The sequence below is a fragment of the Triticum aestivum genome, chromosome 2A, assembly GCF_018294505.1.
Source record: "Triticum aestivum cultivar Chinese Spring chromosome 2A, IWGSC CS RefSeq v2.1, whole genome shotgun sequence".
Classification (NCBI taxonomy): Eukaryota; Viridiplantae; Streptophyta; class Magnoliopsida; order Poales; family Poaceae; genus Triticum; species Triticum aestivum.
In genome coordinates, this window is record NC_057797.1 from 743,340,806 (window position 1) to 743,412,894 (window position 72,089).

General features: G+C 43.4%; 1 protein-coding gene across 1 annotated transcript; it reads right to left on the bottom strand.

The window, feature by feature from the left end:
- Window positions 1-13,697: 13,697 nt before the first annotated feature.
- Window positions 13,698-20,163, bottom strand: LOC123190789 (crossover junction endonuclease EME1). The gene is made up of 11 exons (XM_044603515.1): window positions 19,205-20,163; window positions 18,282-18,430; window positions 18,118-18,183; window positions 17,864-18,017; window positions 17,652-17,758; window positions 16,857-17,032; window positions 16,349-16,412; window positions 16,159-16,277; window positions 15,050-15,139; window positions 14,210-14,324; window positions 13,698-14,117 (listed from the first exon to the last, which is right to left on the bottom strand). The coding sequence occupies exons 1-11, from the start codon at window positions 20,121-20,123 to the stop codon at window positions 13,965-13,967; spliced, it is 2,112 nt and encodes a 703-aa protein (XP_044459450.1). The 5' UTR covers window positions 20,124-20,163; the 3' UTR covers window positions 13,698-13,964.
- Between the last annotated feature and the right edge of the window lie 51,926 nt (window positions 20,164-72,089).

The window sequence follows — 72,089 nt, forward strand, 5'->3', positions numbered from 1 at the left end:
TATGGATGCTATGATCCTTTAGCGTACCCATTATTTAACCCATCTGGGGAGACAGGATGGAACCGTTGCCTGCCATATGAGGGACCAACACCGGCTCAGGCAGGCAATGACGATGACGACGACAACCAAGACGATGAACGAGAAGCAGGTAATGGTATCGTAACAATTGGTGACCCATCCATGAATTCCTCTAATCTTTAGTAGTAGCATTATTCATAATTCTTTGCCGCAACCATCTTGTAGATGACAACGAAGAACAAGATGATGATGAAGCCACTGAGTCTAAAAAATATGTTAGTGCGAGGGAGTATTACTGTTTCAAGTTGTAGATCAGGGAAGGAATTTTTAACATCCTATTGTTTGGGGGCGTCTTCTCCAACAGTGGCTTGTTGACATGTACATCAAAATGGATACTATGAGGCTTGATTTGTATTCGAAGCCTCATAATCAAAAACTCATACGTGCTGAGCTATACTAGGTAACAAAAATCTTCCCAGTCTCATCAACATACTATGACAACTTGACACACACCGGTATGTTAGTGAATAACTATAATTAAACGTGAACCAAATATGAGCCTAATGTATAGTCTTGTTGGTTATCGGCATGCTTGTATTCTAAAAGCAAGAACCAATTATGAGCCTTATTCATTTGTTTCATAGGGTGTTGTTGACACCATTGCTTCTGGAGAGACGCGTGCTGCTCAGATTGGAAAAAGAATCGTGCTCCCTCCGACTTTTCCGGGAGGTGATCGAGACATGCAGCGAAGATTCCTTGATGCGATAGCCGTTGTTCAGAGATACGGGAAGCCTGATTACTTAATCACTATGACTTGCAACCCTTACTAGGAGGAGATAATTTCCAGACTTGCACCCGGACAAACACCACAAGACCGTTCTGACCTGGTGGCCAGAGTATGCAGGGCCAAGATGCGGAGTCTGAAAGATCTTATGATAAAAAAGGAAGTACTTTGGTCCGGTTGCGGCGTATGCTGTTACCGAGTTCCAAAAAAGGGGTCTGCCGCATGAGCACTTCCTGCTGATCATGGCCTCAGATAGTAAGCTGACAAATCCAGACGCCTATGATAGGGTAATCTCGGCAGAGATCCCTAGCCGTGACAAGTACCCTGTGTTGCATGGACTGGTTATCAAGCATATATTCCACGGCCCATGTGGTACTCTCCAGAAGAATTGTCCTTGCATGATAGATGGAAATTGTCGTTTTCGTTACCCTCGACAGTTTTGCCCTGCAACACAACAAGGAAAGGACTCATACCCTGTATATAGGAGACGAGATGATGGCCGCCGAGTTAAAGTTAGGAATGCAGTGTTGGACAACAGATGGGTTGTCCCGTACAACCCCGGACTGCTTATGAGATATAATTGCCACATTAATGTTGAAGCTTGCTCAAGCATAAAATCAGTCAAATATTTGTACAAGTACATATACAAGGGGCATGATCGTGCTTCCTTCTCAGTTGACCCAACGACAAATGATGGTGTTGTGATAAATGAGATTCGGTAATACAGGGATGCAAGGTTTGTAACACCCCCAGAGTCTATGTACAGGGTATGTGCTTTCTGTATGTTTGGTGTCTCTCCTGCTGTGTTGCAACTATAGCTGCATTTGCCCAACATGCATACTGTTGCATTCAACGGTACTGATAACCTAGAGGATGTTATGAACCGACCGTCCTCTTCCCAAACCATGCTCACAGAATACTTTAGGATGAATGAGGTGGACCCTTATGCACGAAACTTCTTGTATAAAGAGTTCCCAGAATTCTTTCGATGGATTAAGGGTAAGAAAAAGTGGCAGAAAAGAAGCCAAAGGGGGCGCGGGCAAGTTGGAAGGATTGTTTATGCACATGCTGCTGATGGTGAAAGGTACTTTCTGAGAGTGCTTCTGAATCATAGAAGTGGTGCCACTTCATATGAGGATTTGAGAACTGTAAATGGAAGGCTCTGCTCGACTTTCAGGGAAGCGTGTGAGCTCATGGGCCTAATAGAGACTGACGAATCTCTTGACGACTGCTTGACCGAGTCTGCTACTTTCCAGATGCCATGTGCTCTAAGAAGGCTTTTTGCAACTATTCTTGTATTCTGTGAGGCGACCAACACCCGTGCATTGTGGGAGAAGCACCTGGGGTCAATGTCTGAGGATTACCGTCGTACCCAGTCCAACCAGGCTGCGCTGGAACAGATGGTCCTTAGAGACATCTGGGATTTGGTGCATTCGATGGGCACATATATTAAAAGCTATGGCCTCCCGGAGCTGGTTGAGACCGGTGATGGTTCTGGTGACCTCCTAAGGGAGGTTCGAGAGGAGTTGTTGGTCGGTGTGGATCAAGAGCATTTAGATCTGTATACATCCCTGAACATTGAGCAGAGGGCTGGGTTTGAGGAAATCTTGGATCACGTGGTGAACAATAGGAAACAGGTTTTCTTTGTTGATGGTCCTGGTGGCACGGATAAGACTTATCTCTACAAGGCGCTTCTTGCTAAAGTGCGTTCATTGGGTAAAATAGCTATTGCAACCACGACATCCGGAATAGCCGCATCAATCATGCCCGGTGGACGTACCGCCCACTCCAGGTTCAAAATTCTGGTTAAGCTCATGGATAATAGCATCTGCAGCTTCACCAAGCAGAGTGGTACTGCGGAGTTGCTTCAGAGAGCATCTCTCGTAATTTGGGATGAGGTTGCCATGACGAAGCGTCAAGCAGTTGAGGCACTTGATAGGTCACTACAGGATATCATGGGATGTGTTATGCCATTTGGGGGGAAGGTTGTGGTGTTTGGAGGGGATTTTAGGCAGGTCCTTCCCGTGGTCCCGCGTGGGACAAGAGCACAAATCACTGACGCCACGATGCAAAGATCATATCTATGGGAGAGAATTAGACAAATACGCCTCACGCGTAATATGAGAGCACAGACTGACCCGTGGTTCTCCAAATACCTCTTGAGAATTGGCAATGGAACGGAGGAGACGATCGGTGATGATTATGTACGTCTGCCTGATGACATTGTGATAGGTTACACACCTGGTGACGCACCAGTCATGAAGCTTATTGAACACGTGTTCCCATCTCTTCATGAGAACGCATCACCCGGTGCCTACATGAGCACACATGCTATTCTTTCTACCAAGAATGAGCACGTGGACAACCTAAATGCAAAGATGATTGACAGATTTCCTGGCCAAGAAAAGGTATACTATAGCTTTGATTCTATCGATGATGATACACGCAATAACTACCCAATTGACTATCTGAACAACCTCACTCCAAATGGCTTGCCTCCCCATATTTTGAAAGTTAAAGTTAATTGTCCTGTCATTCTGCTCTGAAATCTCGATCCTAATAATGGACTTTGCAATGGAACGAGATTGATGATTAGAGCTTTCCAAAATGACGCAATCGACACGGAGATTGTTGGTGGACAACATGCTGGAAAGAGAGTGTTCATCCCTAGGATCCCGATGGCACCCTCGGAGGATATTTCACTTCTTTCAAGTTGAAGAGGAAGCAATTCCCTATTCATCTGAGTTTTGCAATGACCATAAACAAAGCCCAGGGGCAAACCATCCCAACTGTTGGCATTTACCTTCCGGAGCCTGTATTCTCTCACGGTCAGCTTTATGTTGCACTGTCAAGGGGTGTTTCAAGGCAGACAACTCGGGTTCTGGCAAAGCCAAACAAAGAAATAGATCAAACTGGTAAAAGCACCAAAAACATTGTGTATAGAGATGTCTTGGAGGGATGAAGCAGGTTTGTCATCCATAAATATTGCTGTGGATTTCTACTATTGGGCGTGTATTTATAATGTTTCTTAGAACTAACATCATATGTTTCTAAATGCAGATTTTCGTCAGTACACATCCCGTTGGCAGGATACAGAAGCCATCTTCTGTAAGTTGCATTGCGAAACATTTTATCGTTCAAAGTTAGCTCTTAACTATTTGTTGGTGTACCTAGCAGTCTCATTTATTCATGGTTGAAAACCTTTGTTGTGATCACACATGCTCCATCCTACATGATTATCATTCCTGAATTAATCATTAACTATCCTGTTATGACGAACGCTTGTCTCAGTAACACTTATTATTTGCTCTAGCAGCATTGCCAGGTTGTTTTTTTATATGCAAATTTGTACTTTCGCTCTTGTCGGTCCAACGTTTTTTAAATCTACCTCTACATACATATTTAAAAGGTTCATCTTATCTTATGTCCAGTTTGCACTATACAGAGCAGTTGCACACATGACTCCTTGGGGAAGTTTAGAATTTTTGAATTCATATTGCTGGAGTGTAGATGGAAGTTTCAGTGTGATATGGTGCTTCTAATTACTGTATTGGACTGACAAGACCTGACGGTCTGTGTTGCGACTAATGAAGATGTACATCATGTGGTGGGGAGATGCACAAGAGTTCAAGCATTGTGTATGACTATTATAATTTCTCGGCACTACAAGATCTACAGCATTTTACCTATTCTAGTCCTCATTGGCTTCTTTGTGATGACATTATTTTTTAGAAAGCCCATGCTTCTATTGAATCCTCTGTTCAGTTCTTTTTTTATAGGAGAAGGTTAATTTTTCAGATTTGTCCCTGCTTGCGTGCAGGGGACTTTGTTTTCTTATTTAAGAATTATGGTTAATATTTAATTTCATTGGCAGAGAAACTTTGTTATATAAATGTACATGTATCGATGTAGTAAGTATTGGAATATTGCTCTTTTCCTCTGTTAGAAGTGAATAACCCCAAAGAAAGAAGATTACCCCAGCACGACATTTGTATCTACATATTTTACATATATATTGTTCGAGCATGATTTTGAGGCTCTGGCTAGCATCCTGATTGCCAATTTTGGTACATTATTGCCAATTTCTCCAAACCGGACCTGATATCAGCCAAGTGATGGAGAAATGTGCTCCAGATGTCATCCTGGTGGAGAAAACAGTTTCGCGGGGCATACAGGAGCTTCTACTGAAACAAGGTGTCACTCTAGTGCTTCATATGAAGCTCGACCGGCTGCAGAGAATTGCACGCTGCTCTGGATCTCCTATAGTCTTCTATCTCTAAATAAAAAAAAGGTTATATATGCAAAGGCAGGCTTGTTTGTCTTTTCTTGATTTGTAATATTTTCTGGTGCAACCAAACTATCTTTATATGCATATTATTCTCACATATATACTTGTATATTAGTCAGAGACGTGCATTTGCACGTGCACGCTTACTAGTAATAAACAAGGATCTCTGAGACAGAGCAAATCACTGTTGCTCGCGGCACTATACCTAGCCATCTACCGGGCCAGACTGGGCTTCGGGCCGGGCCTACCGAAGCCCGTGACAGAAAACCTAGGCCCGAGCCCGGACTGGCCCGGTCGCCGGGACTGATTTTTGGACCCAATTCCGGCCCGAAAGTGTTAAAGCCCGTCGGGCCACAGGTCGGGCCCCTTCAGTAAATCACAAAAATAGTGGGCCCGGACTCGAGCCCGGCCCGGGTGCAGCATCGGGCCGAGCTGGTTCGGGCTTTTTCATGTTGGACCAGGTCGGGTCGACCGGGTTGGGCTGCCCATGGCCAGGTCTATTGGTGACCGATGTATGAACCTATCCCGATGTCATGGCCGAAATTGACTTTTGGTTCAGCAGGTCCCATCTCTTCCGTTTCAACATTGTCAGTGGATCGTATAAAATCTATAGTTGATCTCGCTAATGTAATTAACATGCAACTATGCCATCTCAAGTGTAACTATGCATCAGAAAAGGCTCATCTTAAAATGCAATCATGCATGCAAAAAAAACTTAAGGCCTCCTTTTTTGCGGGTGAAAAGAGTGTACATTAATTAAGTAATGTGTCTACACTCAGTTTCACAAATCATACATAAATCCTCTGGCCCAGAACTAAACCAAATGGTTGTACGCTGAGAACATCGTCCCATATGCGCCATATAGTGAGTAGCAGCATTGCATGGCCTGCCTACATGCACGATTTTGTGACATCGAATGCCATGCAGCAGGCTCTTCACCTCCTCTACCATATTAGCCACAGCCGATCGATTCATGCATATGTCATTCAGCATGTCCACTGCTTCTTTACAGTCAAGTTCAATGATCAGGTTGTTATCAGTGTGAGCGAGTGCCAGACCGATTCCTTCGAGGCAAGCAGCTAGCTCCGCCTCAAGCGGCGAGTAGCATGAGCGGAGATAACGACAGGACGAGAAAATCACAGCTCCCTTGTCGTCCCGCAACACCATTCCAGCTCCTCCCGTACTCTCTCCATGCACATAGGAGCCATCCACATTGAGTTTTGCGCATCCAACAGGAGGCTTCATCCACCTATGCACCTCTGTTTCAGCATGTGGCGACCTGGTCTGAATGTTGGTTGGTTGGCCTGCACACTGTAACACCATCTTACCATTCGTAATATCCCCCTAGGGATACTGTTTTATGCACAGAAGGGACTCGATGTATCCATTGAGAAAGCGTCTCGACGTCTCAACGAGTGGCGCTGGCTTGTGATGTGTGACCTCATTCCGGCAGTGCCAAGCACGTCAGAAAGTCATCAAAATGATCATGCGCTGGGTCTCATTGCAGCCGGCTAGGAGGTGTAGTAGCCAGTCCTTCCCGGTGTACTGAATATCAGCTCGAGCTGGTAAAGGCCAAGACTCCCTCATGGCGTCCCATAACGCACCCGCCATCGGACATCTGCATACGGCATGGAAAGTATCCTCCCGTTCAACGCCACAAACAGCACACGTGTCAGTTTTTTCGATGGTTCTACTTTTTTTATTTTCCATAGTCGCAAGGGTATTCGTAGCCAATCTCCAACCAAAAATCCGTAGTGGAGGAACAGAAATTTTCATATAGTAGCACACTTAGAACCTTTGGTTCAGAGGAGTATACCAAGAGAAAAATGGAATAAACTTTCCTTTGGTCCCTGTTATAGAAAAAAAACTCATAAATTTACAATCCGCTTGGACCTCTCTTTTAAATTCATATGCGAGAAGAACACATGCTAATTATCTTTCCATGTGGTTCTTGATGTTTATTTGACTCTAATTATTAGGATTCTTGTGTTTTCCCTATTCCTATGAACCAAACATCCAAATCCGTAAAATCCATACGTTTTTTCAGTCCCGTGTTTTACACATGCATTTCTATCTAATTCATATGTGTACTTTCATTTCCAAAGAAGGCATAAATGTTTTTCATTACATTATTTATTTACATTTAATAAATATTTATTTGCATTCACGTGTATTTATAGTTTTTGTTCTTTTGTTATTAATTTAAAATATTCATGTACATATAACCAAATCTCGTTGAAATAGATGACAAGCAATTTCCATGGCAACACATAGGATATCGTCTAGTCTACTTTAGGTACCAGAGTATTACATAATGCATGTCTTGATTCATGCAATGGATATGTATTTCGAAAAGAAGGTTCCTAGCATGAACGCCAATTATAGTGAAAAGGGGGGACACATGATAGTCAAACTTAAACACTCATAGAAGAGTTTGAAAATGCAAGAAAGTCATTTCGATAGATTTCTCCACTTATCTTATAGAAGCAAACAATGTAACGCGAACATTTAGTGGCAAACCTACATCTACAGCGGTGGTTCATGAGGCATATGCGGTGCAAATAATGTATGACTATGTGAACATATATAATGTGAAATGTAAACGATGTACCATGTTGTCTGTCATGGTGTGGGGTGGGGCCAATGCCCCCCCCCCCTTCCCCTCACACATATATGGCTAGTTCGTCTTCCTAATTCCTAATATTTGAGGGCGGGATACAAGAAATATCACTACTTTAAGGTCTGAATCAACTCCCGCATCAGCCACACTGTCCCGCCTAGCTTTGTAGCGGACACCCGGATCCAGCACCGCTTGCAACCTTATGTGTTTCCGACAAAGGCGGCTTTCCAGACTTGAACCTTTCATTTAGCTGCACTAGAGTTGATCTTCACACAAGCACAGTGGAAGTGACCTTGAACTTTGCTCCTTGGTATGAAAACTTCATCCAGTAGGTGCAAAAAAACACTCGCCTACAATCATTTGAACTCTTCCCGTTTGGTGTGTTTTGGTCGTACACCTGTATCTTGGATCTCATGAGCGCCCTAGAAAGCGACCGACAAGACTTCCATGAATTGTGACCAAACAATCACACTCACATAGCTGGACTCAAAGGGAAAAAAAGAGAGGAAATTGCACAAATACACAACATTTGGCACTGAGGTAACAAAAAACTACAACTCTAGGGGATTTTAGCAAAAAAACAAAACTCTCGGATTAATCAATAACAAAAAAAAACAAATTACTCCGAATAATCACTTCATGCTCAATGTAAAGCATGGGCCCCATGTGTTAAGTGACTAGTGGGACGGCTCAGCACTCTAAAAAATTGCAATATTCAAAGTAAATAAAGTAAATATTTTTAAAATGATAATAAATAAAAAATAAAAAATGTAGTAATTCAGTCCATCTTAGTTGATCAACCCGTGAAATATTTACCCTATTTTACCTAGTCATTTTAAAGTTTGGACAATTTTTGTATGAGAACTGTCCAAACTTTAAAATGGCTAAGCAAAATAGGCTAAAAATATTCGACATTGATCAGTGAAGATGGATTATTCAATTGAATTGTTTCAAAAAATTATTTTTATTTATTTTACCTTTCTTAGAAAATTTGATTTTTTATATTTGAACATTATAAAAGAAAATCAAAGCGCGCTGAGCTCGGTTTGGTTTGGCTCGACTCAAGCCAAGTCGTCCTTCTAGTCAGTTAATACATGGGACCCACATGTCATATTTCTCATTAAGTGACTAACCGAAGCAATTTATGTTTTTTGTTATTGATTAGTCCTAGAGTTGTGTTTTTTTCTCTTAAAATCCCCTATAGTTGTGATTTTATTTGTTACCTCAACCCCAAATGTTGTGTATTTGTGCAATTTCCACGCGAAAAAAATATGCAGAATCACGAAGAAGCAATTAGCGACATGTACACTTTTTACACACTAATTGTTGGTCAAAATTTCGATCGAAACCCAAATGAAAAATAGTCGACTGTTGATTAGACACACCCATCTGCCTGTCTGTCATGAAGTTGCCCCGGAAGTTGTCACAACTCGCAACCAATGCCACTGGTAAGTGGAAGAAACGGTTAATTTTTTCCTTGGGCATTGACTTTGGTTCATGTACAACTATCCCCTCATAAAACAGATGCACACAAAGCGACTGAGTGGCTAGATCTTCACTCCTCCATCAGGGAGACTTGAGTTCCAATCCTAGCTTCTCCCATTTTCTGTCATTTCTCTTCGAATTTCTTTTGGTGTAGGATAGAGTTGCCTCGCCCAAGCGTCGTTTAGCAGATGGGCTGCACAATGTTGCAATTTTATCCTAGCTACTTCTCAAAATATTCATATCTTTTGAACCCTAACTCTGAATTAAACATGTTGTATATGGAAAACGCCCAGAAAAATGTGTAGTTTCCAAATATGCTATTATTCTGCAAGTTAATTATTTCTAAATTATGTTTAGGATGCATCCTTAATTAATACTTTTATATGATGCATTTTAAAAACGTCTATTATATATGTTTCTACCCATTTAAATTGACTAGATATGATAGTTTCATGCTCTCACAAAAGCTTTTATTGGCGCCATAGAGGATGTACTCCCTCCGTTTAGAATTATAAGGCATTTAAACTTTTTCTGAATCAAATGTATATAGACACGGTTTACTGTGTTTGTTCACTCATTTCAGTAGGTATGTAGTCCATATTGAAATATCCAAAACATCTTATAATTTGAATCGGAGGGAGTATATGCTAAAGGTTGCAACAGGTACATAATCATCCTCTCTAATTCTTTATTTTGCCCAGTGCACAATAACCAACACATATACGATGACGTACACTAAACTACTAATACGAGCTTTATGTAAACCGATGGTTTAATACTGATTTCCATATTATTTGAAATTGTGCCCATAACATTTTGTTTTAAAGATATCAATGTTGATATGCAACCTTAAACACTTGTTATGCATGTTCTTACGGTTTGATTGTATTTGATGCAAATGTCTAGTATGCTTATGCACATGCTGTCATTGTCTCATTGAGAACTAAAATGTACTTTGCTACTTTTAGCCTAACGCACTATTTTTTGGGCATCACTGAGGAGGAAATCCAGCAAATGCGTCTATTGATACGGGAACCTAGGTTGATATTTCTGTTATCTAATAAATTGGACACACCTTCAGTACACTGAAAAAATCGTCTCGCCTTTATGTTTTCTCGCAACACCACTTATCATGTTGTTTCTCGTACGACATCTCGAAATATTTTGAGATTTGATGATGCCGTCAAGTGTGTGTAATCGCACCGGCACGTTTGCTAGTGTATTGTAACTCTTGCATTTTAGGAATCATGTGAATCACCCCCTTTGGCTACCTCTTTTGTGCAACTACTTGAAAGAAAGTTGTGATGTGCCTCTTCTCCCACCCTCACACACACCATCTTCCCTTCCCTCGCGTCCTTTTTTATAAACTCCCACTGCCTTCCATACGTCTCTGCCATCCGGCCCTGTCCACTCCACCAAACCACCAGATCACCCGAGCCCATGGCCGGCCCCTCACCGTCGCCCTCCGGCAGCAGCCGCCGCCTGTCGGAGCTCCTGGACGAGCAGCAAGAGCCCTTCTCCCTTCACCTCTACCTCCTCGAGAAGGGCTGCTCCCCCACCACCCTGGACGCGGCCGGAGGCTGCGGCGTTGCGTTACCTTGCTGGCCAAGGAGCAGGGGCACCTCCCCGGCGCCGAGGCGGGTGACGGCCAGCAAGAAAACGCCCGCGAGCGGCCTCCTCTCCAAGCTCCTCCACGGCACGGCGGCGCCTGCATCCACGAAAAGAAAGAAGAAACTGCGGTCGGCCGCCATTGGCCCGTGCTCCGTCGAAGGCGAGAAGGCGGCGAGCAAAAGAAAGAACGCCGTCGAGGCACACACGGCTGAAGCAGCGGACGACGAGGGAGAAAGCTACGAGGACGACGACTCGTCGAAGCAGCTGAGCCCTGTGTCCGTCTTGGAGCGCCGGGCATTCGAGAAGCCGCCGCGGGCGTACGCCGTCGCCGAGAGTAAGCAAGCACGCAGCCCCCATATCCCTTCCTCCGCGCCATTGGTCGTCGATCATGCACTATCGCACTGAGCTCACGCAGCGATACTTGTGACCATCGCAGAGGCCATTGTCGTCTTCAGGGAGCTCCTGGACGCGGCACGCAGGCCCGCGTTGCTCCAGCGGAAAGTTGCCACAGAAAGCAGCAAGTCCGACGATGTCCCCACGGAGACTTCAACAACGACGACGCCGGCGCCGCCCCCCGCACCGGCGCCCACGAGGACCGACCGTGCCACCAGCATTGCACATTTGGACGAGATGTTTGAGGCCAATGGGCACGACCTCGTACCGTTGGACATGCCCGGCGAGAGGGGGGATGCCCTGCTGGGGCGGTGGGACGTCGGTGCCGAGCTAGCGGTTGCAGTGCTGGAAGCGCTGACGGAGGAGGTGGTGGCGGAGCTGATGGGGATGGTCCACCATGAAGACGCCAATGCCATCGACGTGAAGCAGTGTTGGTTGCTACCGAACTGCTGATGTTGTGGATATATATTTGTCCTCGTATGGGTTTATGCTGGTCTTCTCATTATGATGTTTAAGACTAGTACTTGCTAATCTTACTGTAAATAAAGATTTCCTTTTTTTTTGCGGGTGAAATAAAGATCTCCTAACCAGTCTTCAAGAGAGGTACCTGTAAATAAAGACTAGTAGTTTGCTATATTTTTTAAAATCGCCATATGTTGATTAAGGAACATCATATGATCGTTCGTTACAAAATTCGTCCAATTTAGTTGCATGTCAATCGTCTCAAAACGACATTTGGGTGTGTCAATTCTTTTTTTGCGGGTGAGTCAATTATTTTTTTGCGGGTGAGTCAATTCATGGAGTGAAGAAAATAGGAGGCGCAAGGAGCATCAACCTCCCCGTCTATCTTAGGGGCGTTGGGGAAAACATCAACCTCCTTGTCTATCTTAGGGGTGTTGGGGGAAACATGAACCTCCTTGTCTATCTTAGGGGTGCAGGGGAGTGGCAGTATCCTTGTCTATCTTAGGGTGCCGGGGGTGCAGGTTTGTCGGAAAATTTCTGGTGGTTCGCCGGTTTAGAGGGATGGCTGGGTCGGCAGCAAGCATGGCGGTGGGGAAAGGTTGAGGCGAGGGTGGGGCGGCGAGGCTGGCACGGGTGCTTCGTCGGCCGCAGGCGCGATCTATTTTTTCAGAAAAACGTTTGAAGGAAGAAGACATATTTTGGTTCATTATATTTTTCATGCAACACTTCAAACTGATCCAAGCCAAATCCACTGACCCAAAACGAAATTTTAGTCTATTGGCTCCTAGCCATTCCCAAATTCATCACACAGAACAAAACATTACCGACAAGGAAACCATCCTCTCTAGAAACTAACCCTTATTTAGCAATCTCATGGGCCACTCTATTGCCGGCTCAAGGCTCTTCAAATCAACAAAAGTTGGCTTGTCTTGGAAAATGTTAGACATGTAATTTTTCACGTGGTTGGTGTGTGCATGTCAATGGCGACATAAAACCCCCGCTAAAGATGGCCCAAGCACCGCTTCCTACACACCAAAGAAACGGGATGGAATTTCCATAATAAAGATAACAAAAGTGGTCCCTCGCCACAACACTGGTGCTTGCAAAAACTTCTTTCGTCACATAGCTAGCATCCGTATTAATCTTGATGGTTTTGTCGTGTGCCGTCACCCAACCCGCACAAGGTAAAACAAGCGGAGGGCACAAACATAATGTGCAACACTTTTACCTTTGTCGGCTCCCGGAGAGACCGGATCCTCCCTAGGAGCTCCAGTGAATGTCATCCACAAAATTGTAGAAAGGAAATTTAGCAGAAGCCACAATTTATTTCATCTTTTTTGCGAAAGCGTTACCATCACCAAAATTCCATTGTCGCCAAAAAATATATATATTAATATACATTGTTTTCTTAAACCATCCCAGATTCTTTGAGGTCCAATCTCTTTCAACTTGGATCGATGTGCAACGTGCATGGTGGCGCCAACTTGCCGTGTACGGCCGTGAGCACACGTTCCAACCTTTGGCTTGAAGGAAGCCACGTACGGGCGCACTGCTCCGCTCCACGCCCCGTCCACCAGAAGTCGCGTACGGGCGTACGACGAGCTGGGCGCACCCGAGTAGTACTGCTCGGCACTTACTGCCCGGCCGCGATGTATCAACAGCAAGCAAGGAAACCGAACCCTCCGTGCCGTCGTCCTCTGTCGCTCGCTCTCCGCGATCAGGCCGGCCGTCGTGAGGGACGTCGGAGCTGCTAAACTAGCTCCCGTACGTGGCTTAGAGCACTAGGCACTAGATGTTCATTATTGGACGTGTTCCCTTTGGCGCCACTTTGATGCTTTCCATCTCTTTCATGTGCCCGTGGATGGAAGGCTCCCATCAAACAATAATCCCCTGCTCCTTCTCAGTTCTCACCTCCCTACTACTAGTCCCATCTCCTAGATCATAGTCCCAAACGTCCTAGTTCTAGGTAGAAGGATTGCAAGAGCTCCTGACTGTAGTCAACAATGTCCTTCTATCACAGAATACCAACACACAACTTCACAACACACGACTCATCTTACATACATACAGTATATATTAGCATAGCATTCCACAGGTCAATCCCCTAAGCATAAGATCCTTCTAGTTCTGCTTTCGTACAAGTCTCGCTGAACATGATAAGCGCCACCGTGCAGCACAGCAAGTAATGGCTTCATTACAATACTAGCTGCGTGGAGTTTTAAGTTTTAGCTTGGTGGTGCAACACCCAATACATACGCACTAGCTTGGCAGGTCCGAGGGGACCACACGATCTACCGTTAGGGTTACTCGGCAGCAGCATCCGCTTCCACTGCTCCATCTTCTGCCATGAGAGTCCTGTAAACCCTTCTAGAGCATACTGGTCCCAGCCTTCGGCTTTCCTCGCCTACGCGGTCCTCGCACATCAGGTCCTGCAGCAGAAGCTCCTTCTCGCGAACCTGTCGCATGCACAGGTTAAGGCTTGCGGGCGCACGAGGACGAACCCGTTTGTCAGCCTACTTTCAAGAGTGGTAAAAAGGGAAGCACTCACAGTTTTGGTGGAATCCATATATACTTTCAGAAGGGATCTCATGGTACTGTACTTCTTCCAGATTGCCAGGGCAAACCTTGGCTGGACTTTAGGGATAGCTATTAGAGCCTTCATCCTGCCACAAATAATTTACGTCAAGAGTTAGATAAGATAAAGGGCATATAACTCTGATCTGAACGCTGGAATTTTGAAAACATTGTTCTATGCATGGATGCCTAGTTGGATGCTAACAATGAGTGACTTGACTAGAAACAATATAATATAGAATTACTATCACCGTCGCCAACAGCTTCATCTAAATAGCAGCTGCGATATTACAATCCTGTTGCTCAGATTTGGTTAAACAGCATGACCCATTTATAAGGCGGTTTCTTTAGTATAACAGTTAGCACGAATATCAAAATCAAGCCAGTCCAACCTAGAGGTCCAAGACTGGCTTACATGTACGAGTTGAAGGCAACTCAACCACATATATAATTTTGGTTTTTTCCATTCCATAGGATTCAACTTGCTAATTTTGATGGGGAGCACTAGGCCGTAATACTAATAGAGTTTAGAACTCTGGTACCGAGACAGATTAGGCTACACAGCAGAGGAGACTCGTCGATGTAGGAACAAGCAACAAATGTTCTATTACTCTACAACTCTAATGAAACTCCTGCAGAAGGAAAAATAAGGCAACAACCAAACTAAGTGCGAGTAGCTTTGCACAAAAAGAATACTGGAAATGCACAGTTTATGGTATATGCAAAAACAGGAACAATTTCCAGTTTGATAAAATAGAATAATCAAGAGGAAGAAAACCGTATGGAGATCTGATTCGGTATATGTTCAACTTACCAGGTATCTTTCTTAGCCAGATCTTTATCAATGAAATTTTTAGGGATCACTGCACCATTAGCATGGACAGATAACCATGACAGTGGTTTCCTGCACAAGTCCATGGGGAAAACATTAATGAAAAATGGAGCTGCTTCTAGATTCAGTAAGACTATACAGGTCCAACAAATGGTGGCCAAAATAAAAATCATATCACTGAATATGTTCAAAATTAATAATGCTGGTCATTGAGGACCAAGCCTAGCTCAGGTGGCAAATTGCTTGAGACCAACAAACACACCTCCGGTCAAGGCTTTGCCTCCACGGTGCACGCTCATATTCAGTTGGGAAATATCCCCAGTGACACTAAAAATATAAATATCATTGGATAAAACTACATGACTAACTATTTTATAACATATTAGGCATTAGGAGGGCACACCATAATTATACCTAGGGGTAAACCAGCACTGAATACAAACTGGCTGCTGAATAAACATCAGCACCATAAAGGAAGAGTAACAGAGGTCCAAGGTAATGTGATTTTTAGTCTTTCGACGGAAAGTTTACACGTATTACAGGTGTGATTTCAGTGTGTATAGGAACCTTGGCACATTTTCCCCTGGTTTGGTGAGTGTGAAAGACAACTGCAAGACTAATACTGTACCCACTGGGAAATTAACATGTGAACTGAACTCGATGCGCTGAAGTCAAATCAAGTATATCCATCTAGCATAATCATGCACATCAGCTGTATTGAAATTAGGCTAACTTTGACTAATAAAATATAAGTCATATGATATTATATCATTGGATTCGTATTCGAAAGAACAACGATATTATTTTCATAGAATATATAAATCATATTTTGTAAGTTAAATTCATGGTCAAAATTGAGCTCAGATTTCTAGGGGGGCTTCTGTTGTGGACTGGGGGAGTACTTTTGCTTCATATACCAATGATCAATGTTATAGGCTACTGTTCAATTTCAGTCCGAATTCAGTATAGATGACTGCACAAATCAATTAGCATACAGTGAAATAGAACCAGGAAAAAAACAGAAAAGGCGACAAAAAGAAAGCACATACGACCATTGGTGAAATCATTCTGATCTAACAAATGTAGCTCACCTGAATCTGCAATTTGCAAGACTAGATGTCAAGCCAACAACATGCTCGGCTACTTCAGCTTCATCTGTGCATTGCCTTGAGTGAACTTTAACATGGTGTGTTGCTAACTTGCATAAAACCTGAAAAAACAAATCCATTACACATTCTAAAAGGATAGTTCAGGAAAATTTTGATAAGGTTGAAAATAGACCTCTTCCACTGGTGGGCGTTTCCAGCTATTAACATTGGGTGCATTCCTATACTGAGCCCGCTCGCTAACACGCCAGAAAAAATAAAGGACATTTTAGCATACTTCAAATACAAAAGATGAATACATTTCCTATTGCTTACAAGTTGTAACATTACAGGAAAATTAAAAAAATTATGCAGAACTATCATGCAAGTCAGATTTTTCTCACATAATGTTCCAGGCTTGAGTGTGTTTGTGTTTTGGATATGGCTTACACAATAAACAGGACAAGAGGACATCACAATGTAGCAATGAGTGGCATGTAATAGCAGTTGGAAACTCTGCAGTGGGCATAGTTTAGGTGAACGACAATAAAGAGTAGGAAAAAATAGCATGCCAAAGCTATAAGTAATGTTGCCGGCTACTTAGCACTAGTGCACGAAGAACAAAAGGGCATCAGGAGACAGTGAACGTAAGACGATCAACAGAAAACAGCAGCACAAGGTAATTCAGACTTTAAAGAACCAACCATTTATTTATGTAGTTCATCAATTTATTAGTGACGTAGCAAACAGTGAATGTTGGATAGCGATCTTGAACAAGGCGAACATGATCCCAGAAGAACCCACTGCTGATAAGATCGCAGAATTCCTCAGCTTGAAGCACAAATAGAATATACGGTACTTCTGCCACTGAAGCTGGGTCCTGCACACAATAATGTCACTTAGGAGTTAGGATATATACAAAATTTAACTACTTAAGGATATTTATAGCGTCGTACTAGACTACATGTGCTGCCCTTTCTATGTCACAATGCCTTGGATCTATATCTTACAGTAACTTTGCGTCATAAAGATACTTTTTCGATTCCTGGAAGCTTAACAGAAATGACACATCAGGAAAGTGCTTTAACTTACACCCTACTTCTCCATGGCTTGGAATGTATATAGATATTTCCTTTATATTATGGCATACTATATAACATTGGCAAATCCTAACAGTGTAGCACCTCTGTTGATAAGCTACAGGCCAGCATTTTCCCTCATGTGTGTGTTTATTTGTAGATTTTTAAGGATTTGATGACAATACACTAGCACTTGGGCTGCTCCAAGGAAGTTGTTCAATCAATTTTTCCCTTTTATCATCATTTTTTTCCAGGAATTCAAGTTGTCTCACATAAAAAATTATAGTTGAATGCTAAGGGCCCCTTTGGAACAGAAGAATTACGGAGAGAAAATGGAGGATTGCAATTTCTAAAGGCTAAACCAAAAGAGAGGAAATATTCATCACTAATATGACAGCTATTGTTATGACCAACAAGCACCTGGCCAATTTGAGGAACCTCCATCTTCCACAAAATCGATCCCTTGATTGGATTAGCCTGAACTCGATACTTAAGGCCCTTCTCCGCAAACCTTGTTAGAAGGGTACCTGTTTGCAAAGGTCCAAATACCTCAGCAACAGAGAAAGATGGAGACAAAATCACGATAATTTGATGCAACTAATTAATTGGCTGGGGTTTAAATTTTAAAATACCTCCAACTGAGCCAGTTTCAATGATTGTTGAGTCGATCTCAGCCACAATAGATTTTAAAGCATGTTTTCCTGATTCCCACTCGTCTTTTTCTTTTGCATATTTCTTCTGCTCTGCCTTTTGAGCTTTAATAGCTTCTTTCATGAGCTTATTTTCCTGCAAAGTAAATAGCACCCTCTTACATTCTGTATTCTCTATTCTCTATCATGCACCACAGTAAACATTTATTTTATAAAAAATGCTTAACGAGACAGACCTCCCGCTGTCGTTTCTTTTCTTCAACCATTTTCGCTTTCCCTTCCTTTATTAGTCTCCTCTTTTCCTATATAATGAAAGAGAGGTTTATTGCTTAAGTTGCATCTATTGTGAAACTTGAACTGAGAAGTTTGTTTATTGTCAGGCTTTGCTACTCAGTCAGACCTGCGTTGTCTTTCCTTCTTCTGTGTTGTCGTTTCTCTCCTCTTCCCGCATGGACTCTTCACAGGGTAAAATCAAATTGCCCGATGGCTCTTTGTACCCAAAGTCATCCAGCTCATCATCACTATCCAAAGATATCGGGGAAGAAGGTCCTGAAAAGGCACAAATTAGAGTTACTCAGTTACTCCTACCTAGGTGAATCCAAGTTATAATAAGTCCAGAACATGCACCGATCTAGTAAATAGTAATTAATGGGGCGGGATAGGGTGCCTCCACATAAGAAACGGAGAATATAAAACTAAACTGCTGTAAGACGCAAGAGCTGAAGTTATTCTTGATTTTCGTGTTAATAGAAGCTCATCTCTGAAGAAATGTAACATAAACAGTATATTACTTAGGGCTTGATATACAGTGAAAGTATTATCTACGTGACATGTTATCAAAAATATTAGTTGACATGGACTTGAGCGGTAGAGAAGTCATTTGTTCTACACGAGCTGAAGGATCGAGATTATACCATTCTTGATAAATAAAGGTTGCATTTTGTTTTGCAGTTCGGAATTTCAAATGTTCTTGGCCATTTTAGTCAGCAAAGGAATTTGCACCTTCTTGGCCTGTATCTAGAACAGACGCTAAAACAAAAAACCAACTAACAAATCATCTCAAATTGCACAAAACAACACCTATCTTGTCAGTCTTTTCTAGAAAAGACACCTACTTCGCCTCTCGTGACACAAAGCTAAATGCCTTGCAGCCTAAGCATGAGCACAACCAATTCCCATCTATCTTCTTGCCACGGAGCAAATTTCATAGATGAAGCCAGCGTACACAGTGCTCACTTCTTGGCAAGATGAGCCTAAAACAAAAGGCAGGTACAGGCCTATTTTCATCAAACAATGTATTTGCAGGGGCAGCAGAAAAGAAACCTCGAAAAGTGGAGGGGCCTGCCACATCCAAACGCGGGTTGGGGAAGAAACGTGTCTCAGCGTTGGGGCCGGTAGATCCGGGGAAAGCCGGCCCAGGGATCCCCAAATCATCAGCAGCATCAAAGTCGAACGAGCGCGGAAGAACAGGCGCATTAGGAACAGCAGCGCCACGGGATTGGGGGGCGAGTGAGCACGGAACGAACGACGGGGGAGTCCCGACTGGGACGCTGGAAGGCCCGGCCGCGCGCGAGGTGGTGAAGCCCGGGGTCTCCAGGACAACAATGTCGGGGTCGGCAGAGCCGGGGGAAGCCGACCCGGGGATCTCCAGATCAGCGGCATCTTCGAAGTCGATATTGCGCCGGAGAACAGAATCAGGCGTGCGGGGACCATCGCCGCCGGAGCGGGGGCTGAGCGAGCACGGGACGAACCCCGGGGAGGCCCCGGCCCGGCGCACGGGGGTGTAGCCCGGCGTCTCCAGGACAACAATGTCCAGGTCGATAGATCCGGGGGCAGACGGCCCAGGGATCTGCAAAGCAGCGGCGCGGAACGGGCTCGGGAAGAAAGAACCGGGGGGAGCGGCGGCGCGGGGGCGGGGGGCGAGCGAGCACGGGACGAACGACGGGGGAGTGCCGGTCCCGGGCGCGGCGGATCCGGGCTCTCGCCGCTTCGGCGGGGGCGGAGGGGTGTCGTCGTCGATGCAGATGGGGGACATCGGCAGCCGGCGCTTGGGGAAGGCCGGGGAGGAGGAGGAGGCGTCGAGGAGGCCCCGGGAGGCGCGGGAGCGGGGGGCGGGGGTGGAGGCGGCGGTGTCGTCGTCGTCGTCCTCGAGCTCGACGACGGCGATGCGGGCGGCGGAGACCCGGGAGCCGATGGTCGGCGCCATGGCGCTGTCTCCCAGGGCGTCCTCCAGCGAACTCATTTCGGAGTGGGGAGTGGGGGTGGGGAATCGAGGGTTTCCGCCGGAGGCGGGCGAGGGTTTCGGTTTTGAGGTCTGCCGCAACGGGAAAGCTGTTCCCCATGGGCTGCATTTAGCGCGGCCCATCAACTGGCGCACTTTCTACTTCTTTTCAAAAAAATCGGAATTTCTAATATATCAAGTTTCATAATAGGAAAATTACGTGTCCCAAAATATATATACACGCAAAAAAAAATGTCCACGTGTAACCAAAAATTATGTTTATATATTTGAAAACAACTGTGGCATGCTAAAAAATATAATGTAAATACAAACTATGTAAAAATATTAATGATAATAAATCTAGTTTTCATGTACAATAGAATTAATATTCATGCAAATGAAAAAAATACTCGTACATTTAAATTTTTATGTATTTTAAAAAAAAATAAAAATGAATAAAAGGGAAGATAAATAATTAGAATGAAATGATAAAAATTTAAAAAATAAATAAAAGGAGAAACTAATAAATGTAAAACAAAAACCGAAAATGAACATAAATGTGAAACATATTTTGCTAGCCCACCAAATAAATGTTTCAAGCGTTACTCTCCTATTTGCAGCACATGGTAAATGGATGCATTGCACAAGGTTTTTTGTAAGGGAAATGCTTTCATGGCTAGCTTTATTAAATTCAAACAACGGTTATATCGTCCGTTAAAAGTTCAGAAATAGCTTCAAACCTTCTACAAGAGCAGCCGCTTCAACTCACACCATGTCCGCAACATGTTCCAGCTTAGCCGTGGATGCAGCAATGTACAGACCGTCACTATCACGATTAATTGCACCACGGGCTCTAGTGTTACCATCTTCATAAAAAACAACATCAACATTTAGGGCAAGCTGACCCGACAAGGGTCTTTTCCAACGGTTCAGTCTTGGGGTTCATGATGATGGTTTGCTCGCAGCGCGTACAAAATTCAGTGAAAGAGCCCAGGTTGATTGACAAGACCGGACCGGTGTTTGAACCTCTTCCTGTCTTATTAAAATAGGACGTTGATAACCACCGCAAGTGTGGTCTGGAGGCAGACCACCCGGACGGAGACGTGCGGTGGGAAGCAGCATCGACTGAACGATTTCCTCGAACCGAGACGTACGGCGGGAGGCAGCATCGACCGAACGATTTCATTCGATCGACTCCAGCTGTACCCCTCCTGATGGGCCACAAGTGGTCAAAAGCCTAACAACAAATATATAAAAACCGCGAAAAAACTATATAAAAGCAAAAAAACTGTTGGTTACAAGACACGCAATTTACCTATGTGAACTATAGGGAAAACAACAACGAAATAACAACATGTTGCCATTGTTTAAAAACAGAAATTTCGCCAAAATGACAAAGAACACATGGCAATTTTTTTCCGAGTACTTCATATTTACAAATATGTTTGCAATAGTCCAAAAAATGTTCGTGATACATAGAGATTAGATATTACTAAAAAACAAATGGTTCAAAAAAGATCCTTTTTGATGCAAAAAAGGCACAAAAAGAAAAAAGTTCAACCAAAATTGTCGTGAGCAATGGAGGTAAAAATCGCCATGTATGTGAAAATAAAAAATGTGGCAATAAATGTAAAATTGTATGGCAAATAGAAAGGTAACTTTTCTATGGCCAATATTTTAAAAAAGTAAGAAATTGACATGGCAAAAATAAAGTAAAAATTCCATGGCAATAAAAGTAAAAATAAACATTATAATTTTTTTGCAAAAAGTTATAAATAACCAAATGGCAAAATTTTATGTTACACCAAATGGCAAAATTTATTGCATCCACTATCGCATTTGGTACTGAACACACAATATTCATGAAAAAAACATATTTGCCATGATCCATTTAAAGTAAATTTCCCATGATTTGTCAAAAATAGAATTGTCATGTAGTTTGGCATATCTATTCCGTTTGAAAGAAATTTGCCATGCTTCATGAAATAGAATTGCCATGGTCCATGGGAACAAATGCCATATAGTATGGCATATCTATTCCCTTTGAAACAAAATTTCCATGCTTCGTAAAATAGAATTGCCATGGTCCATGGGAAAAAATGCCATATAATATGGCAAATCTACCCCATTTAACTAAAAATGTCATAGTTCGCGTAAAATAGAATTGCCATGGTCCGTGGGAACAATTTGTTGGGGAACGTAGCAGAAATTCAAAAAATTTCTACGTGTCACCAAGATCAATCTATGGAGAGACCAGCAACGAGGGGAAGGAGAGTGCATCTACATACCCTTGTAGATCGCTATGCGGAAGCGTTCAAAAGAACGGGGTTGAAGGAGTCGTACTCATCGTGATCCAAATCACCGGAGATCCTGGTGCCGAACGGACGGCACCTCCGCGTTCAACACACGTACAGCCCGGTGACGTCTCCCATGCCTTGATCCAGCAAGGAGAGAGGGAGAGGTTGAGGAAGACTCCATCCAGCAGCAGCACAACGGCGTGGTGATGGTGGATGAGCGTGGTACTCCAGCAGGGCTTCGCCAAGCACCGCAAGAGACGAGGAGGGGAGAGGTAGGGCTGCACCAGGGAGAGATCAAATCGCGTGTTGGGCAGCCCCTAGGCCTCAAATATATATAGGGGAAGGGGAGGAGGGTGCGCCCCCTCTAGGGTTCCCACCCCTAGGGGGGCGGCAGCCCTAGATGGGAAAGGGGAGGCGGCCAAGAGGGGGGAGAGGGAGGCGCAGGGAGCATGGGCCTTAGGGCCCATCTGCCCTTAGGGTTTGCCCCCCTTCCTCTCCTTAGGCGCCTTGGGCCCTTGTGGGGGGCGCACCAGCCCACCTGGGGCTGGTCCCCTCCCACACTTGCCCCATGCAGCCCTTCGGGGCTTGTGGCCCCACTTGGTGGACCCCCGGGACCCTCCCTGTGGTCCCTGTACATTACCGATAAACCCCGAAACTTTTCCGGTGACCAAAACAGAACTTCCCATATATAAATCTTTACCTCCGGACCATTCCGGAACTCCTCGTGACGTCCGGGATCTCATCCAGGACTCCGAACAACTTTCGGTAACCACGTATATCTATTCCTTATAACCCTAGCGTCATCGAACCTTAAGTGTGTAGACCCTACGGGTTCGGGAGACATGCAGACATGACCGAGACGTTCTCCGGTCAATAACCAACAGCGGGATCTGGATACCCATGTTGGCTCCCACATGTTCCACGATGATCTCATCGGATGAACCACGACGTCGAGGATTCGATCAATCCCGTATACAATTCCCTTTGTCTATCAGTACGATACTTGCCCGAGATTCGATCGTCGGTATCACGATACCTTGTTCAATCTCGTTACCGGCAAGTCTCTTTACTCATTCCGTAACACACCATCCCGTGATCAACTCCTTGATCACATTGTGCACATTATGATGATGTCCTACCGAGTGGGCCCAGAGATACCTCTCCGTCACACGGAGTGACAAATCCCAGTCTCGATTCGTGCCAACCCAACAGACACTTTCGGAGATACTCGTAGTGCACCTTTATAGCCACCCAGTTACGTTGTGACGTTTGGCACACCCAAAGCACTCCTACGGTATCCGGGAGTTGCACAATCTCATGGTCTAAGGAAATGATACTTGACATTAAAAAAGTTTTAGCATACGAACTATACGATCTTGTGCTAGGCTTAGGATTGGGTCTTGTCCATCACATCATTCTCCTAATGATGTGATCCCGTTATCAATGACATCCAATGTCCATGGTCAGGAAACCGTAACCATCTATTAATCAACGAGCTAGTCAACTAGAGGCTTACTAGGGACATGGTGTTGTCTATGTATCCACACATGTATCCGAGTTTCCTATCAATACAATTCTAGCATGGGTAATAAACGATTATCATGAACAAGGAAATATAATAATAACCAATTTATTATTGCCTCTAGGGCATATTTCCAACACAATTGCCATGTAGTACAACAAAATATATCCCATTTAACTAAAGTTGCCGTGTTTTGTCAAAAAAAATCCATGGTGGAGGGTGGAAATTGCCATGTAGTATGGCAATTTTGTATTCAACAAAAAAATCCATTTCAATAAATTTGCCATGCTTCATTAAATATAATTGCCATGGTCCGTGGGAAAAAATTGCCATGTAGTATGGCAAATCTAATCCATTTAACTAAATTTGCCATGGTTCATAAAAAACTTGCCAAAATGTGGAGGGGGGGAATTGCCATGTAGTATGGCAAATCTATTGCATGTGATGTGGCCAAAAAAATATTGTACTCGGCACCAAAAAATCCATTCAATTTTTTCCATGTTGTGTAAAACTATAAAACTACCATTGCCATGAAACTGTTGGGGAACGTAGCAGAAATTCAAAATTTTCCTACGTGTCACCAAGATCAATCTATGGAGTCATCTAGCAACGACGGAGGAGTGGATCTACATACCCTCGTAGATCGCGCGCGGAAGCGTTCAAGAGAACGGGGTTGATGGAGTCGTACTCGTCGTGATCCAAATCACCGATGATCCTAGCGCCGAACGGACGGCACCTCCGCGTTCAACACACGTACGGAGCAGCGACGTCTCCTCCTTCTTGATCCAGCAAGGGGGAAGGAGAGGTTTATGGAGATCCAACAGCACAACGGCGTGGTGGTGGAAGTAGCGGGATTCCAACAGGGCTTCGCCAAGCGCTGCGGGAGGAGGGAGATGTGTCATGGGAGGGAGAGGGAGGCGCCGGGACTTGGGTATGGTTGCCCTCCCTTCCCCCCACTATATATAGGGCCAAGGGAGAGGGGGAGGGCGCAGCCTTGCCCCTTCCTCCAAGGAAAGGGTGCGGCCAAGGGGGGGAGGAGTCCATCCTCCCCAAGGCACCTCGGAGGTGCCTTCCCCCTTTAGGACTCTCCCCTCCTCTTGTCCCTTTGGCGCATGGGCCTCTAGGGGCTGGTGCCCTTGGCCCATACAGGCCAAGGCGCACCCCCTACAGCCCATGTGGCCCCCCGGGGTAGGTGGCCCCACCCGGTGGACCCCCGGGACCCTTCCGGTGGTCCCGGTACAATACCGGTGACCCCGAAACTTGTCCCGATGGCCGAAATAGCACTTCCTATATATAATTCTTTACCTCCGGACCATTCCGGAACTCCTCGTGACGTCCGGGATCTCATCCGGGACTCCGAACAACTTTCGGGTTACCGCATACTAATATCTCTATAACCCTAGCGTCACCGAACCTTAAGTGTGTAGACCCTACGGGTTCGGGAGACATGCAGACATGACCGACATGACTCTCTGGTCAATAACCAATAGCGGGATCTGGATACCCATGTTGGCTCCCACATGTTCCACGATGATCTCATCGGATGAACCACGATGTCAAGGACTTAATCAATCCCGTATACAATTCCCTTTGTCTAGCGGTACGATACTTGCCCGAGATTCGATCGTCGGTATCCCGATACCTTGTTCAATCTCGTTACCGGCAAGTCTCTTTACTCGTTCCGTAACACATCATCCCGTGATCAACTCCTTGATCACATTGTGCACATTATGATGATGTCCTACCGAGTGGGCCCAGAGATACCTCTCCGTTTACACGGAGTGACAAATCCCAGTCTCGATTCGTGCAAACCCAACAGACACTTTCGAAGATACCCGTAGTGTACCTTTATAGCCACCCAGTTACGTTGTGACGTTTGGCACACCCAAAGCACTCCTACGGTATCCGGGAGTTACACAATCTCATGGTCTAAGGAAATGATACTTGACATTAGAAAAGCTTTAGCATACGAACTACACGATCTAGTGCTATGCTTAGGATTGGGTCTTGTCCATCACATCATTCTCCTAATGATGTGATCTCGTTATCAACGACATCCAATGTCCATGGTCAGGAAACCGTGACCATCTTTTGATCAACGAGCTAGTCAACTAGAGGCTTACTAGGGACATGGTGTTGTCTATGTATCCACACATGTATCTGAGTTTCCTATCAATACAATTATAGCATGGATAATAAACGATTATCATGAACAAGGAAATATAATAATAACTTATTTATTATTGCCTCTAGGGCATATTTCCAACAATCTCCCACTTGCACTAGAGTCAATAATCTAGTTCACATCGCCATGTGATTAACACTCACAGGTCACATCGCCATGTGACCAACATCCAAAGAGTTTACTAGAGTCAATAATCTAGTTCACATCACTATGTGATTAACACTCAATGTGTTTTGGGTTTGATCATGTTGCTTGTGAGAGAGGTTTTAGTCAATGGGTCTGCAACATTTAGATCCGTATGTACTTCGCAAATCTCTATGCTATATTTGGAGCCATTTCAAATAACTGTTCTACTTGGAGCTATTCCAAATCGTTGCTCCATTATACGTATCCGGTATCTCTACTCAGAGCTATCCGGATAGGTGTTAAGCTTGCATCGACGTAACCGTTTACGACGAACTCTTTTACCACCTCCATAATCGAGAAAATTCCTTAGTCCACTAGTTACTAAGGATAACTTTGACCGCTGTCCTGTGATCCATTCTTAGATCACTCTTGTACCCCTTGACAGACTCATGGCAAGGCACACTTCAGGTGCGGTACACAGCATAGCATACTGTAGAGAGCCTATGATAAAAGTATAGGGGACGACCTTCGTCCTTCCTCTTTCTTCTGCCGTGGTCGAGCTTTAAGTCTTAACTTCATACCTTACAACTCAGGCAAGAACTCCTTCTTTGACTGATCCATCTTGAACACCTTCAAGATCATGTCAAGGTATGTGCTCATTTGAAAGTACCATTAAGCGTTTTGATCTATCCTTATAGATCTTGATGCTCAATGTTCAAGTAGCTTAATCCAGGCTTTCCATTGAAAACACTTTTTAAATAGCTCTACATGCTTTCTAGAAATTCTACATCATTTCTGATCCATAATATGTCAACAACATATACTCATCAGAAATTCTATAGTGCTCCCACTCACTTCTTTGGAAATACAAGTTTCTCATAAAACTTTGTATAAACCCAAAATCTTTGATCATCATCAAAGCATACATTCCAACTCCAAGATGCTTACTCCAGTTCCTAGAAGGATTGCTGGAGATTTGCATACTTATTAGCATCTTTCAGGATTAACAAAACCTTCCGGTTTGTATCACATACAACCTTTCCTCAAGAAAATCGTCGAGGAAACAATGTTTTGACATCCTATCTGCAAGATTTCATAAATAATGTAGTAATCGCTAATATAATTCCAACAAACACTCTTAGCATCGCTACGAGTGAGAAAGTCTCACCGTAGTCAACTCCTTGAACTTTGTCGGGAAACTTCTTAACGACAAGTCGAGCTTTCTTAATGGTGACAATTAGCATCATTGTCCGTCTTCCTTTTAAAATCCATCTGTACTCAACAGCCTCACGACCATCGAGCTGTTCTGTCAAAGTCTACACTTTGTTTTCATACATGGATCCTCTCTCGGATTTTATGGCCTTGAGCCATTTACGGAATTCAGGCCCACCACCGCTTCTCCATAGCTCGTAGGTTCATTGTTGTCTAGCAACATGACTTCCAAGACAGGATTACGTACCACTCTGAAGTAGTACACATCCTTGTCATCCCACGAGGTTTGGTAGTGACTTGATCTGAAGTTTCATGATCACTATCATAAGCTTCCACTTCAATTGGTGTAGGTGCCACAGGAACAACTTCCTGTGCCCTGCCACACTCTAGTTGAAGAGACGGTTCAATAACCTTATCAAGTCTCCACCATCCTCCCACTCAATTCTTTCAAGAGAAACTTTTCCTCGAGAAAGGACCCGATTCTAGAAACAATCCCTTATTGCTTTCGGATCTGAGACAGGAGGTATACCCAACTGTTTTGGGTGTCCTATGAAGATGCATTTATCCGCTTTGGGTTCGAGCTTATCAGCCTGAAACTTTTTCACATAAGCGTCGCAGCCCCAAACTTTTAAGAAATGACAGCTTAGGTTTCTCTAAACCATAGTTCATACGGTGTGATCTCATCGGAATTACGTGGTGCCCCTTATAAAGTGAATGTGGTTGTCTCTAATGCCTAACCCATAAACTATCGTGGTAATTCGATAAGAGACATCATGGTATGCATCATATCCAATAGGGTGCAGTTATGATGTTCGGACACACCATCACACTATGGTGTTCCAGGCTGTATTAGTTGTGAAACAATTTCCACAATGTCTTAATTCTGTGCCAAACTCGTAATTCAGATATTCATCTTTATGATCATATCATAGATCTTTTATCCTCTTGTCACGACGATCTTTCAACTTCACCCTGAAATTACTTGAACCTTTCAATAATTAGACTCGTGATTCATCAAGTAAATGTACCCAACATCTACTCAAATCATCTGTGAAGTAAGAACATAACGATATCCACTACATGCCTCAGCACTCATTGGACTGCACACATCAAAATGTATTACTTCCAACAAGTTGCTTTCTAGTTCCATTTTACTGAAAACGAGGCTTTCAGTCATCTTGCCCATGTGGTATGATCCGCATGTCTCAAGTGATTCAAAATAAAGTGAGTCCAAACGATCCATCTGTATAGAGTTTCTTCATGCATATCTACCAACAAACATGGTTCGCATGTCTCAATCCTTTCAAAAATGAGTGAGTCCAAAGATCCATCAACATGGAGCTTCTTCATGCGTTTTATACCGATATGACTTAAGTGGTAGTGCCACAAGTAGGTGGTACTATCATTACTATCTTATATCTTTTGGCATGAACATGTGTATCACTATGATCGAGATTCAATGAACCATTCATTTTAGGTGCAATACCATTGAAGGTATTATTCAAATAAACAGAGTAACCATTATTCTCTTTAAATGAATAACCGTATTGCGATAGACATAATCCAATCATGTCTATGCTCAACGCAAACACCAAATAACAATTATTTAGGTTTTAATACCAATGTCGATGGTAGAGGGAGCGTGCGATGCTTGATCATATCAACCCTGGAAACACTTCCAACACATATCGTCAGCTCACCTTTAGCTAGTCTCCGTTTATTCCGTAGCCTTTTGTTTCGAGTTACTAACACTTAGCAACCGAACCGGTATCTAATACCCTGGTGCTACTAGGAGTACTAGTAAAGTACACATCAACACAATGTATATCCAATATACTTCTATCGACCTTGCCAGCCTTCTAATCTACCAAGTATCTAGAGTAATTCTGCTCCAGTGGTTGTTCCCCTTATTACAGAAGCACTCAGTCTCAGGTTTGGGTTCAACCTTGGGTTTCTTCACTAGAGCAGCAGCTGAATTGCCGTTTCATGAAGTATCCCTTCGTGCCCTTGCCCTTCTTGAAACTAGTGGTTTCACCAACCATCAACAATTGATGCTCCTTCTTGATCTCTACTTTTGTGGTGTCAAACATCGCGAATATCTCAAGGATCATATATGTCCCCGATACATTATAGTTCATCACGAAGCTCTAGCAGCTTGGTGGTAATGACTTCGGAGAACCATCACTATTTCATCTGGAAGATCAACTCCCACTCGATTCAAGCGATTGTTGTACTCAGACAATCTGAGCACAAGTTCAACAATTGAGCTTTTCTCCCTTAGTTTGCAGGCTAAGAAAATCGTCGGAGGTCTTATACCTCTTGACGTGGGCACGAGCCTGAAATCCCAATTTCAGCCCTCAAAACATCTCATATGTTTTGCGACGTTTCAAAACCGTCTTCGGTGCCTCAATTCTGAACCGTTTAACTGAACTATCACGTAGTTATCAAAATGTGTATGTCAGATGTTCGCAACATCCACAGACGACGTTCGAGGTTCAGCACACTGAGCGGTGCATTAAGGACATAAGCCTTCTATGAAGCAATGAGGACAATCCTCAGTTTACGGACCTAGTCCGCATAATTGCTACTATCAACTTTCAACTAAATTTTCTCTAGGAACATATCTAAACAGTAGAACTGAAGCGCGAGCTACGACATAATTTGCGAAGACCTTTTGACTATGTTCAGGATAATTAAGTTCATCTTGTGAACTCCCACTCAGATAGACATCCCTCTAGTCATCTAAGTGATTACATGATCCGAGTCAACTAGGCCGTGTCCGATCATCACGTGAGACGGACTAGTCATCATCGGTGAACATCTTCATGTTGATCGTATCTACCATACGACTCATGCTCGACCTTTCGGTCTCTTGTGTTCCGAGGCCATGTCTGTACACATGCTAGGCTCGTCAAGTCAACCTAAGTGTTTCGCGTGTGTAAATCTGTCTTACACCCGTTGTATGTGAACGTTAGAATCTATCACACCCGATCATCACATGGTGCTTCGAAACAACGAACTGTCGCAACGGTGCACAGTTAGGGGGAACACCTTCTTGAAATTTTAGTGAGGGATCATCTTATTTACTACCGTCGTTCTAAGTAAACAAGATGCATAAACATGATAAACATCACATGCAATCAAATAGTGACATGATATGGCCATCATCACTTTGCTTCTTTTGATCTCCATCTTCGGGGCTCCATGATCATCATCGTCACCGGCATGACACCATGATCTCCATCATCATGATCTCCATCATCGTGTCTTCATGAAGTTGTCTCGTCAACTATTACTTCTACTACTACAACTAATGGTTAGCAATAAAGTAAAGTAATTACATGACGTTTATGTTGACACGCAGGTCATAAATAAATTTAGACAACTCCTATGGCTCCTGCCGGTTGTCATACTCATCGACATGCAAGTCGTGATTCTATTACAAGAACATGATCAATCTCATACATCATATATATCATTCATCACATCCTTTGGCCATATCACATCACATAGCATACCCTGCAAAAACAAGTTAGACGTCCTCTAATTGTTGTTGCATGTTTTACGTGGCTGCTATGGGTTTCTAGCAAGAACGTTTCTTACCTACGCAAAAACCACAACGTGATATGCCAATTGCTATTTACCCTTCATAAGGACCCTTTTCATCGAATCCGATCCGACTAAAGTGGGAGAGACAGACACCCGCTAGCCACCTTATGCAACTAGTGCATGTCAGTCGGTGGAACCAGTCTCACGTAAGAGTACATGTAAGGTCGGTCCGGGCCGCTTCATCCCACGATGCCGCCGAATCAAGATAAGACTAGTAACGGCAAGCATATTGAACAAAATCAATGCCCACAACTACTTTGTGTTCTACTCGAGCATAGAAACTACGCATAGACCTAGCTCATGATGCCACTGTTGGGGAACGTAGCAGAAATTCAAAATTTTCCTACGTGTCACCAAGATCAATCTATGGAGTCATCTAGCAACGAGGGAGGAGTGGATCTACATATCCTCATAGATCGCGCGCGGAAGCGTTCAAGAGAACGGGGTTGATGGAGTCGTACTCGTCGTGATCCAAATCACCGATGATCCTAGCGCCGAACGGACGGCACCTCCGTGTTCAACACACGTACGGAGCAACGACGTCTCCTCCTTCTTGATCCAGCAAGGGGGAAGGAGAGGTTGATGGAGATCCAACAGCATGACGGCGTGGTGGTGGAAGTAGCGGGATTCCAACAGGGCTTCGCCAAGCGCTGCGGGAGGAGGGAGATGTGTCATGGGAGGGAGAGGGAGGCGCCAGGACTTGGGTATGGTTGCCCTCCCTTCCCCCCACTATATATAGGGCCAAGGGAGAGGGGGGGCGCAGCCTTGCCCCTTCCTCCAAGGAAAGGGTGCGGCCAAGGGGGGGAGGAGTCCATCCTCCCCAAGGCACCTCGGAGGTGCCTTCCCCCTTTAGGACTCTCCCCTCCTCTTGTCCCTTTGGCGCATGGGCCTCTAGGGGCTGGTGCCCTTGGCCCATACAGGCCAAGGCGCACCCCCTACAGCCCATGTGGCCCCCCGGGGTAGGTGGCCCCACCCGGTGGACCCCCGGGACCCTTCCGGTGGTCCCGGTACAATACCGGTAACCCCGAAACTTGTCCCGATGGCCGAAATAGCACTTCCTATATATAATTCTTTACCTCCGGACCATTCCGGAACTCCTCGTGACGTCCGGTATCTCATCCGGGACTCCGAACAACTTTCGGGTTACCGCATACTAATATCTCTATAACCCTAGCGTCACCGAACCTTAAGTGTGTAGACCCTACGGGTTCGGGAGACATGCAGACATGACCGAGATGACTCTCTGGTCAATAACCAACAGCGGGATCTGGATACCCATGTTGGCTCCCACATGTTCCACGATGATCTCATCGGATGAACCACGATGTCAAGGACTTAATCAATCCCGTATACAATTCCCTTTGTCTAGCGGTATGATACTTGCCCGAGATTCGATCATCGGTATCCCGATACCTTGTTCAATCTCGTTACTGGCAAGTCTCTTTACTCGTTCCGTAACACATCATCCCGTGATCAACTCCTTGATCACATTGTGCACATTATGATGATGTCCTACCGAGTGGGCCCAGAGATACCTCTCCGTTTACACGGAGTGACAAATCCCAGTCTCGATTCATGCCAACCCAACAGACACTTTCGGAGATACCCGTAGTGTACCTTTATAGCCACCCAGTTACGTTGTGACGTTTGGCACACCCAAAGCACTCCTACGGTATCCGGGAGTTACACAATCTCATGGTCTAAGGAAATGATACTTGACATTAGAAAAGCTTTAGCATACGAACTACACGATCTAGTGCTATGCTTAGGATTGGGTCTTGTCCATCACATCATTCTCCTAATGATGTGATCTCGTTATCAACGACATCCAATGTCCATGGTCAGGAAACCGTGACCATCTTTTGATCAACGAGCTAGTCAACTAGAGGCTTACTAGGGACATGGTGTTGTCTATGTATCCACACATGTATCTGAGTTTCCTATCAATACAATTATAGCATGGATAATAAATGATTATCATGAACAAGGAAATATAATAATAACTTATTTATTATTGCCTCTAGGGCATATTTCCAACAGAAACATGAACTAAGATTGCCATGGCCCATTTGAAAAAAGAAAATTTCCCATGTTACAAAAAGAAACAAAATTGCCATGGTCCATATAATTAAAAAAATTGCCATGCCCCATAAACTACATTTGCCATGATACATAGACTAAGTTTGTCATGGTCCCATTCTAAAAAAGAAAAATTGCCATGTTGGAAAGAAGGACAAAAATTTGACATGTTGTCGTTCAAAACAGAAAATTTGTACGATGCATAGACTAGAAATGCCAAGATCCATAAACTATAATTCCCATGATGCATGCACTAAAATTGCCATGGTCCCGTTCAAAAAGAAATTGCCATGTTGTAAAAAAGAGAAGAATTGTTGTCGCCCCGTTTACAAAGTTCAAAATTAAGTATGAACACGAAAATTTTCCATGGCAGATTCGTATCAAGAATTGCTGTGTTTTGTATGATGAATTTACCCCGTGTGAAAAAACACAAAAGGTTGGAATCAAGTATGAACGAGAAACTTGCCATGGCAGATTCTATCAAATATTGTTGTGTTCTTTTATCAAATATTACATGAAATTTGCCAAGAATGTGAAGTAATAAAAAATTGATCAAATGTTGCCATGGCAAATGCATGTTTCCTTTTGCCATTGTATTTTCAATGAAAATGTCATCTTTTACGTAATAAAATTGTCGTGTATGTGAAAATAACAAAAACAAAATGATCAAAAACAAATTTCCATGGCAAATGCAAAGTCAAAATGCCATGGCACATGGAGTAATAATGCTATGGTACATGAAAAAAAGATAGATTTGCCATGTTATATGAATTAAATTTGCCTCGATAGTAACATTGAAATTGCCATGTAGTTATTGAGTAGCATGCCAAATTATTAAGTAGGAAAATGTACATACATATGGGTGAGTTGCCATCTACCATGAAACCAACATGGCAAAATTAGGCTGATTGAACATGGAGGAGTTGCCATGTCTATATTTAGTACCATTACAGAATGATGGCATGAAGATGGCAAACATGGCAAAAAAATCATTTCAGCCATGGCAACTGATGGGTTATGGATCTGATGAACTTGCCACGCATTTGGTATAGTAGCATACGAATTGCTTGGTACCTGTTAACAGACATAACAAATATGAAACATGGCAAATTTCAGACTTTTATAGAGAGGGATTTGCTATGTATTTATTCAGAAATATGAAAAACAAAGGATGTGTTGTGGTTCAAAAAACATGGCAAACAACGCAAGTTTTTACAGTTCCACACATAGGGCAGGTTGCCATCTATTTATTCAGTAGAATGGCAAAATGATGAGAGGACAAATGTAAATGCATTAACTGCCGTATGGCATATCAGAACACATGGCAATTTTCAGCGCCAAACAGTAGGATAGTTGCCATGTATTTATTTAGAAGCATGGCAATTGATAAGAAGTGGAATTGTAGACACATTAACATCAGTATGAAATGGCAGATAACACAAAAACACATATTTCAGCTACAATTTTTGTGAACATGCATACATATGAAAGATAATGAGTAGAATTAGCCATTTTCATAATAAAATTTGCCATGGAAACAACCATTTTCACACTGGGGCGGGAAACTAAAACATTCAGTAGAAAATGGTGAACAAAACAGGGAAATCAAAAACGCAGGGGGGAGGACCTGTGTTGGGAAGTGACAAGCTAACGAGCAGATTGCAGGCAAGTAGATAGCCGGGGCCGGCCATGCCGACAATGCTACAGCGGTGACACCCACGAGAAGAGGGTGGTTGATGTCTACTACACAACCTTTTTCTTGTAGACGTTGTTGGGCCTCCAAATGCAGAGGTTTGTAGGACAGTAGCAAATTTCCCTCAAGTGGATGACCTAAGGTTTATCAATCCGTATGAGGCGTAGGATGAAGATGGTCTCTCTCAAGCAACCCTGCAACTAAATAACAAAGAGTCTCTTGTGTCCCCAACACACCCAATACAATGGTAAATTGTATAGGTGCACTAGTTCGGCGAAGAGATGGTGATACAAGTGGTATATGGATAGTAGATAAAGGTATTTGTAATCTGAAATTATAAAAACAGTGAGGTAACTAATGATAAAAGTGAGCGTAAACGGTATTGCAATGCTAGGAAACAAGGCCTAGGGTTCATACTTTCGCTAGTGTAAGTTCCCTCGACAATAATAACATAATTAGAACATATAACTATCCCTCAACATGCAACAAAGAGTCACTTCAAAGTCACTAATAGCGGAGAACAAACAAAGAGATTATGGTAGGGTACGAAACCACCTCAAAGTTATTCTTTCCAATCAATCCGTTGGGCTATTCCTATAAGTGTCACAAACAGCCCTAGAGTTTGTACTAGAATAACACCTTAAGACACAAACCAATCAAAACCCTAATGTCACCTAGATACTCCAATGTCACCTCAAGTATCCGTCGGTATGATTATACGATATGTATCACACAATCTCAGATTCATCTATTCAACCAACACAAAGGACCTCAAAGAGTGCCCCAAAGTTCTACCGGAGAATCACGGCGAAAACATGTGCCAACCCCTATGCATAGGTTCATGGGCGGAACCCGCAAGTTGATCACAAAAACATACATCAAGTGAATCACGTGGTATCCCATTGTCACCACAGATACGCACGGCAAGACATACATCAAGTGTTCTCAAATCTTTAAAGACTCAGTCCGATAAGATAACTTCAAAGGGGAAACTCAATTCATTACAAGAGAGTAGAGGAGGGAAGAAACATCATAGGATCCAAATATAATAGCAAAGCTCGCGATACATCAAGATCGTATCACCTCAAGAACACGAGAGAGAGAGAGATCAAACACATAGCTACTCGTACATACCCTCAGCCCCGAGGGAGAACTCCTCCCTCCTCGTCATGGAGAGCACCGGGATGATGAAGATGGCCACCGGAGAAGGATTCCCCCTCCGGCAGGGTGCCGGAACGGGTCTAGATTGGCTTTCGGTGGCTACGGAGGCTTCTGGCGGTGGAACTCCCGATCTATTGTGCTCCCTGGAAGTTTTACGATACGTAGGTATATATGGGTACAAGGGGTACGTCGGTGGACCGAAGAGGGGCCACGAGGCAGGGGGGCGCGCCCCAGGGGGGTGGGCGCACCCCCTACCCTCGTGAGCACCTCCTTCATCTTTTGACATGGGTCCAAGTCTATCCGGTAGGTTTTCCTTCCAAAAATAACTTCTCCAGTTGATTTCGTTCCGTTTTGACTCCGTTTGATATTCTTTTTCCTCGAAACAATGAAATAGGCATAAAACAACAAATCTAGGTTGGGCCTCCGGTTAATAGGTTAGTCCTAAAAATAATATAAAAGTGGAAAATAAAGCCCAATATTGCCCAAAACAGTAGATAATATAGCATGGAGCAATCAAAAATTATAGATATGTTGGAGACGTATCAGCATCCCCAAGCTTAATTCCTGCTCGTCCTCGAGTAGGTAAATGATAAACAGAATTTTTGATGTGGAGTGCTACTTGGCATAATTTCAATGTAATTCTTCTTAATTGTGGTATGAATATTTAGATCCGAAAGATTCAAGACAAAAGTTCATATTGACATAGAAATAATAATACTTCAAGCATACTAACTAGGCAATCATGTCTTCTCAAAATAACATGGCCAAAGAAAGTTATCCCTACAAAATCATATAGTCTGGCTATGCTCCAACTTCACCACACAAAATATTTAAATCATGCACAACCCCGATGACAAGCCAAGAAATTGTTTCATACTTTTGATGTTCTCAAACCTTTTCAATCTTCACGCAATACAAGAGCGTGAGCCATGGATATAGCACTATATGTGGAATAGAGTGGTGGTTGTGGAGAAGACAAAAAGGGAGAAGATAGTCTTGAAGGAAGTATGCCCTAGAGGCAATAATAAAGTTATTATTTATTTCCTTATATCATGATAAATGTTTATTATTCATGCTAGAATTGTATTAACCGGAAACATAATACATGTGTGAATACATAGACAAACAGAGTGTCAGTAGTATGCCTCTACTTGACTAGCTCGTTAATCAAAGATGGTTATGTTTCCTAACCATGGACAAAGAGTTGTTATTTGATTAACGAGATCACATCATTAGTTGAATGATCTGATTGACATGACCCATTCCATTAGCTTAGCACCTGATCGTTTAGTATGTTGCTATTGCTTTCTTCATGACTTATACATGTTCCTATGACTATGAGATTATGCAACTCCCGTTTGCCGGAGGAACACTTTGTGTGCTACCAAACGTCACAACGTAACTGGGTGATTATAAAGGAGCTCTACAGGTGTCTCCAAAGGTACATGTTGGGTTGGCGTATTTCGAGATTAGGATTTGTCACTCCGATTGTCGGAGAGGTATCTCTGGGCCCTCTCAGTAATGCACATCACATAAGCCTTGCAAGCATTGCAACTAATGAGTTAGTTGCGAGATGATGTATTACGGAACGAGTAAAGAGACTTGTCGGTAACGAGATTGAACTAGGTATTGAGATACCGACGATCGAATCTCGGGCAAGTAACATGCCGATGACAAAGGGAACAAAGTATGTTGTTATGCGGTCTGACCGATAAAGATCTTCGTAGAATATGTAGGAGCCAATATGAGCATCCAGGTTCCGCTATTGGTTATTGACCGGAGACGTGTCTCGGTCATGTCTACATTGTTCTCGAACCGTAGGGTCCGCACGCTTAAGGTTTCGATGACAGTTATATTATGAGTTTATGAGTTTTGATGTACCGAAGGAGTTCGGAGTCCCGAATGAGATCGGGGACATGACGAGGAGTCTCAAAATGGTCGAGACGTAAAGATCGATATATTGGACGACTACATTCGGACTTCGGAAAGGTTCCGAGTGATTCGGGTATTTTTTGGAGTACCGGAGAGTTACGGGAATTCGCCGGGGAGTATATGGGCCTTATTGGGCCATACGGGAATAGAGGAGAGAGGCCAAAAGGAAGGAGGCCTGCGCCCCCCCTCTGGTCCGAATTGGACAAGGGGCACAGCCCCCTTTTCCTTCTTCTTCTCCCCCTCTTTCCCCTTCTCCTACTCCAACAAGGAAGGAGGGAGTCCTACTCCCGGTGGGAGTAGGACTCCCCTTGGCGCGCCCCCTCCTAGGCCGGCCGCCCCCTCCCCCTTGCTCCTTTATATACGGGGGCAGGGGGGCACCTCTATACACACAAGTTGATCTTCGTGATCGTTCCTTAGCCATGTGTGGTGCCCCCCTCCACGATATTACACCTCGGTCATATTGTAGGGGTGCTTAGGCGAAGCCCTGCAACGGTTGAACATCAAGATCGTCACCACAGTGTCGTGCTGACGGAACTCCTCCCCGAAGCTTTGATAGATCGAAGCCCGGGGAGCGTCATCGAGCTGAACGTGTGCCAAGAACTCGGAGGTGCCGGAGTAACGATGCTTGGATCGGTTGGACCGGGAAGACGTACGACTACTTCCTCTATGTTGCGTCAACGCTTCCGCTTCGGTCTACAAGGGTACGTAGACAATACTCTCCCCTCTTGTTGCTATGCATCACCATGATCTTGTGTGTGCGTAGGAAATTTTTTGAAATTACTACGTTCCCCAACAGTGGTATCAGAGCCTAGGTTTTTATGGTTTGATGTTATATGCACGAGTAGAACACAAGTGAGTTGTGGGCGATATAAGTCATACTGGTTACCAGCATGTCATACTTTGGTTCGGCAGTATTGTTGGACGAAGCGGCCCGGACCGACATTACGCATACGCTTACGCGAGACCGGTTCTCCCGACGTGCTTTGCACATAGGTGGCTTGCGGGTGACAGTTTCTCCAACTTTAGTTGAACTGAGTGTGGCTACGCCCGGTCCTTGCGAAGGTTAAAACAGCACCAACTTGACAAACTATCGTTGTGGTTTTGATGCGTAGGTAAGATTGGTTCTTGCTTAAGCCCGTAGCAGCCACGTAAAAATTGCAACAACAAAGTAGAGGACGTCTAACTTGTTTTTGCAGGGCATGTTGTGATGTGATATGGTCAAGACATGATGCTAAATTTTATTGTATGAGATGATCATGTTTTGTAACCGAGTTGTCGGCAACTGGCAGGAGCCATATGGTTGTCGCTTTATTGTATGCAATGCAATCGTGCTGTAATGCTTTACTTTATCACTAAGCGGTAGCGATAGTCGTGGAAGCATAAGATTGGCGAGACGACAATGATACTACGATGGAGATCAAGGTGTCGTGCCGGTGACGATGGTGACCATGACGGTGCTTCGGAGATGGAGATCACAAGCACAAGATGATGATGGCCATATCATATCACTTATATTGATTGCATGTGATGTTTATCTTTTATGCATCTTATCTTGCTTTGATTGACGGTAGCATTATAAGATGATCTCTCACTAAATTATCAAGAAGTGTTCTCCCTGAGTATGCACCATTGCAAAAGTTCTTCGTGCTGAGACACCACGTGATGATCGGGTGTGATAGGCTCTACGTTCAAATACAACGGGTGCAAAACAGTTGCACACGCGGAATACTCAGGTTATACTTGACGAGCCAAGCATATACAGATATGGCCTCGAAACACGGAGACCGAAAGGTCGAGCATGAATCATATAGTAGATATGATCAACATAGTGATGTTCACCAATGAAACTACTCCATCTCACGTGATGATCGGACATGGTTTAGTTGATTTGGATCACGTGATCACTTAGAGGATTAGAGGGATGTCTATCTAAGTGGGAGTTCTTAAGTAATATGATTAATTGAACTTTAATTTATCATGAACTTAGTCCTGGTAGTATTAGCATATCTATGTTGTAGATCAATAGCTCGCGTTGTTGCTTTCATATGTTTATTTTGATATGTTCCTACAGAAAAATTGTGTTGAAAGATGTTAGTAGCAATGATGCGGATTGGATCCGTGATCTGAGGTTTATCCTCATTGTTGCACAGAAGAATTATGTCCTTGATGCACCGCTAGGTGACAGACCTATTGCAGGAGCAGATGCAGATGTTATGAACGTTTGGCTAGCTCAATATGATGACTACTTGATAGTTTAGTGCACCATGCTTAACGGCTTAGAATCGGGACTTCAAAAATGTTTTGAACGTCATGGACCATATGAGATGTTCCAGGAGTTGAAGTTAATATTTCAAGCAAATACCCGTGTTGAGAGATATGAAGTCTCCAACAAGTTCTATAGCTAAAAGATGGAGGAGAATCGCTCAACTAGTGAGCATGTGCTCAGATTGTCTGGGTACTACAATCGCTTGAATCAAGTGGGAGTTAATCTTCCAGATAAGATAGTGATTTACAGAATTCTCTAGTCACCATCACCAAGTTAGTAGAACTTCGTGATGAACTATAATATGCAAGGGACAACGAAAACAATTCCCAAGCTCTTCGTGATGTTGAAATCGACGAAGGTAGAAATCAAGAAAAACATCAAGTGTTGATGGTTAACAAGACCACTAGTTTCAAGAAAAGGGCAAAGGGAAGAAGGGGAACTTCAAGAAGAACAGCAAGCAAGTTGCTGCTCAAGTAAAGAAGCCCAAGTCTGGTCCTAAGCCTGAGACTAAGTGCTTCTACTGCAAAGGGACTGGTCACTGGAAGCGGAACTACCCCAAGTGATTGGCGGATAAGAAGGATGGCAAAGTGAACATAAGTATTTTTTTTGACTATATACTGCAAGGCAACAGCCTCACAGCTCTTTATTCAAAACAAAACAAGAAGTTCTCTGTACAACAAACGGAGGAAGGAAAGTATAAAGGAAAGCTATCATACTTACAAAGAGAGTTAGGGGAGGGAGGCTATCCAGGCTAATAAATTGTCCCTATATTTACATTTGATCCTATGTGCCAGTAAGGATATATCATGCACAAAATTCCTCCTCCAAGCTCTGAAACTTGGAGTCTCATTTCTGAAGATCTTGCCATTCCTATGTGTCCAGATGTTCCAAGTGGCAGTAAAGACCACCTCAGAGAAGAAAGGCCTGTTGAAATCCCTCCTAGAAGCTGCAGCCATCATATAAGTAGTATGATTGGGCGTTACAGACCAGGATATCCCAAGATAATTCCAAACTCTTTGACTGAAGTTGCAAGAGAAGAAGAGGTGTACTCTATCTTCATGGAGTGAAGATTGGCATAGCACACAAGTATCATCTTGGATATTCCAGTGTCTTCTCTGCATCATGTCACATGTGTTGAGGCGATCCATCAATAAAAGCCATCCAAAAACCTTGATCTTGAGGGTACAGGAGCTTTTCTAAATATACTTGAACAGTGGGTCAATCCTCAAATGGGAGAAGGTAAACTCATAATAGAGTTTGGATTGATATTCTCCAGATTTGGATGGACATTTCCAAACATCATTCTCCTCAGACTGCAAACTTATGGGTTGTAGCAAGTTCTGCAGTTGTGTTAGTTCCAGATATGCCTCCTCTGAGAAAGGTAGGTGAAAACCTTCCATAGAACATAAGTATATTTGATATACATGTTATTAATGTGTACTTTACTAGTGTTTATAGCAACCCCTAAGTATTTGATACTAGTTCAGTTGCTAAGATTAGTCACTCGAAACGGGATTTGCAGAATAAACAGAGACTAGTTAAGGGTGAAGTGACGATGTGTGTTGGAAGTGGTTCCAAGATTGATATGATCATCATCGCACACTCCCTATACTTTCGGGATTAGTTTTGAACCTAAATAAGTGTTATTTGGTGTTTGCGTTGAACATGAATATGATTTGATCATGTTTATTGTAATACAGTTATTCATTTAAGTAAGAGAATAAATTGTTGTTCTGTTTACATGAATAAAACCTTATATGGTTACACACCCAATGAAAATAGTTCGTTGGATCTCGATTGTAGTGATACACATATTCATAATATTGAAACCAAAAGATGCAAAGTTAATAATGATAGTGCAACTTATTTGTGGCACTGCTGTTTAGGTCATATTGGTGTAAAGCGCATGGAAACTCCATGCTGATGGGCTTTTGGAATCACTTGATTATGAATCAGTTGATGCTTGCGAACCATGCCTCATGGGCAAGATGACTAAAACTCTATTCTTCGGAACAATGGAGCGAGCAACAGATTTGTTGGAAATCATACATACTGATGTATGTGGTCCGATGAATATTGAGGCTCGCGACAGGTATCATTATTTTCTGATCTTCACAGATGATTTGAGCAGATATGAGTATATCTACTTGATGAAACACAATTCTGAAACATTTGAAAAGTTCAAAGAATTTCAGAGTGAAGTGGAGAATGATCGTAACAAGAAAATAAAAGTTTCTACGATATGATCGCAGAGGTAGAATATTTGAGTTATGAGTTTGGCCTTCAGTTAAAACAATGTGAAATAGTTTCACTACTCACGCCACCTGGAACACCACAGTGTAATGGTGTGTCCGAACATCGTAACCATACTTTATTAGATATGGTGCGATCTATGATGTCTCTTACCGATTTACCACTATCGTTTTGGGGTTATGCATTAGAGACAACTACATTCACATTAAATAGGGCACCATCTAAATCCGTTGAGACGACACCGTATGAACTATGGTTTGGCAAGAAACCTAAGCTGTCGTTTCTTAAAGTTTGAGGTTGCAATGCTTATGTGAAAAAGTTTCAACCTGATAAGCTCAAACCCAAATCGGAGAAGTGCATCTTCATAGGATACCCAAAAGAAAATGTTGGGTACACCTTCTATCACAGATCCGAAGGCAAGATATTCATTGCTGAGAATGGATCCTTTCTAGAGAAGGAGTTTCTCTCGAAAGAAGTGAGTGGGAGGAAAGTAGAACTTGATGAGGTAACTGTACCTGCTCCCTTATTGGAAAGTAGTTCATCACAGAAATTTGTTCCTGTGACTACTACACCAATTAGTGAGGAAGCTAATGATGATGATCATGTAACTTCAGATCAAGTTACTACCGAACCTCGTAGGTAAACCAGAGTGAGATCTGCACCAGAGTGGTACGGTAATCTTATTCTAGAGGTCATGTTACTTGACCATGACGAACCTACAAACTATGAGGAAGCGATGATGAGCCCAGATTCCACAAAATGGTTTAAGGCCATGAAATTTGAGATAGGATCCATGTATGAGAACAAAGTATGGACTTTGGTTGACTTGCCCGATGTTCGGCAAGCCATTGAGATTAAATGGATCTTCAAGAGGAAGACGGACGCTGATAGTAGTGTTACTATCTAGAAAGCTAGAATTGTCACAAAAGGTTTTCGACAAGTTCAAGGTGTTGACTACGATGAGAGTTTCTCACTCGTATGTATGCTTAAGTCTGTCTGAATCATGTTAGCAATTGCCGCATTTTATGAAATCTGGCAAATGGATAAACAAAACTACATTCCTTAATGGATTTATTAAAGAAGAGTTGTATATGATGCAACTAGAAGGTTTTGTCAATCCTAAAGGTGCTAACAAAATATGCAAGCTCCAGCGATCCATCTATGGACTAGTGCAAGCATCTCGGAGTTGGAATATACGCTTTGATAAGTTGATCAAAGCATATAGTTTTATACAGACTTGCGGTGAAGCCTGTATTTACAAGAAAGTGAGTGGGAGCACTACAACATTTCTGATAAGTATATGTGAATGACATATTGTTGATCGGAAATAATGTAGAATTATTCTGCAAAGCATAAAGGAGTGTTTGAAAGGAATTTTTCAAAGAAAGACCTCGGTGAAGCTGCTTACATATTGAGTATCAAGATCTATAGAGATAGATCAATACGCTTGATAAGTTTTTTCAATGAGTACATACCTTGACAAGATTTTGAAGTAGTTCAAAATGGAACAATCAAAGAAAAAGTTTCTTGCCTATGTTACAAGGTGTGAAGTTGAGTAAGACTCAAAGCCCGACCACAACAGAAGATAGAAAGAGAATGAAAGTCATTCCCTATGCCTCAGTCATAGGTTCTATAAAGTATGCCATGCTGTGTACCAGATCTATTGTATACCATACACTGTGTTAAGAGAGGGAGTACAATAGTGATCTAGGAGTAGATAAATGGACAGCGGTCAAAATTATCCTTACTAGAATAAGGATATGTTTCTCGATTACAGAGGTGACAAAAGGTTCGTCGTAAAGGGTTATGTCGATGCAAGTTTTGACACTGATCCAGATGACTCTAAGTCTCAATCTGGATACATATTGAAAGTGGGAGCAATTAGCTAGAGTAGCTCCATGCAGAGCATTGTTGACGTAGAAATTTGCAAAATACATGCGGATCTGAATATGGCAGACCCGTTGACTAAACTTTTCTCACAAGCAAAACATGATCACTTTTTGGGTCTTAATCACATAGCGATGTGAACTAGATTATTGAATCTAGTAAACCCTTTGGGTGTTAGTCACATGGAGATGTGAACCAATCACATAAAGATGTGAACTATTGATGTTAAATCACATGGCGATGTGATCTAGATTATTGACTCTAGTGCAAGTGGGAGACTGAAGGAAATATGCCCTAGAGGCAATAATAAAGTTATTATTTATTTCCTTATATCATGATAAATGTTTATTATTCATGCTAGAATTGTATTAACCGGAAACATAATACATGTGTGAATACATAGACAAACAGAGTGTCAGTAGTATGCCTCTACTTGACTAGCTCGTTAATCAAAGATGGTTATGTTTCCTAACCATGGACAAAGAGTTGTTATTTGATTAACGGGATCACATCATTAGTTGAATGATCTGATTGACATGACCCATTCCATTAGCTTAGCACCCGATCGTTTAGTATGTTGCTATTGCTTTCTTCATGACTTATACATGTTCCTATGACTATGAGATTATGCAACTCCCGTTTGCCGGAGGAACACTTTGTGTGCTACCAAACGTCACAACATAACTGGGTGATTATAAAGGAGCTCTACAGGTGTCTCCAAAGGTACATGTTGGGTTGGCGTATTTCGAGATTAGGATTTGTCACTCCGATTGTCGGAGAGGTATCTCTGGGCCCTCTCGGTAATGCACATCACATAAGCCTTGCAAGCATTGCAACTAATGAGTTAGTTGCGAGATGATGTATTACGGAACGAGTAAAGAGACTTGCCGGTAACGAGATTGAACTAGGTATTGAGATACCGACGATCGAATCTCGGGCAAGTAACATGCCGATGACAAAGGGAACAAAGTATGTTGTTATGCGGTCTGACCGAAAAAGATCTTCGTAGAATATGTAGGAGCCAATATGAGCATCCAGGTTCCGCTATTGGTTATTGACCGGAGACGTGTCTCGGTCATGTCTACATTGTTCTCGAACCGTAGGGTCCGCACGCTTAAGGTTTCGATGACAGTTATATTATGAGTTTATGAGTTTTGATGTACCGAAGGAGTTCGGAGTCCCAAATGAGATCGGGGACATGACGAGGAGTCTCAAAATGGTCGAGACGTAAAGATCGATATATTGGACGACTATATTCGGACTTCGGAAAGGTTCCGAGTGATTCGGGTATTTTTTGGAGTACCGGAGAGTTACGGGAATTCGCCGGGGAGTATATGGGCCTTATTGGGCCATACGGGAATAGAGGAGAGAGGCCAAAAGGAAGGAGGCCTGCGCCCCCCCTCTGGTCCGAATTGGACAAGGGGCGCAGCCCCCTTTTCCTTCTTCTTCTCCCCCTCTTTCCCCTTCTCCTACTCCAACAAGGAAGGAGGGAGTCCTACTCCCGGTGGGAGTAGGACTCCCCTTGGCGCGCCCCCTCCTAGGCCGGACGTCCCCTCCCCCCTTGCTCCTTTATATACGGGGGCAGGGGGCACCTCTAGACACACAAGTTGATCTTCGTGATCGTTCCTTAGCTGTGTGCGGTGCCCCCCTCCACGATATTACACCTCGGTCATATTGTAGCGGTGCTTAGGCAAAGCCCTGCGACGGTTGTCTTGGAAATATGCCCTAGAGGCAATAATAAATTGATTATTATTATATTTCCTTGTTCATGATAATCGTTTATTATCCATGCTAGAATTGTATTGATAGGAAACTCATATACATGTGTGGATACATAGACAACACCATGTCCCTAGTAAGCCTCTAGTTGACTAGCTCGTTGATCAATAGATGGTTACGGTTTCCTGACCATGGACATTGGATGTCATTGATAACGGGATCACATCATTAGGAGAATGATGTGATGGACAAGACCCAATCCTAAGCCTAGCACAAAGATCATGTAGTTCGTATGCTAAAGCTTTTCTAATGTCAGGTATCATTTCCTTAGACCATGAGATTGTGCAACTCTCGGATACCGTAGGAGTTTTTTGGGTGTGCCAAACGTCACAACGTAACTGGGTGACTATAAAGGTGCACTACGGGTATCTCCGAAAGTGTCTGTTGGGTTGGCACGAATCGAGACTGGGATTTGTCACTCTGTGTGACGGAGAGGTATCTCTGGGCCCACTCGGTAGGACATCATCATAATGTGCACAATGTGATCAAGGAGTTGATCATGGGATGATGTGTTACGGAACGAGTAAAGAGACTTGCCGGTAACGAGATTGAACAAGGTATCATGATACCGACGATTGAATCTCGGGCAAGTATCGTACCGATAGACAAAGGGAATTGTATACGGGATTGATTAAGTCCTTAACATCGTGGTTCATCCGATGAGATCATCGTGGAGCATGTGGGAGCCAACATGGGTATCCAGATCCCGCTGTTGGTTATTGACCGGAGAACGTCTCGGTCATGTCTGCATGTCTCCCGAACCCGTAGGGTCTACACACTTAAGGTTCGATGATGCTAGGGTTATAAAGGAAGTTTGTATGTGGTTACCGAATGTTGTTCGGAGTCCCGGATGAGATCCCGGACGTCATGAGGAGTTCCGGAATGGTCCGGAGGTAAAGATTTATATATGGGAAGTCATGTTTTGGTCACCGGAAAAGTTTCGGGGTTTATCGGTAACGTATCGGGACCACCGGGAGGGTCCCAGGGGTCCACCAAGTGGAGCCACTAGCCCCGGAGGGCTGCATGGGCCAAGTGTGGGAGGGGACCAGCCCCAGGTGGGCTGGTGCGCCCCCCACCAAGGCCCAAGGCACAAGGGAAGAGGAAAGGGGGCAAACCCTAAGGGCAGATGGGCCCTAAGGCCCATGCTCCCTGCGCCTCCCTCTCCTCCCCCTCTTGGCCGCCCCCCTCAAACCCATCTAGATCTGCTGCCCCCTAGGGGTGGGAACCCTAGAGGGGGTGCAGCCCCCTCCCCTTCCCCTATATATACTTGAGGCCTAGGGGCTGCCCAACATGCGATTCGATCTCTCTTTCTTGGCGCAGCCCTATCCCTCTCTTTCTCCTCATATATCGCAGTGCTTGGCGAAGCCTTGCTGGATCACCACGCTCCTCCATCACCATCATGCCGTTGTGCTGCTGCTATATGGAGTCTTCCTCAACCTCTCCCTCTCTCCTTGCTGGATCAAGGCATGGGAAACGTCACCGGGCTGTACGTGTGTTGAACGCGGAGGTGCCGTCCGTTCGGCACTAGGATCTCCGGTGATTTGGATCACGACGAGTACGACTCCTTCAACCCCGTTCTCTTGAACGCTTCCGCATAGCGATCTACAAGGGTATGTAGATGCACTCTCCTTCCCCTTGTTGCTAGTTTCTCCATAGATCGATCTTGGTGACACGTAGGAAAATTTTGAATTTCTGCTACGTTCCCCAACAGTGGTATCAGAGCCAAGTTTATTGCGTAGATTCTATGCACGAGTAGAACACAAAGTAGTTCTGGGCGTTGATTTTGTTCAATATGCTTATCGTTACTAGTCCAATCTTGTTTCGACGGTATTGTGGGATGAAGCGGCCCGGACCGACCTTACACGTACTCTTACGTGAGACTGGTTCCACCGACTGACATGCACTAGTTGCATAAGGTGGCTAGCGGGTGTTTGTCTCTCCCACTTTACTCAGATCGGATTCGATGAAAAGGGTCCTTATGAAGGGTAAATAGCAATTGGCATATCACGTTGTGGTTTTTGCGTAGGTAAGAAACGTTCTTGCTAGAAACCCATAGCAGCCACGTAAAACATGCAAACAACAATTAGAGGACGTCTAACTTGTTTTTGCAGGGTATGCTATGTGATGTGATATGGCCATGAAGAATGTGATGAATGATATGTGGTGTATGAGATTGATCATGTTCTTGTAATAGGAATCACGTCCTGCATGTCGATGAGTATGACAACCGGCAGGAGCCATAGGAGTTGTCTTTATTTATTTATGACCTGCGTGTCAACTTAAACGTCATGTAATTACTTTACTTTATTGCTAAAGCATTAGCCATAGTAGTAGAAGTAATAGATGACGAGACAACTTCAAGAAGACACGATGATGGAGATCATGATGATGGAGATCATGGCGTCATGCCGGTGACAACGATGATCATGGAGCCCCAAAGATGGAGATCAAAAGGAGAAAAATGATATTGGCCATATCATGTCACTATTTGATTGCATGTGATGTTTATCATGTTTATGCATCTTATTTGCTTAGAACAACGGTAGTAAATAAGATGATCCCTCATTAAAATTTCAAGAAAGTGTTCCCCCTAACTGTGCACCATTGTTAAAGTTCGTCATTTCGAAGCACCACGTGATGATCGGGTGTATGGATTCTTACGTTCGAATACAACGGGTGTTGATGAGCCTAGCATGTAAAGACATGGCCTCGGAACACATGCGAAACACTTAGGTTAACTTGACGAGCCTAGCATGTACAAACATGGCCTCGGAACACAAGAGACCGAAAGGTCGAGGATGAGTCGTATGGCAGATACGATCAACATGAAGATGTTCACCGATGTTGACTAGTCCGTCTCACGTGATGATCGGACACGGCCTAGTTGACTCGGATCATGTAATCACTTAGATGACTAGAGGGATGTCTATCTGAGTGGGAGTTCATAAGATGAACTTAATTATCCTGAACATAGTCAAAAGGATTTTGCAAATTATGTCGTAGCTCGCGCTTTAGTTCTACTGTTTAGATATGTTCCTAGAGAAAAATTAGTTGAAAGTTGATAGTAGCAATTATGCGGACTAGGTCCGTAAACTGAGGATTGTCCTCATTGCTTCATAGAAGGCTTATGTCCTTAATGCACCGCTCAGTGTGCTGAACCTCGAACGTCATCTGTGGATGTTGCGAACATCTGACATACACATTTTTGATAACTACGTGATAGTTAAACGGTTTAGAGTTGAGGCACCGAAGACGTTTTGAAACATCGCGGAACATATGAGATGTTTCGAGGGCTGAAATTGGGATTTCAGGCTCGTGCCCACGTCAAGAGGTATAAGACCTCCGACGATTTTCTTAGCCTACAAACTAGGGAGAAAAGCTCAATTGTTGAGCTTGCGCTCAGATTGACTGAGTACAACAATCATTTGAATCGAGTGGGAGTTGATCTTCCACATGAGATAGTGATGTTTCTCCGAAGTCATTACCACCAAGCTGCTAGAGCTTCGTGATGAACTATAATGTATCGGGGACATATATGATGATCCTTGAGATATTCGCGATGTTTGACACCACAAAAGTAGAAATCAAGAAGGAACATCAATTGTTGATGGTTGGTGAAACCACTAGTTTCAAGAAGGGCAAGGGCAAAAAGGGATGCTTCATGAAACGGCAAATCAGCTGCTGCTCTAGTGAAGAAACCCAAGGTTGAACCCAAACCCGAGACTAAATGCTTCTGTAATAAAGGGAACAGCCACTGGAGCAGAATTACCCTAGATACTTGGTAGATAAGAAGTCTGGCAAGGTCGATAGAAGTATATTGGATATACATTATGTTAATGTGTACTTTACTAGTACTCCTAGTAGCACCAGGGTATTAGATACCGGTTCGGTTGCTAAGTGTTAGTAACTCGAAATAAAAGCTACGGAATAAACGGAGACTAGCTAAAGGTGAGATGACGATATGTGCTGGAAGTATTTCCAAGGTTGATCAAATATCGTACGCTCCCTCTACCATCGAGATTGGAGTTTGCGTTGAGCATAAACATGATTGGATTATGTCTATCGCGATACGGTTATTCATTTAAGGAGAATAATGGTTACTCTGTTTATTTGAATAATACCTTCAGTGGTCTTGCACCTAAAATGAATGGTTTATTGAATCTCGATCGTAGTGATACACATGTTCATGCCAAAAGATATAAGATAGTAATGATAGTACCACCTACTTGTGGCACTGCCACTTAAGTCATATCGGTATAAAACGCATGAAGAAGCTCCATGTTGATGGATCTTTGGGCTCACTCATTTTTGAAAAGTTTGAGACATGCGAACCATGTCTATTGGTGTATATGCATAAAGAAACTCCATGCAAATGGACCATTTGGACTCACTTGATTTTGAATCACTTGAGACATGCAAATCATACCACATGGGCAAGATGACTGAAAGCCTCGGTTTCAGTAAAATGGAACTAGAAAGCAACTTGTTGGAAGTAATAAATTTTGATGTGTGCAGTCCAATGAGTGCTGAGGCGTGTAGTGGATATCGTTATGTTCTTACTTCACAGATGATTTGAGTAGATGTTGAGTATATTTACTTGATGAATCACGAGTCTGAATTATTGAAAGGTTCAAGTAATTTCAGTGTGAAGTTGAAAGATCGTCGTGACAAGAGGATAAAAGATCTATGATATGATCATAGAGATGAATATCTGAATTACGAGTTTGGCACAGAATTAAGACATTGTGGAAATTGTTTCACAACTAATACAGCCTGGAACACCATAGTGTGATGGTGTGTCCGAACATCATAACTGCACCCTATTATGATGCATACCATGATGTCTCTTATCGAATTACCACAATAGTTTATGGGTTAGGCATTAGAGACAACCACATTCACTTTAAATAGGGTACCACGTAATTCCGATGAGATGACACCATATGAACTATGGTTTAGGGAAACCTAAGCTGTCATTTCTTAAAAGTTTGGGGCTGCGACGCTTATGTGAAAAAGTTTCAGGCTGATAAGCTCGAACCCAAAGCGGATAAATGCATCTTCATAGGACACCCAAAACAGTTGGGTATAACTCCTGTCTCAGATCCGAAAGCAATATGGGATTGTTTCTAGAATCGGGTCCTTTCTCGAGGAAAAGTTTCTCTCAAAAGAATTGAGTGGGAGGATGGTGGAGACTTGATGAGGTTATTGAACCGTCTCTTCAACCAGTGTACAGCAGGGCACAAGGAATTGTTCCTGTGGCACCTACACCAATTGAAGTGGAAGCTTATGATAGTGATCATGAAACTTCGGATCAAGTCACTACCAAACCTCGTAGGACGACAAGGATGCGTACTACTTCAGAGTGGTACATAATCCTGTCTTGGAAGTCATGTTGCTAGACAACAATGAACCTACGAGCTATGGAGAAGCGATGGTGGGCCTGGATTCCAAAATGGCTCGAGGCCATATAATCCGAGAGAGGATCCATATTTGAAAACAAAGTGTAGACTTTGGAAGAACTACTTGATGGTCGTAAGGCTGTTAGGTACATATGGATTTTAAAAAGAAGACGGACAATGATGGTAAGTATCACCATTAAGAAAGCTCGACTTGTCGTTAAGATGTTTTCCGACAAGTTCAAGGAGTTGACTACGATGAGACTTTCTCACTCATAGCGATGCTAAGAGTCTGTTGGAATTATATTAGCGATTACTGCATTATTTATGAAATCTTGCAGATAGGATGTCAAAACATTGTTTCCTCGACGATTTTCTTGAGGAAAGGTTGTATGTGATACAACCGGAAGGTTTTGTCAATCCTGAAAGATGCTAATAAGTATGCAAAGCTCCAGCAATCCTTCTGAGGACTGGAGTAAGCATCTCAGAGTTGGAATGTATGCTTTGATGAGATGATCAAAGAATTTGGGTTTATACAAAGTTTATGAGAAACTTGTATTTCCAAAAGGGTGAGTGGGAGCACTATAGAATTTCTGATGAATATATGTTGTTGACATATTGTTGATTAGAAATGATGTAGAATTTTTGGAAAGCATATAGGGTTATTTGAAAGTGTTTTTCAATGGAAATCCTGGATTAAGCTACTTGAACATTGAGCATCAAGATCTATAAGGATAGATCAAAACGCTTAATGGTACTTTCAAATGAGCACATACCTTGACATGATCTTGAAGGTGTTCAAGATGGATCTGTCAAAGAAGGAGTTCTTTCCTGAGTTGTAAGGTATGAAGTTAAGACTTAAAGCTCGACCACGGCAGAATAGAGAGAAACGACGAAGGTCGTCCCCTATGCTTAAGACGTAGGCTCTATAGTATGCTATGTTGTGTACCGCACCTGAAGTGTGCCTTGCCATGAGTCAGTCAAGGGGTACAAGAGTGATCCAAGAATGGATCACAGGACAGCGGTCAAAGTTATCCTTAGTAACTAGTGGACTAAGGAATTTTCTCGATTATGGAGGTGGTAAAACAGTTCGTCGTAAAGGGTTACGCCGACGCAAACTTTGACACTAATCCAGATTATTCTGAGTAGTAAACTGGATTCGTATAGTAGAACAGTTATTTGGAATAGCTCCAAATGTAGCGTAGTAGTTGCATCTACAAGATGACATAGAAATTTGCGAAGTACATACGGATCTGAATGTTGCAGACCCGTTGACTAATACCTCTCTCACAAGCATAACATGATCAAACCCAGAACTCATCGAGTGTTAATCACATGGTAATGTGAACTAGATTATTGACTCTAGTAAACTCTTTGGGTGTTAGTCACATGGGGATGTGACCTTGAGTGTTAATCACATATCGATGTGAACTGGATTATTGACTCTAGTGCAAGTGGGAGACTGTTGGAAATATGCCCTAGAGGCAATAATAAATTGATTATTATTATATTTCCTTGTTCATGATAATCGTTTATTATCCATGCTAGAATTGTATTGATAGGAAACTCAGATACATGTGTGGATACATAGACAACACCATGTCCCTAGTAAGCCTCTAGTTGACTAGCTCGTTGATCAATAGATGGTTACGGTTTCCTGACCATGGACATTGGATGTCATTGATAACGGGATCACATCATTAGGAGAATGATGTGATGGACAAGACCCAATCCTAAGCCTAGCACAAAGATCGTGTAGTTCGTATGCTAAAGCTTTTCTAATGTCAAGTATCATTTCCTTAGACCATGAGATTGTGCAACTCCCGGATACCGTAGGAGTGCTTTGGGTGTGCCAAACGTCACAACGTAACTGGGTGACTATAAAGGTGCACTACGGGTATCTCCGAAAGTGTCTGTTGGGTTGGCACGAATCGAGACTGGGATTTGTCACTCCGTGTGACGGAGAGGTATCTCTGGGCCCACTCGGTAGGACATCATCATAATGTGCACAATGTGATCAAGGAGTTGATCACGGGATGATGTGTTACGGAACGAGTAAAGAGACTTGCCGGTAGCGAGATTGAACAAGGTATCGTGATACCGACGATCGAATCTCGGGCAAGTATCGTACCGATAGACAAAGGGAATTGTATACGGGATTGATTAAGTCCTTAACATCGTGGTTCATCCAATGAGATCATCGTGGAGCATGTGGGAGCCAACATGGGTATCCATATCCCGCTGTTGGTTATTGACCGGAGAACGTCTCGATCATGTCTGCATGGTTCCCGAACCCGTAGGGTCTACACACTTAAGGTTCGATGACGCTAGGGTTATAAAGGAAGTTTGTATGTGGTTACCGAATGTTGTTCGGAGTCCCGTATGAGATCCCGGACGTCACGAGGAGTTCCGGAATGGTCCGGAGGTAAAGATTTATATATGGGAAGTCATGTTTTGGTCACCGGAAAAGTTTCGGGGTTTATCGGTAACGTACCGAGACCACCGGGAGGGTCCCGGGGGTCCACCAAGTGGGGCCACTAGCCCCGGAGGGCTGCATGGGCCAAGTGTGGGAGGGGACCAGCCCCAGGTGGGCTGGTGCGCCCCCCCCCCCACCAAGGCCCAAGGCACAAGGGAAGAGGAAAGGGGGCAAACCCTAAGGGCAGATGGGCCCTAAGGCCCATGCTCCCTGCGCCTCCCTCTCCTCCCCCTCTTGGCCGCCCCTCAAACCAATCTAGGGCTGCTACCCCTAGGGGTGGGAACCCTAGAGGGGGCGCAGCCCCCTCCCCTTCCCCTATATATACTTGAGGCCTAGGGGCTGCCCAACACGTGATTCGATCTCTCTTTCTTGGCGCAGCCCTATCCCTCTCTTTCTCCTCATATCTCGCAGTGCTTGGCGAAGCCCTGATGGATGACCATGCTCCTCCATCACCACCACGCCGTTGTGCTGCTGCTGGATGGAGTCTTCCTCAACCTCTCCCTCTCTCCTTGCTGGATCAAGGCATGGGAGACGTCACCGGGTTGTACGTGTGTTGAACGCGGAGGTGCCGTCCGTTCGGCACTAGGATCTCCGGTGATTTGGTTCACGACGAGTACGACTCCTTCAACCCCGTTCTCTTGAACGCTTCCGCATAGCGATCTACAAGGGTATGTAGATGCACTCTCCTTCCCCTTGTTGCTAGTTTCTCCATAGATTGATCTTGGTGACACGTAGGAAAATTTTGAATTTCTGCTACGTTCCCCAACAGGTTGAACATCAAGATCGTCACCACGCCGTCGTGCTGACGGAATTCCTCCCCGAAGCTTTGCTGGATCGGAGCCCGGGGAGCGTCATCGAGCTGAACATGTGCCAAGAACTCGGAGGTGCCGGAGTAACGGTGCTTGGATCGGTTGGACCGGGAAGACGTACGACTACTTCCTCTATGTTGCGTCAACGCTTCCGCTTCGGTCTACGAGGGTACGTAGACAACACTCTCCCCTCTCGTTGCTATGCATCACCATGATCTTGCGTGTGCATAGGAATTTTTTTGAAATTACTATGTTCCCCAACAAGTCTCACATCTACTAGGCGTATCAACGGGCTATGGAGATGCCCATCAATAGATATCAATGTGAGTGAGTAGGGATTGCCAGCAACGAATGCACTAGAGCTATAAGTGTATGAAAGCTCAACAAAAGAAACCAGCGGGTGTGCATCCAACTTGCTTGCTCACGAAGACCTAGGGCATTTTGAGGAAGCCCATCATTGGAATATACAAGCCAAGTTCTATAATGAAAGATTCCCACTAGTATATGAAAGTGACAAAATAAGAGACTCTCTACTATGAAGATCATGGTGCTACTTTGAAGCACAAGTGTGGTAAAAGGATAGTAACATTGTCCCTTCTCTCTTTTTCTCTTATTTTTTATTTTTTTTATTTGGGATTTTTTCTTTTTTATGGCCTCTTTTCTCTTTTTTTATTTGGGCTTCTTTGGCCTCTTTTATTTATTTTCGTCCGGAGTCTCATCCCGACTTACGGGGGAATCATAGTCTCCATCATCCTTTCCTCACTGGGACAATGCTCTAATAGTGATGATCATCACACTTTGTTTTACTTACAACTCGATACTTAGAACAAGATATGACTCTATATGAATGCCTCCGGCAGTGTACCGGGATGTGCAATGATGCATGAGTGACATGTATGAAAGAATTATGAACGGTGGCTTTGCCACAAATACAATGTCAACTACATGATCATGCTAAGCAATATGACAATGATGAAGCGTGTCATAATAAACGGAACAGTGGAAAATTGCATGGCAATATATCTCGGAATGGCTATGGAAATGTCGTAATAGGTAGGTATGGTGGCTGTTTTGAGGAAGATAAATGGTGGGTTTATGGTACCGGCGAAAGCTGCGCGGTACTAGAGAGGCTAACAAAGGTGGAAGGGTGAGAGTGCGTATAATCCATGGACTCAACATTAGTCATAAAGAACTCATATACTTGTTGCAAAAATCTACAAGTTATCAAAGCAAAGTATTACGCGCATGCTCCTAGGGGGATAGATGTTGGGGAACGTTGCAGAAAACAAAAAAATTCCTACGTTTCACCAAGATCAATCTATGGAGTCAACTAGCAATGAGAGGAGAGTGCATCTACATACCCTTGTAGGTCGCGAGCGGAAGCGTTCAAGAGAACGGGGATGATGGAGTCGTACTCGCCGTGATCCAAATCACCGATGACCAAGTGCTGAACGGACGGCACCTCCGCGTTCAACACACGTATGGAGCGGATGGCGTCTCCTCCTTCTTGATCCAGCAAGGGGGAAGGAGAGGTTGATGAAGATCCAGCAGCACGACGGCGTGGTGGTGGATGCAGCAGTGATCGCAGCAGGGCTTCGCCGAGCTTCTGTGAGAGGGAGAGGTGTAGCAGGGGAGAGGGAGGCGCCAAGGCAAGAGGTGCGGCTGCCCTCCCTCCCCCCTTTATATAGGCCCCCTAGGGGGGTGCGCCGGCCCTAGGAGATGGGATCTCCTAGGGGGGCGATGGCCAGGGGGTGGAGTGCACCCCAAGGCAAGTGGAGGCGCCCCCTCCCCTAGGGTTCCCAGCCCTAGGCGCATGCGGGCCCAGGGGGGGCGCACCAGCCCACTATGGGCTGGTTCCCTCCCCACTTCAGCCCATGGGGCCCTCCGGGATGGGTGTCCCCACCCGATGGACCCCCGGGACCCTTCCGGTGGTCCCGGTACAATACCGTTGACCCCCGAAACTCTCCCAATGGCCGAAACTGCACTTCCTATATATAATTCTTCACCTCCAGACCATTCCGGAACTCCTTGTGACATCCGGGATCCCATCCGGGACTCCGAACAACTTTCGGGTTACTGCATACTCATATCTCTACAACCCTAGCTTCACCGAACCTTAAGTGTGTAGACCCTACGGGTTCGCGAGACATGTAGACATGACCGAGACGACTCTCCGGTCAATAACCAACAGCGGGATCTGGATACCCATGTTGGCTCCCACATGCTCCTCGATGATCTCATCGGATGAACCACGATGTCGAGGATTCAAGCAACCCCATATACAATTCCCTTTGTCAATCGGTACGTTACTTGCCCGAGATTCGATCGTCGGTATCCCAATACCTCGTTCAATCTCGTTACCGGCAAGTCACTTTACTCATACCGTAATGCATGATCCTGTGACCAGACACTTTGTAACTTTGAGCTCATTATGATGATGCATTACCGAGTGGGCCCAGAGATACCTCTCCGTCATATGGAGTGACAAATCCCAGTCTTGATCCGTGTCAACCCAACAGACACTTTCAGAGATACCTGTAGTATATCTTTATAGTCACCCAATTACGTTGTGACGTTTGGTACACCCAAAGCACTCCTACGATATCCGGGAGTTACATGATCTCATGGTCTAAGGAAAAGATACTTGACATTGGAAAAACTCTAGCAAACGAACTATACGATCTTGTGCTATGTTTAGGATTGGGTCTTGTCCATCACATCATTCACCTAATGATGTGATCTCGTTATCAATAACATCCAATGTCCATAGTCAGGAAACCATGACTATCTGTTGATCAACGAGCTAGTCAACTAGAGACTTACTAGGGACATGGTGGTGTCTATGTATTCACACATGTATTACGATTTCCGGATAACACAATTACAGCATGAATAAAAGACAATTATCATGAACAAGGAAATATAATAATAATCCTTTTATTATTGCCTCTAGGGCATATTTCCAACAGTCTCCCACTTGCACTAGAGTCAATAATCTAGTTACATTGTGATGAATCGAACACCCATAGAGTTCTGGTGTTGATCATGTTTTGCCCTAGGGAGAGGTTTAGTCAGCGGATCTGCGACATTTAGATCCGTATGTACTTTACAAATATCTATGTCTCCATCTTGAACATTTTCACGAATGGAGTTGAAGCGACGCTTGATGTGCCTAGTCTTCTTGTGAAACCTGAGCTCCTTGGCAAGTGCAATAGCTCCAGTGTTGTCACAGAAGAGTTTGATCGGCCCCGACACATTGGGTATGACTCCTAGGTCGGTGATGAACTCCTTCACCCAAATTGCTTCATGCGCTGCCTCCGAGGCTGCCATGTACTCCGCTTCATATGTAGATCCCGCCACGACGCTCTGCTTGCAGCTGCACCAGCTTACTGCTCCACCATTCAACATATACACGTATCCGGTTTGTGACTTAGAGTCATCCAGATCTGTGTCGAAGCTAGCGTCTACGTAACCCTTTACGACGAGCTCTTCGTCACCTCCATAAACGAGAAACATGTCCTTAGTCGTTTTCAGGTACTTCAGGATATTCTTGACCGCTGTCCAGTGTTCCTTGCCGGGATTACTTTGGTACCTTCCTACCAAACTTACGGCAAGGTTTACATCAGGTCTGGTACACAGCATGGCATACATAATAGACCCTATGGCTGAGGCATAGAGGATGACACTCATCTCTTCTATATCTTCTGCCGTGGTCGGACATTGAGCTGAGCTCAATTTCACACCTTGCAACACAGGCAAGAACCCCTTCTTAGACTGATCCATATTGAACTTCTTCAATATCTTATCAAGGTATGTTCTTTGTGAAAGACCTATGAGGCGTCTTGATCTATCTCTATAGATCTTGATGCCTAATATATAAGCAGCTTCTCCAAGGTCCTTCATTGAAAAACTCTTATTCAAGTAGGCCTTAATGTTGTCCAAAAGTTCTATATCATTTCCCATCAAAAGTATGTCATCTACATATAATATGAGAAATGCTACAGAGCTCCCACTCACTTTCTTGTAAACGCGGGCTTCTCCATAAGTCCGCATAAACCCAAACGCTTTGATCATCTCATCAAAGCGAATGTTCCAACTCCGAGATGCTTGCACCAGCCCATAAATGGATCGCTGGAGCTTGCATACCTTGTTAGCATTCTTAGGGTCGACAAAACCTTCCGGCTGCATCATATACAATTCTTCCTTAAGGAAACCATTAAGGAATGCCATTTTGACGTCCATTTGCCATATCTCATAATCATAGTATGCGGCAATTGCTAACATGATTCGGACGGACTTCAGCTTTGCTACGGGAGAGAAAGTCTCATCGTAGTCAACCCCTTGAACTTGTCGATAACCCTTAGCGACAAGCCTAGCTTTATAGATGGTCACATTACCATCCGCGTCTGTCTTCTTCTTAAAGATCCATTTATTTTCTATGGCTTGCCGATCATCGGGCAAGTCAGTCAAAGTCCATACTTCATTTCCATACATGGATCCTATCTCGGATTTCATGGCTTCTAGCCATTTGTCGGAATCCGGGCCCGCCGTCGCTTCTTCATAGTTCAAAGGTTCACCGTTGTCTAACAACATGATTTCCAAGACAGGGTTGCCGTACCACTCTGGTGCAGAACGTGTCCTTGTGGACCTATGAAGTTCAGTAGCAACTTGATCTGAAGTTTCATGATCATCATCATTAACTTCCTCTCTAGTCGGTGCAGGCACCTCAGGAACATTTTCTTGAGTTGCGCCACTTTTCAGTTCAAGAGGTAATACTTCATCAAGTTCTACTTTTCTCCCACTTACTTCTTTCGAGAGAAACTCTTTCTCTAGAAAGGATCCATTCTTGGCAACAAAGATCTTGCCTTCGGATCTGAGGTAGAAGGTATACCCAATAGTTTCTTTAGGGTATCCTATGAAGACGCATTTTTCCGACTTGGGTTCGAGCTTTTTAGGTTGAAGTTTCTTGACATAAGCATCGCATCCCCAAACTTTTAGAAACGACAGCTTAGGTTTCTTCCCAAACCATAATTCATATGGTGTCGTCTCAATGGATTTCGATGGAGCCCTATTTAAAGTGAATGCGACAGTCTCTAAAGCATAGCCCCAAAATGACAGCGGTAAATCAGTAAGAGACATCATAGATCGCACCATATCTAATAGAGTGTGATTACGATGTTCGGACACACCATTACGCTGAGGTGTTCCAGGCGGCGTGAGTTGTGAAACTATTCCACATTTTCTTAAGTGTGTGCCAAATTCGTGACTCAAGTATTCTCCCCCACGATCTGATCGCAAGAACTTGATTTTCCTGTCACGTCGATTCTCTACCTCACTCTGAAATTCCTTGAACTTTTCAAAGGTCTCAGACTTGTGTTTCATTAAATAGACATACCCATATCTACTCAAGTCATCAGTGAGGGTGAGAACATAATGATAGCCACCATGAGCCTCAACACTCATTGGACCGCACACATCAGTATGTATGATTTCTAATAAGTTGGTTGCTCGCTCCATTGTTCCTGAGAACGGAGTCTTGGTCATTTTACCCATGAGGCATGGTTCGCACGTGTCAAATGATTCGTAATCAAGAGACTCTAAAAGTCCATCTGTATGGAGCTTCTTCATGCGTTTGACACCTATGTGACCAAGGCGGCAGTGCCACAAGTATGTGGGACTATCATTATCAACCTTACATCTTTTGGTATTCACACTATGAATATGTGTAGCATTACGCTCGAGATTCATTAAAAATAAACCATTCACCATCGGAGCATGACCATAAAACATATCTCTCATATAAATAGAACAACCATTATTCTCGGATTTAAATGAGTAGCCATCTCGAATTAAACGAGATCCTGATACAATGTTCATGCTCAAAGATGGCACTAAATAACAATTATTGAGGTTTAAAACTAATCCCGTAGGTAAATGTAGAGGTAGCGTGCCGACGGCGATCACATCGACCTTGGAACCATTCCCGATGCGCATTGTCACCTCGTCCTTCGCGAGTCTCCGCTTATTCCGTAGCTCCTGCTTTGAGTTACAAATGTGAGCAACTGCACCGGTATCAAATACCCAGGAGCTACTACGAGTATTGGTAAGGTACACATCGATTACATGTATATCACATATACCTTTCGTGTTGCCGGCCTTCTTGTCCGCTAAGTATTTGGGGCAGTTCCGCTTCCAGTGACCACTTCCCTTGCAATAAAAGCACTCAGTCTCGGGCTTGGGTCCATTCTTTGGCTTCTTCCCGGCAGCTTGCTTACCGGGCGCGGCAACTCCCTTGCCGTCCTTCTTGAAGTTCTTCTTACCCTTGCCTTTCTTGAACTTAGTGGTTTTATTTACCATCAACACTTGATGTTCCTTTTTGACTTATACCTCTGCTGATTTCAGCATTGCAAATACTTCAGGAATGGTCTTTTTCATCCCCTGCATATTGAAGTTCATCACAAAGCTCTTGTAGATCGGTGGAAGCGACTGAAGGATTCTGTCAATGACCGCGTCATCCGGGAGATTAACTCCCAGCTGAGTCAAGCGGTTATGCAACCCAGACATTTTGAGTATATGCTCGCTGACATAACTATTTTCCTCCATCTTACAGCTGAAGAACTTGTCGGAGACTTCATATCTCTCGACCCGAGCATGAGCTTGAAAAACCATTTTTAGCTCTTCGAACATCTCATATGCTCCGTGTCTCTCAAAATGCTTTTGGAGCCCCGGTTCTAAGCTGTAAAGCATGCCGTACTGAACGAGGGAGTAATCATCAGCACGTGTCTGCCAAGCGTTCATAACATCTTGTTCTGCAGGGAGAGCAGGTGCTTCACCTAGCGGTGCTTGTAGGACATAATCTTTCTTGGCAGCTATGAGGATGATCCTTAGGTTCCGGACCCAGTCCGTATAGTTGCTGCCATCGTCTTTCAGCTTGGTTTTCTCTAGGAACGCGTTGAAGTTGAGGACAACGTTGGCCATTTGATCTACAAAACATGTTGTAAAGATTTTAGACTAAGTTCATGATAATTAAGTTCATCTAATCAAATTATTCAATAAACTCCCACTCAGATAGACATCCCTCCAGTCATCTAAGTATAACATGATCCGAGTTAACTAGGTCGTGTCCGATCATCACGTGAGACGGACTAGTCAACATCGGTGAACATATTCATGTTGATCGTATCTTCTATATGACTCATGCTCGACCTTTCGGTCTTCTGTGTTCCCAGGCCATGTCTGTACATGCTAGGCTCGTCAAGTCAACCTAAGTGTTTGCATGTGTAAATCTGTCTTACACCCATTGTATGTGAACGTTGGAATCTATCACACCCGATCATCACGTGGTGCTTCGAAACAACGAACTGTCGCAACGGTGCACAGTTAGGGGAAACACTTTCTTGAAATTATTATGAGGGATCATCTTATTTACTACCGTCGTTCTAAGTAAACAAGATGCAAAAACATGATAAACATCACATGCAACCAAATAATAGTGACATGATATGGCCAGTATCATATAGCTTCCTTTGATCTCCATCTTGGGGCTCCATGATCATCTTGTCACCGGCATGACACCATGATCTCCATCATCATGATCTCCATCATCGTGTCTCCATGAAGTTGCTCGCCAACTATTACTTCTACTACTATGGCTAACACGTTTAGCAATAAAGTAAAGTAATTTACATGGCGTTTCTCAATGACACGCAGGTCAAACAAAAATAAAGACAACTCCTATGGCTCCTGCCGGTTGTCATACTCATCGACATGCAAGTCGTGATTCCTATTACAAGAACATGATCTCATACATCACATATATATCATTCATCATTCATCACAACTTTGGCCATATCACATCACAAAACACTTGCTGCAAAAACAAGTTAGACGTCCTCTAATTGTTGTTGCAAGTTTTTACGTGGCTGCAATAGGGTTCTAGCAAGAACGTTTTCTTACCTACACCAAAAACCACAACGTGAATTGCCAATTTCTATTTACCCTTCATAAGGACCCTGTTCATCGAATCCGATCCGACTAAATTGGGAGAGACAGACACCCGCCAGCCACCTTATGCAACTAGTGCATGTCAGTCGGTGGAACCGGTCTCACGTAAGCGTACGTGTAAGGTTGGTCCAGGCCGCTTCATCCCACGATGCCGCCGAATCAAGATAAGACTAGTAACGGCAAGCAAATTGGCAATATCGACGCCCACAACTACTTTGTGTTCTACTCGTGCATAGTAACTACGCATAGACCTAGCTCTGATACCACTGTTGGGGAACGTTGCAGAAAACAAAAAAATTCCTACGTTTCACCAAGATCAATCTATGGAGTAAAGTAGCAACGAGAGGAGAGTGCATCTACATACCCTTGTAGATCGCGAGCGGAAGCGCTCAAGAGAACGGGGATGATGGAGTCGTACTCGCCGTGATCCAAATCACCGATGACCAAGTGCCGAACGGACGACACCTCCGCGTTCAACACACGTACGGAGCGGATGACGTCTCCTCCTTCTTGATCCAGCAAGGGGAAGGAGAGGTTGATGAAGATCCAGCAGCACGACGGCGTGGTGGTGGATGCAGCAGTGATTGCAGCAGGGCTTCGCCGAGCTTCTACGAGAGGGAGAGGTGTAGCAGGGGAGAGGGAGGCACCAAGGCTTCAGGTGCGGCTGCCCTCCCTCCCCCCCCTTTATATAGGCCCCCTAGGGGGGTGCGCCGGCCCTAGGAGATTGGATCTCCTGGGGGGGCGGCGGCCAAGGGGGTGGAGTGCCCCCCAAGGCAAGTGGAGGCGCCCCCTCCCCTAGGGTTCCCAATCCTAGGCGCATGGGGGGCCCAAGGGGGGGCGCACCACCGGGATGGGTGGCCCCACTCGGTGGACCCCCGGGACCCTTCCGGTGGTCCCGGTACAATATCGTTGACCCCCGAAACTCTCCCGATGGCCGAAACTGCACTTCCTATATATAATTCTTCACCTCTGGACCATTCCGCAGCTCATCGTGACGTACGGGATCCCATCCGGGACTGCGAACAACTTTCGGGTTACTGCATACTCATATCTCTACAACCCTAGCATCACCGAACCTTAAGTGTGTAGACCCTACGGGTTCGGGAGACATGTAGACATGACCGAGACGACTCTCCAGTCAATAACCAACAGCGGGATTTGGATACCCATGTTGGCTCCCACATGGTCCTCGATGATCTCATCGGATGAACCACGATGTCGAGGATTCAAGCAACCCCGTATACAATTCCCTTTGTCAATCGGTACGTTACTTGCCCGAGATTCGATCGTTGGTATCCCAATACCTCGTTCAATCTCGTTACCAGCAAGTCACTTTACTCGTACTGTAATGCATGATCCCGTGACCAGACACTTGGTCACTTTGAGCTCATTATGATGATGCATTACCGAGTGGGCCCAGAGATACCTCTCCGTCATATGGAGTGACAAATCCCAGTCTTGATCCGTGTCAACCCAACAGACACTTTCGGAGATACCCGTAGTATACCTTTATAGTCACCCAGTTACGTTGTGACGTTTGGTACACCCAAAGCACTCCTACGGTATCCGGGAGTTACACGATCTCATGGTCTAAGGAAAAGATACTTGACATTGGAAAAACTCTAGCAAACGAACTATACGATCTTGTGCTATGTTTAGGATTGGGTCTTGTCCATCACATCATTCTCCTAATGATGTGATCTCGTTATCAATAACATCCAATGTCCATAGTCAGGAAACCATGACTATCTGTTAATCAACGAGCTAGTCAACTAGAGGCTTACTAGGGACATGTTGGTGTCTATATATTCACACATGTATTACGATTTCTGGATAACACAATTACAGCATGAATAAAAGACAATTATCATGAACAAGGAAATATAATAATAATCCTTTTATTATTGCCTCTAGGGCATATTTCCAACAATAGATTGGTAGGAAAAGACCATCGCTCGTCCCCGACCACCACTCATAAGGAAGACAATCAATAAATAAATCATGCTCCGACTTCATCACATAACGGTTCACCATACGTGCATGCTACGGGAATCACAAACTTCAACATAAGTATTTCTCAAATTCACAACTACTCAACTATCACGACTTTGATTTTATTACCTCCATATCTCAAAACAATCATCAAGCATCAAACTTCTCTTAGTATTCAACACACTCATAAGAAAGTTTTATTATTCTTGAATACCTAGCATATTAGGATTTTAAGTAAATTACCATGCTATTAAGACTCTCAAAATAATCTAAGTGAAGCATGAGAGTTCATCTATTTTTTGAAAATAAAACTACCACCATGCTCTAAAATATATAAGTGAAGCACTAGAGCAAATGACAAACTACTCTGAAAGATATAAGTGAAGATCAATGAGTAGTTTCATAATTGTGCAACTATGTGAAGACTCTCTAACATTTAATAATTTCAGATCTTGGTATTTTATTCAAACAGCAAGCAAAGCAAAAGAAAATGACATCTAAGAATAGCAAACATCATGTGAAGAAGCAAAAACTTAGGATCAACCGATACTAACCGATAGTTGTTGAAGAAGAAAGGTGGGATGACAACCGGGGCATCCCCAAGCTTAGACGCTTGAGACTTCTTGAAATATTATCTTGGGGTGCCTTGGGCATCCCCAAGCTTGAGCTTTTGTGTCTCCTTAATTCCTCTCATATCGCGGTCTCCCTAAATCTCAAAAGCTTCATCCACACAAAACTCAACAAGGACTCGTGAGATAAGTTAGTATAAACCATTGCAAAAACCTTATCATACTCTACTGTAGCAAATCACTAAAATTATTATTCAACATTGCATACTAAATGCCTCTGCATATTTAATAGTCCTATCCTCAAATAGAATCATTAAAGAAGCAAACATATGCAAACATAACAACAATCTTCCTAAACAGGACAGTCAGTAAGAATGCAGCAACATCCATACTTCCCTAGCTCCAAAAATTATGAAAGAAAATTCTCACTGTAGTAAATTTATCAGAGATTAATATGCAAAAGGTTTCAACATTTTATCACATTCTGACTTTTCTAGGGAATTATTGCAACAGCGGTAAACTTTCTGTTTTCAAACAGCAACATGTATACTTGTAACATAGGCATAGTAAAGGCTATCAATGCCACTTTTATTGAAATAAAAGATGCAAAACATTTTTCTAAATAACAGCAATAAAATCTTAACAAAATAAATTGACGCTCCAAGCAAAACACATATCATGTGGTAAATAAAAATATAGCTCCAAGTAAAGTTAGCGATGAACGAAGACGAAAGAGGCGATGCCTTCCGAGGCATCCCCAAGCTTAGGCTCTTGGTTGTCCTTGAATATTACCTTGGGGTGCCTTGGGCATCCCCAAGCTTAGTCTCCTACCACTCCTTGTTCCATAGTCCATCGAATCTTTACCCAAAACTTGAAAACTTCACAACACAAAACTTAACAGAAAACTCGTAAGCTCCGTTAGTATAAGAAAACAAATCACCACTTCAAGGTACTGTAATGAACTCATTCTTTATTTATATTGGTGTTAAACCTACTGTATTCCAACTTCTCTATGGTTTTATAAACTATTTTACTAGCCATAGATTCATCAAAATAAGTAAACAACACATGGAAAACAGAATCTGTCAAAAACAGAACAGTCTGTAGTAATCTGGATTAAACATATACTTCTGGAACTCATAAAATTCTCAAATAAATTGCTGGACCTGAGGAATTTATCTATTAATCATCTTCAAAAAGAATTAACTAAATATCACTCTCCAAATAAAAATGGTAGCAATTCTCGTGAGCACTAAATTTTCTGTTTTTTACAGCATGATCAACAAGATTTTTCCCAACTCTTCCCAACGGTTCTACTTGGCACAAATACTAATTAAAAGCATAAAACCACATCTAAACAGAGTCTAGATGAATTATTTATTACTAAACAGGAACAAAAAGCAAGGAACAAAAATAAAGTTGGGTTTCCTCCCAACAAGCGCTATCGTTTAACGCCCCTAGCTAGGCATGATGATTTCAATGATGCTCACATAAAAGATAAGAATTGAAACATAAAGAGAGCATCTTGAAAAATATGACTAGCACATTTAAGCCTAACCCACTTCCTATGCATAGGGATTTTGTGAGCAAACAACTTATGGGAATAAGAATCAACTTGCATAGGAAGGTAAAACAAGCATAACTTCAAAACTTTAAGCACATAGAGAGGAAACTTGATATTATTGCAATTCCTACAAGCATATGTTCCTCCCTCATAATAATTTTCAGTAGCATCATGAATAAATTCAACAATATAACCAGCACCTAAAGCATTCTTTTCATGATCTACAAGCATAGAAAATTTACTACTCTCCACACAAGCAAAATTCTTCTCATTCGAAATAGTGGGCGTATCATAAGAGACTTGAATACTATAAATTGTTTCCACGTTAAAGGAGTAATGTTCAGAGAAAGGGTACTCATAATCATGACAAGTTTTATAAATATAATCATCACTACTCTTTATAGCATAAGTTTTATCACAATAATCATCATAAGTAGCAACTTTGTTCTCATCATAATCGATTGAAACCTCTTCCGGAATAGTGGGTTCATCACAAAATAAAGTCATGACCTCTCCAAATCCACTTTCATCAATATAATCATCATAAATAGGAGGCATGCTTTCATCATAATAAATTTGCTCAGCAAAACTTGGGGGACAAAAAATATCATCTTCATCAAACATAGCTTCCCCAAGCTTGTGGCTTTGCATAAAATTAGCATCATGGATATTCAAGGAATTCATACTAACAACATTGCAATCATGCTCATCATTCAAATATTTAGTGCCAAACATTTTATAGATTTCTTCTTCTAGCACTTGAGAAAATTTTTCCTTTCCATCATACTTACGAAAGATATTAAAAAGGTGAAGCATGTGAGACAAACTCAATTCCATTTTTTTATAGTTTTCTTTTATAAACTAAACTAGTGATAAAACAAGAAACTAAAAGACTCGATTGCAAGATCTAAAGATATACCTTCAAGCACTCACCTCCCCGGCAACGGCGCCAGAAAAGAGCTTGATGTCTACTACACAACCTTCTTCTTGTAGATGTTGTTGGGCCTCCAAGTGCAGAGGTTTGTAGGACAGTAGAAAATTTCCCTCAAGTGGATGACCTATAGTTTATCAATCTGTAGGAGGCATAGGATGAAGATGGTCTCTCTCAAGCAACCCTGTAACCAAATAACAAAGAGTCTCTTGTGTCCCCAACACACTCAATACAATGGTAAATTGTATAGGTGCACTAGTTCGGCGAAGAGATGGTGATACAAGTGGTATATGGATAGTAGATAAAGGTATTTGTAATCTGAAATTATAAAAACAGCAAGGTAACTAATGATAAAAGTGAGCGTAAACGGTATTGCAATGCTAGGAAACAAGGCCTAGGGTTCATACTTTCGCTAGTGTAAGTTCCCTCGACAATAATAACATAATTGGAACATATAACTATCCCTCAACATGCAACAAAGAGTCACTCCAAAGTCACTAATAGCGGAGAACAAACGAAGAGATTATGGTAGGGTACGAAACCACCTCAAAGTTATTCTTTCCAATCAATCCGTTGGGCTATTCCTATAAGTGTCACAAACATCCCTAGAGTTTGTACTAGAATAACACCTTAAGACACAAACCAATCAAAACCCTAATGTCACCTAGATACTTCAATGTCACCTCAAGTATTTGTGGGTATGATTATACGATATGCATCACACAATCTCAGATTCATCTATTCAACCAACACAAAGGACCTCAAAGAGTGCCCCAAAGTTCTACCGGAGAATCACGGCGAAAACATGTGCCAACCCCTATGCATAGGTTCATGGGCGGAACCCGCAAGTTGATCACCAAAGCATACATCAAGTGAATCATGTGGTATCCCATTGTCACCACAGATACGCACGGCAAGACATGCATCAAGTGTTCTCAAATCTTTAAAGACTCAATCCGATAAGATAACTTCAAAGGGGAAACTCAATTCATTACAAGAGAGTAGAGGGGGGAAGAAACATCATAGGATCCAAATATAATAGCAAAGCTCGCGATACATCAAGATCGTATCACCTCAAGAACACGAGAGAGAGAGAGAGAGATCAAACACATAGCTACTGATACATACCCTCAGCCCCGAGGGAGAACTACTCCCTCCTCGTCATGGAGAGCACCGGGATGATGAAGATGGCCACCGGAGAAGGATTCCCCTCCGACAGGGTGACGGAACGGGTCTAGATTGGCTTTCGGTGGCTACAGAGGCTTCTGGTGACGGAACTCCCGATCTATTGTGCTCCCTGGAAGTTTTACGATACGTAGGTATATATGGGTACAAGGGTACGTCGGTGGACCGAAGGGGGGGGCATGAGGCAGGGGGCGCGCCCCTACCCTCGTGAGCACCTCCTTCATCTTCTGACGTAGGGTCCAAGTCTATCCGGTAGGTTTCCTTCCAAAAATAACTTCTCCAGTTGATTTCGTTCTGTTTTGACTCCGTTTGATATTCCTTTTCCTCGAAACATTGAAATAGGCATAAAACAGCAAATCTGGGTTGGGCCTCCGGTTAATAGGTTAGTCCCAAAAATAATATAAAAGTGGAAAATAAAGCCCAATATTGCCCAAAACAGTAGATAATATAGCACGGAGCAATCAAAAATGATAGATACGTTGGAGACGTATCAGTGGCGCCGGGAGGAGCTTCATGCGCGATGGGGACTAAATTCACCGGAGAATGGATTTGCTCGAGCCGCCGCCATGCTTGTACTTCTCCCCACGCTCGAGCCGCCGCCGCCTTCCTGCGCTCGAGGCCGCCGGGAGCTCGACAAGCGAGCGTCCCTGCTAGGTGGCGCGAGCCACCCCGTCGTCGGTTTGGACGGCGACGCAGAGGAGACCGTCAAGCCTCCACGCCCGTACTCCCTGCGAGAGAGAAGCTCCCGAGCGACAGCCGCACCCTCAAAGCCCCCCTCCCCACCCAATTTCTGCTCGCCCCCTGCACGTCGCCATCCGCGACGGTGAGGTGCCTAGCATATGCAGATATGGCCTCGGAACACTGAGACCGAAAGGTCGAGCGTGAATCATATATTAGATATGATCAACATAGTGATGTTCACCATTGAAAACTACTCCATTTCATGTGATGATTGGTTATGGTTTAGTTGATTTGGATCACGTGATCACTTAGAAGATTATAGGGATGTCTTTCTAAGTGGGAGTTCTTAAGTAATATGATTAATTGAACTTAAATTTATCATGAACTTAGTCCTGGTAGTATTAGCATATCTATGTTGTAGATCAATAGCTCGCGTTTAGCTCCCCTGTTTTATTTTTGATATGTTCCTAGAGAAAACTAAGTTGAAAGATGTTAGTAGCAATGATGGGGATTGGATCCGTGATCTGAGGTTTATCCTCATTGCTGCACAGAAGAATTATGTCCTTGATGCACCGCTAGGTGACAAACCTATTGCAGGAGCAGATGCAGATGTTATGAACGTTTGGCTAGCTCAATATGATGACTACTTGATAGTTTAGTGCACCATGCTTAAACGGCTTAGAATCGGGACTTCAAAGACGTTTTGAATGTCATGGACCATATGAGATGTTCCAGGAGTTGAAGTTAATATTTCAAGCAAATACCTGATTTGAGAGATATGAAGTCTCCAACAAGTTCTATAGCTAAAAGATGGAGGAGAATAGCTCAATCAGTGAGCATGTGCTCATATTGTCTGGGTACTACAATCGCTTGAATCAAGTGGGATTTAATCTTCCAGATAAAATAGTGATTGACAGAATTCTCTAGTCACCATCACCAAGTTAGTAGAACTTCGTGATGAACTATAATATGCAAGGGATAACAGAAACGATTCCCAAGCTCTTCGTGATGCTGAAATCGACGAAGGTAGAAATCAAGAAAAGCATCAAGTGTTGATGGTAAACAAAACCACTAGTTTCAAGTAAAGGGACAAAGGGAAGAAAGGGGAACTTCAAGAAGAACGGCAAACAAGTTGCTGCTCAAGTGAAAAAACCCAAGTCTGGACCTAAGCCTGAAACTGAGTGCTTCTACTACAAAGGGACTGGTCATTGAAAGCGGAACTACCCCAAGTAATTGGCGGATAAGAAGGATGGCAAAGTGAACATAGGTATATTTGATATACATGTTATTGATGTGTACTTTACTAGTGCTTATAGCAACCCCTCAGTATTTGATACTAGTTCAGTTGCTAAGAATAGTAACTTGAAACGGGAGTTGCAGAATGAACATAGACTAGTTAAGGGTGAAGTGACGATGTGTATTGGAAATGGTTCCAAGATTGATATGATCATCATCGCACACTCCCTATACTTTCGGGATTAGTGTTAAACCTAAAATAAATGTTATTTAGTGTTTGCGTTGAGCATGAATATGATTGGATCATGTTTATTGCAATACGATTATTCATGTAAGTTAGAGAATAATTGTTGTTCTGTTTACATGAATAAAACCTTCTATGGTCATACACCCAATAAAAATTGTTTGTTGGATCTCGATCGTGGTAATATACATTTTCATAATATTGAAGCCAAAAGATGCAAAGTTAATAATGATAGTGCAACTTATTTGTGGCACTACCGTTTAGGTCATATCGGTGTAAAGCGCATGAAGAAAATCCATGCTGATGGGCTTTTGGAATCACTTGATTATGAATCAATTGATGCTTGCGAACCATGCCTCATGGGCAAGATGACTAAGACTCCGTTCTCCGGAACATTGGAGCGAGCAACAGATTTGTTGGAAATCATACATACTGATGTATGTGGTCCGATGAATATTGAGGCTCACGGCAGGTATCATTATTTTCTGATCTTCACAGATGATTTGAGTAGATATGAGTCTACTTGATGAAACACAAGTCTAAAACATTTGAAAAGTTCAAAGAATTTCAGAGTGAAGTGGAGAATCATTGTAACAAAAATAAAAGTTTCTACGATATGACCGCAGAAGTAAAATATTTGAGTTACGAGTTTGGCCTTCAGTTAAAACAATGTGAAATAGTTTCACTACTCACGCCACCTGGAACACCACAGTGTAATGGTGTGTCCGAATGTCATAACCATACTTTATTAGATATAGTGCGATCTATGATGTCTCTTACTGATGTACCACTATCGTTTTGGGGTTATGCATTAGAGACAGCTACATTCACATTAAATAGGGCACCATCTAAATCTGTGGAGATGACACCATATGAACTGTGGTTTGGCGAGAAACCTC

Coding starts and splice junctions, on each gene's coding strand:
- LOC123190789 (XM_044603515.1), bottom strand. CDS start 20,123: ATGAGTTCGCTGGAGGACGCCCTGGGAGACAGCGCCATGGCGCCGACC. Junction 17,033..17,651: donor AGGTTCCTCAAATTGGCCAG/GTGCTTGTTGGT, acceptor TATTGTGTGCAG/GACCCAGCTTCAGTGGCAGA. Junction 16,278..16,348: donor AACGCCCACCAGTGGAAGAG/GTCTATTTTCAA, acceptor TTGTTTTTTCAG/GTTTTATGCAAGTTAGCAAC.